At 46.4% G+C, this 71,452-nt stretch overlaps 3 protein-coding genes across 3 annotated transcripts; 2 read left to right on the top strand and 1 right to left on the bottom strand.

The window, feature by feature from the left end:
• Positions 1-37,200: 37,200 nt before the first annotated feature.
• On the top strand, positions 37,201-39,113 carry LOC125541638 (11-beta-hydroxysteroid dehydrogenase 1A-like). The gene is made up of 6 exons (XM_048704994.1): positions 37,201-37,519; positions 37,614-37,806; positions 37,883-37,968; positions 38,071-38,202; positions 38,374-38,538; positions 38,618-39,113. The coding sequence occupies exons 1-6, from the start codon at positions 37,280-37,282 to the stop codon at positions 38,906-38,908; spliced, it is 1,107 nt and encodes a 368-aa protein (XP_048560951.1). The 5' UTR covers positions 37,201-37,279; the 3' UTR covers positions 38,909-39,113.
• Positions 39,114-43,988: 4,875 nt separating this feature from the next.
• Positions 43,989-45,830, top strand: LOC125541639 (11-beta-hydroxysteroid dehydrogenase 1A-like). The gene is made up of 6 exons (XM_048704995.1): positions 43,989-44,262; positions 44,353-44,545; positions 44,679-44,764; positions 44,844-44,975; positions 45,088-45,252; positions 45,346-45,830. The coding sequence occupies exons 1-6, from the start codon at positions 44,077-44,079 to the stop codon at positions 45,637-45,639; spliced, it is 1,056 nt and encodes a 351-aa protein (XP_048560952.1). The 5' UTR covers positions 43,989-44,076; the 3' UTR covers positions 45,640-45,830.
• Positions 45,831-46,696: 866 nt separating this feature from the next.
• Positions 46,697-54,470, bottom strand: LOC125537719 (recQ-mediated genome instability protein 1). Its single transcript, XM_048701039.1, has 8 exons — positions 53,318-54,470; positions 52,387-52,557; positions 51,204-51,349; positions 50,596-50,729; positions 49,463-50,043; positions 48,957-49,067; positions 48,751-48,879; positions 46,697-47,210 (listed from the first exon to the last, which is right to left on the bottom strand). The coding sequence occupies exons 1-8, from the start codon at positions 54,341-54,343 to the stop codon at positions 47,046-47,048; spliced, it is 2,463 nt and encodes an 820-aa protein (XP_048556996.1). The 5' UTR covers positions 54,344-54,470; the 3' UTR covers positions 46,697-47,045.
• Positions 54,471-71,452: the final 16,982 nt, after the last annotated feature.

Raw genomic sequence — 71,452 nt, forward strand, 5'->3', positions numbered from 1 at the left:
GGTTCAGCCGTAGCAGGCTTCTTCTTCTTCTTTGCGGCCATCCTGGGGTCAATGCCAGGACGCCCAAGTGCCTTGCGCTTCTCAGCCTCACTATAGGCTTGCACACATCTGTCAGCCAGAGTCTTCATGCGCTCACACGAACCCTGAGCTTCTGCATGCTTCTTCACAAAGGCTTCCTTGAGCTCGTGCATCATTGTCTTGAAGTTCTTCACTTCTTGCACGCTGAGCTTGGCCATATGCTTCTTAAACTGAGCCTTTTCATATTCAACCTTCTGCTTCAGTTCAACAATGCGCTGGGCAATAGCAAGTTCTGAAGCAATGGCGCCTTGGAAGGCGACACTGAGGCCAATGGGTAGCTGCAGATCTTCAAAGCTGATCTTTGGCGTGTCAAACCACTCGTCAATGAAGTTGTGGATGATGGTGACATCAAAGAGAGGCAGATCATTGAAGATTTCTGCTTCTTCTTTGCTCTTGATGAGTTGCTCAAGAGCGTCATCTGCAAGATCTTCATCACTTGACAGATCAATGTTGTCATTGCGCAGAATGGCAGCAGCTGTTAGCTCTCGGCCAGTGTGAGGCAGAGGCATCTTGGCCTTCTGGGGCTTGGAGATGCGTGATAAGTCTTCAGACTGCACACTGTCTTCAGGAGGTGCAGTTGCCAGTGGCTTCACCCTTGAGACTTTTGGTGAAGGGGCAGGTTTTGAAGCTTTAGGCTTCTTCAGCTTCTTTGTCTTCAGAGCTGCAGGAGCTTCTTCTGATTCAGTGTCAGCTGCAGGCTCATTCACTGCAGTCCCTTGAACTAAGATGTAGGTGATGAGGCCTTCAAGGTTGGTGAAAGGACCGATGACATTGGGTTCAGCATCTCGTGTGCCATCTGCCCTTGGTGCTAAGGGACCAGGGTTGAAGTCTAACCCAAAAGTCTTCTTGTTCTGCTTCGCTGAGTTCTGAGCAAACTGGAAGTTGCGCTTGAATAGATTGTCGTCACGACACCATAGCAGTGACGACGAGTGTGCATCAGCAGGCTGTGGTCCACGGACCATGCATGGATAGAAGCCTTGAGCAATGGCTTCATCTCTGGACCTGGGTACAAGGTTCTTGAATAGGATGTCTCCCCACGGTCTCTTGATGGCATTTTTCTCAGCATACTCCTGGGTCACAAATCTGTATTTAAACCATTGTTCTGCCCAATATCTTCGAATCCATTGGATTCGGGTCTTGCGCTGACTGTAATCCTCTTCAGGATCTGTCTTGTACATTTCTGAGAGTTCATCTGGCAGATCTCTGGAGGTCTCACCATGATGCTTTCTGCCACCCTTCCTTGCTGCTTTCTCTGAAGCCATAAACTTTAACCTGAAAGGCTTCAAGACGTTCAAAGGCTTCAAAGGTTTTCGTTTGCTGGACCAACAGGAACTGGCTTCGGGAGAATTTATGTGATGCTGTAAGAATTCTGCAAATGAATGCAGACTATGAGAACCAAAGGATTCTCCCACGGACATGTACCTGTGACAGCATTAAGGTGCGAGGGAAGGGGAAGAGGTCATATGCATTCTCAGAAGATTTTGAAGATAAATCAGTTTAGAAGACATTGACCTCATCGTGCGAAGACATTCACTCACAGATAAGAAGTTGGTTCCAGATTTGTACGAATCCACAAATCAGTACAAGTGAGGAATCTAACTACTTTGTGAAGCACAAGTGAATATACTAGGCATGTTATGAGATGCAGTATGAGAGAGATCTAGCTTGTGTGAACAGAAACTTCTTGTGGTAGAAAGTGACAAATCCATAGGATCAATGGTGCTGTAAAAAGAGGAAGTTTTATTTCCCACACTAAGAACTGCTAGACGGAGTGTAAGATGAGGCCGAGCAGTTCGATCTTCCGTGCCCTAACTTGGCGACGAAGGACACCTACGGCGACAGCGGAGAGGACGATGTCCGCGGTCGGCGTGAAGACGGCGTCGGAGAGGTTGCGGCAGCGAAGCGCTTCGTCGTCGGCGTCGTCGAGGGCTAGCGGTGGCGCTAGGGTTCGTGCGAGGATGGAAGAAGAGATAATAACCGTTGTGAGTGTGTATTTATAGGTACAGGGGCGGCACTGTGCTATTACACAGGTGCCCCTGGTGATTCGTATCTGAGGAACACGTGGCCATTATGCGGAATTTTGGGGTTTGTTCCACGTCCCACGCACGCCTGGATTGTCGGGTGGTCGTTCCTACTTCTCCGGATTTCATGTGGAGGAATGAGCATTGAAAACGGACTTAATGGTTGTCTCTGTATCTTCTGCTGACAAGGACGCAGAGAAGACATTCGACAGTTTCAATAGAATGCATATGACTTGGGGAGATAGAGTTTGAGATAGAAAGCATAGAGAGGTTAGGGTCCGATCACATTCACTTAGTTCAAAAGATTCAACACGAAGACATAGCTATAAGTGAATGTCGTAGAGGACAGAACACTAGTATATATATATAATCAACATAGTGAAGATAATCATGAATATATGTTGAGATCAAAGCCAAACCAAATGTGAAGATATTGCAAGGTAACGCCATGAGTGAAACACTTCAAAATAGAACGTTTGGTGGTGGCGTTACCCACCGTATAGGAAGTATTAGACCCAGACACGGCGCACAATTATCGTGGCGCTCTGAAGTCAAATTCCACATTAATGTATTCACACTTAGAATGTATGTCTTCATTGATTGAATATATACTTTACTTCGTGTGTTGCACATCTAAGTCATCAATATGAATTAGGGTTAGGATGTGTGCCTGATCACAGGACATTTGAGGATTCCAGGATATTTAGCTCACACCGTAACTTGCAAAACCTCTTCTCATCCAAGGGCTTGGTGAAGATATCTGCCAATTGCTCTTCAGTGTTGACATGTATGATATCAATGTCTTCCTTCACAACATGATCTCTGAGAAAGTGATGACGAATTTCAATGTTCTTTGTCTTCGAGTGCTGAACTGGGTTGTTGGCAATCTTGATGGCGCTTTCGTTTTCGCAGTAAAGTGGCACTTGCTTCAGATGAATCCCATAGTCCTTGAGTGTTTGCTTCATCCACAGAAGCTGAGCGCAGCAAGATCCAGCAGCAATGTATTCAGATTCAGCAGTGGAGAGAGATACAGAGTTCTGCTTCTTTGAAGACCAACATACAAGTGATCGTCCCAGAAAGTGACATGTGCCTGATGTAGACTTGCGATCAACTTTGTCACCAGCATAATCAGCATCCGAGAATCCAACCAGATCAAACTCTGAGCCCTTTGGATACCATAATCCTAGAGTTGGGGTGTGAGCCAAATATCGAAGAATTCGCTTCACAGCTAAGTGATGCGACTCCTTTGGTGCCGCTTGAAATCGAGCACACATGCAAACACTAAGCATAATATCTGGCCTAGATGCACATAGATAAAGTAAAGAACCAATCATGGAGCGGTATACCTTTTGATCGAACTCTTTACCATTGTCGTCAGGACCCAGATGATGTTTGGCTGGCATTGGTGTTGTGAAGCCTTTGCAGTCTTGCATACCGAACTTCTTCAGGCAATCTTTGAGATACTTCTCTTGAGATATGAAGATGCCAATGCGTTGTTGTCGTATTTGAAGACCAAGGAAGAACTTCAGCTCCCCCATCATGGACATCTGATATTGCTCTTGCATCATATATCCACACTCTTCACTGTACTTCTGATTGGTGCAGCCGAAGATAATGTCATCCACATATATTTGGCACACAAACAGTTCACCATCATATGTCTTCGTGAAAAGAGTGGGATCTAGGGAACCAGGTATGAAGCCTTTGCTCTTCAGGAAGTATTTGAGTGTGTCATACCAGGCCCGAGGGGCTTGTTTGAGGCCATACAGTGCCTTGTTGAGCTTGTATACCATGTCAGGATGTTTTGGATTTTCAAAGCCAGGCGGTTGTGCAACATACACTTCTTCTTCAATATTGCCATTGAGAAAGGCACTCTTCACATCCATTTGATATAGAAGTATGTTATGATGATTTGCATAGGCCAGCAGTATGCGTATGGCTTCAAGTCTAGCCACAGGAGCAAATGTTTCATCGAAGTCAATGCCTTCAACTTGAGTATATCCTTGAGCAACGAGACGAGCTTTGTTTCTGACAACTTGACCATGCTCATCTTGCTTGTTGCGGTATATCCATTTGGTGCCTATTATATTGTGCTTCCGTGGATCAGGACGCTTAACCAGTTCCCATACATTATTCAGCTCAAACTGTTGAAGCTCTTCTTGCATAGCTTGAATCCATTCAGGTTCCACGAAGGCTTCTTCAACTTTCTTGGGTTCTGTTATTGAGACGAATGCGAAGTGCCCACAGAAATTTGCTAGCTGAGTTGCCCTTGAACGAGTGAGTGGACCAGGTGCATTGATGCTATCAATTATTCTTTCAATCTGCACTTCATTGGCAACGCGAGGATGTATAGGGTGAAGACTTTTCTCTTGCTGTTTATTGTCGTTGTTGGAAGGAATGTCTTTAGGCTGAGCATTGTCTTCATGTTGATCAGGTGCTGAAATGATAAGTTCTTCTTCAGGATGAGCTTCAGAAGGTATAATTTCTCCAGTTCCCATTAGCTTGATTGATTCACTGGATGGAACTTCATCTAGCACATTTGGCAGCTGCTCTCTTTGTGAACCGTTGGTCTCATCGAACCGCACATCCACTGTTTCAACCACTTTGTAAAGAAAGAGATTGAAGACTCTGTAGGAGTGCAAATCCTTTCCATATCCAAGCATAAAACCCTCATGTGCTTTTGGTGCAAATTTTGAGGTGTGATGTGGGTCCTTGATCCAGCACCTTGCGCCAAATACTCTGAAGAAACTGACATTTGGCTTCTTGCCAGTAAGGAGCTCATAAGATGTCTTGTTCAGTAGCTTGTGAAGATAAACACGATTGATTGTATGGCATGCAGTATCAACGGCTTCGGGCCAGAATTTTCTTGGGGTCTTGTATTCATCTAGCATCATTCTGGCCATCTCAATTAGTGTTCTGTTCTTGCGTTCGACGACGCCATTCTGCTGTGGCGTGTACGGGGCTGAGAATTCATGTGTGATGCCCAAGGTATCAAGATATGTATCAAGGCCAGTGTTCTTGAATTCAGTGCCATTGTCACTTCTGATGTGCTTTATCTTGGCACCAAAATTGTTCATAGCTCGATTGGCAAAGCGTCTGAAGACATCCTGCACTTCAGTCTTGTAAAGGATTATGTGCACCCAAGTATATCTAGAATAATCATCAACAATAACGAATCCATAGAGGCAAGCAGTAGTAGTTAGAGTTGAGTAATGAGTGGGACCGAAAAGATCCATGTGAAGCAGTTCGAAGGGTCGAGTAGTGGTCATGATTGTCTTCGAGGGATGTTTGGCCCTCGTCATCTTCCCTGCTTCACAGGCACCGCATAAGTGGTCTTTCTTGAACTTGACGCCCTCGATGCCTATGACATGCTTCTTCTTCGCAAGGGTGTGGAGGTTCCTCATGCCAGCATGTCCAAGCCTCGCATGCCAGAGCCAGCATTCTGAAGCCTTTGCTAGAAGACATACTGCAAGTTGTGGCCCTGCTGAGAAATCTACCACGTACAAATCATCTTTTCGATACCCTTCAAACACTAGAGACTTGTCAGATTCCATTAGTACAAGGCAACGATATTTTCCAAACATTACGATCATGTTCAAATCGCAAAGCATTGAGATAGACATTAAGTTGAAGCCAAGGGATTCAACAAGCATGACTTTATCCATGTGTTGATCCCTTGAGATTGCAACTCTACCTGGACCCAATACCTTACTTTTACCAGTGTCAGCAAATGTGATGTGGCTCTTGTCGGATGGACGTAAGGTTGAGTCCATAAGAAGACTTCTTTTGCCAGTCATGTGATTTGTACACCCACTGTCAATAATCCATTCTGAAGACGCTGGTGTCGTACCCTACAGTGCAGTTAGGGGGATAGGCTTCACCAAGATCATTGTGAAGCAAAAACATTTGAGGAACCAGTGGGTTATGAAAGCTTAGATCCAGGTTAGGACTAATAGGGAGAGTAGCAAGCGATTCAGGTACGAAGTACATAGTAAGACCATTTGGGCATTTGATCTTGCGCCCTACAAGATGTTTAAGGTCCCCAGCAATAGCGTCAGACGATTTTGGTTTTCTGCTGGAGACCTTTCCCTGCAAAAGAGAGTTAAGCTTTCTTAGCCACCCACATCAAGGGCGGCTTAGAAGCAATAAGTCTAAGTGCAGCATCTGAGAATTTTGGCTTTGAAGCCTTAGCAAACAGTCTTGCAGGCGGACAATAGTACTCATAAGAATAAGCAAAATAGTTCTTGGTCTTATGAACATGGCGGTTTGATGAACCGCTCTCATATTCATATGCCTGGGTATGGTTTCCCTGCAAAACATTTGCGTTAGTGCGACTCAGGTGAGTCCTCTGTCTGTATGAAGCCTTTGGTCCGTATGAAGCCTTTGGTCTGAGGTTTTTCTTCTTCATGTGAGGTGTCATGATGACATTCACAGGAAGACTCTCCGGACACCTTTTCGGAACCCAGATCTTCTTCATAGGCGGTCCATTCCTGCAGTTAGTACCAATGTACCTGGCAAACACTTCACCATTCTGATTCTTAAACAGTATATAGTTTGCATCAAAGGATTCATCAATGATAATGGGGTTAGCACAAGTGAAGCCAGATAGATTGGATGGATCTACTGAAGGTTCCTTTGCAGCAACCCACATGGTTTTGGGGTACTGCTCAGGTTTCCAGTAAGAGCCATCTGCATTCATTTTCCTTACGAACCCTACACCCTCTTTCCTAGGGTTTCGGTTCAGAATCTGCTTTTTCAGGACATCACATAGCGTCTGATGCCCTTTAAGACTTTTGTACATCCCTGTTTCAAGCAATGTCTTCAACCTAGCATTCTCATCAGCAATAGCGGTGGTATCCTCAGCAGAGGGGTTAGTTACCACATCAACAGTTGAAGATATTGCAACAGCAGTAGCAGTAGAACATTCAGCAACAGAAGTAGCATTATCATGCTCAATGCATTTAAGACATGGTGGTTCAAATCCTTCCTGAGCGGGACTGATCTGTTTGGCGCGAAGTGACTCATTTTCCGTTTAAAGATCTTCATGAACCGCTCTCAATTTCTCAAGATCTTGCTTCCTTTGAAGATAATCATAGGAAAGCTTTTCATGAGTTGCTGAGAGAGTTTCATGACGACTTTCAAGTTCCTGATACTTAACGTGAAGATTTTTTATGTCTTCAATTAAGGATTTAGATCGAGTCATTTCAGCACCTAACAGATCATCGCTTTTGTCTAACCGTTTTTGAATATGTTCCATAGCTTTCTGTTGTTCAGTTGCAATTTTAGCAAGTGTTTTGTAGCTAGGTTTTGAACCACAATCAGAGTCATCGTCGCTAGATGTTTGATAGTGAGTAGTGCGTGTGTTTACCTTGGCACCGCGTGCCATGAAGCAGTAGGTAGAAGCGGAGTAGTCCTTGTCATTTGCATCAGTGTCGGTGATGAAGTCATTGTCTTCAGTGTTGAAGATGGACTTGGCAACGCATGCTGTAGCCAGACTTGCGATGCCTGAGTCGAATTCCTCCTCAGACTCCACCTCCGCCTCCTCAGAAGCAGACTCCTCCTCTGAATCCATTTCCTTGCCAACAAACGCACGTGCCTTGCCAGATGAGCTCTTCTTGTGTGATGAAGACTTTGAGGAAGACTTGGAAGAAGACTTTGAGTATTTCTTCTTCTTCTTCTTGTCGTCAGAGTCATATTCCTTGCTCTTCTTCTTCTTTTTGTTCTCATTGTCCCACTGTGGACACTCAGAGATGAAGTGGCCAAGTTTCTTGCACTTGTGACATGTTTTCTTCTTGTAGTCATGAGCAGGAGCTTCATCATTCCTTGAACTTGATCGGGAAGACTTTCTGAAGCCTTTCTTCTTGGTGAATTTTTGGAACTTCTTGACAAGCATAGCAAGTTCCCTTCCAATGTCTTCAGGATCATCAGAACTGCTGTCAGATTCTTCTTCAGATGAGGAGACAGCTTTTGCCTTCAAGGCACGAGTTTGCCCATAGTTTGGACCGTAGATATCTCTTTTCTCCGAAAGCTGAAACTCATGTGTGTTGAGCCTCTCAAGTATGTCAGACGGATCGAGTGTCTTGAAATCAGGACGTTCTTGAATCATCAGGGCCAGGATGTCAAACAAATTATCAAGTGATCTCAGCAGCGTCTTGACGACTTTGTGTTTGGTAATATCAGTGGCGCCGAGGGCTTGAAGCTCATTTGTGATGTCAGTGAGTCGGTCAAATGTGTGCTGGACATTCTCATTGTCATTTCGCTTGAAGCGGTTGAAGAGGTTGCGAAGGACACTAATTCTCTGATCTCTCTGGGTTGAGATGCCTTCATTGACCTTGGAGAGCCAGTCCCAGACCAGCTTAGATGTCTTCAAAGAACTCACACGGCCATACTGTCCTTTGGTCAGATGACCACAGATGATATTCTTGGCAGTAGAGTCCAGTTGAACGAATTTCTTGACATCAGCAGCAGTGACACCTTCTCCAGCCTTGGGAACGCCATTCTCGATGACATACATAGGTCGATGTCAATGGCTTCAAGATGCATGCGCATCTTATTCTTCCAGTAGGGATATTCAGTTCCATCGAAGACGGGGCACGCAGCGGAGACTTTAATTATCCCTGCAGTCGTCATAGCTAAAACTCCAGGTGGTTAAATAGAATCACACAGAACAAGGGAGCACCTTGCTCTGATACCAATTGAAAGTGCGTTATATCGACTAGAGGGGGGGTGAATAGGCGATTTTTATGAAAGTCTTCAGAACATAGAAGTTTTGAAGACAAACGATAAAATTAAACCTATTACCATGCAGCGGAAGGTAGACTACACTAGGCAAACCATAGTCAAGTATTCAATGAAGTGAAAGCACAAAGACTAATAGCAGCTAGGTAGTAAGGATCAGGTAGGAAGATATTGTGAAGCCAAACAGAACACGCAGTCACTTAGTGAAGACAAATGATAGTACAACTTCACGAGTCATCGCGGATGAAGACGATGCAACTTCACCACCACCCTCTTCTGCACCGCCAAACACCTCCAACGACCCTGCTGCTCCTGGGAACAAGTAGACACTCTATGTCTTCAAACCTTTTTGGTCCTTACTGACAAAAGGGGGAGAAGCATATGGGTTGATAGTCTTCAAGCGGGTTCATATGGGCAGGTGCCTTATATTTTGCTTCGTGCTTACAACTCTCGTTTTTTTTTTGCTACATTTCATTCTTATGAGTTGTAACACTTAAACCAGATGGTCGTCTGCTACTTGTTTGCCACCCTGTTTTTGCGAAGATAAATTCCGCATGTGCGAAGATAAATTCCGCACTTATCTCAAGGAGAATACGGTGAGGACTTGGTGTCCTGAGCTGCGTGTTCAGGACTGGGTGTCCGGGACTGTGTGTCCTAAGGTTTAAATACCTAGCCGCTCCAACCAGACGTACAGTTGTCACAGCAACTGGAACTGGTCCAACACATCATTGTCTTCAACGAGTCACTGGTTTCATCTTCACTTCCCTTTACTTACTGATCACTCATTGTGAAGTCATTGCGTGTCTGTTCTATCTTTTGTCTTCACAACGTGAGTGTATGATCTGTTTGGCTTCATAGTATCTTCCTACCTGATCCTAATTACACTACAGCTATTTGTCACTGTGCTTTCACTCTGTTGATACTTGACCATGGCTTGCCTAGTGTAGTCTAACTTCCGCTGCATAGTAATAGGCATATCTCTACTGTTTGTCTTCATAACTTCCACGTTTTGAAGACTTTCATAAAAATCGCCTATTCACCCCCCCCCTCTAGTCGATATAACGCACTTTTAATTAGTATCAGAGCAAGGTGCTCCCTTGTTCTGTGTGATTCGGTTTAACCACCTAGAGTTTTAGCTATGTCGACTGCAGGGATAATCAAAGTCTCCGCTGCGTGCCCCGTCTTCGATGGAACTGAATATCCCTACTGGAAGAATAAGATGCGCATGCATCTTGAAGCTATTGACGTCGACCTATGGTATGTCGTCGAGAACGGCGTTCCCAAGGCTGGAGAAGGTGTCACTGCTGCTGATGTCAAGAAATTCGTTTAACTGGACTCTACTGCCAAGAACATCATCTGTGGTCATCTGACCAAAGGACAGTATGGCCGTGTGAGTGCTTTGAAGACATCCAAGCTGGTCTGGGACTGGCTCTCCAAGGTCAATGAAGGCATCTCAACACAGAGAGATCAAAGAATCAGTGTCCTTCGCAATCTCTTCAATTGCTTCAAGCGAAATGACAATGAGAATGTCCAGCACACATTTGATCGACTCACTGACATCACAAATGAGCTTCAAGCCCTCGGCGCCACTGAGATCACCAAGCATGAAATCGTCAAGACGCTGCTGAGATCACTTGATAGTTCGTTTGACATTCTAGCCCTGATGATTCAAGAACGTCCTGATTTCAAGACACTCGATCCGTCTGACATACTCGAGAGGCTCAACACACATGAGTTTCAGCTTTCTGAGAAAAGAGATATCTACGGTCCAAACTATGGGCGAACTTGTGCCTTGAAGGCAAAAGCTGTTTCCTCATCTGAAGAAGAATCTGACAGCAGTTCTGATGATCCTGAAGACATTGGAAGGGAACTTGCAATGCTTGTGAAGAAGTTCCAAAAGTTCACCAAGAAGAAAGGCTTCAGAAAGTCTTCACGATCAAGCTCAAGGAATGATGAAGCTTCTGCTCATGACTACAAGAAGAAAACATGCCACAAGTGCAAGAAAACTGGACACTTCATCTCTGAGTGTCCACAGTGGGACAATGAGAACAGAAGGAAGAAGAAGAGCAAGGAATATGACTCTGACGACAAGAAGAAGAAGAAATACTCAAAGTCTTCTTCCAAGTCTTCCTCAAAGTCTTCATCACACAAGAAGAGCTCATCTGGCAAGGCACGTGCGTTTGTTGGCAAGGAAATGTATTCTGAGGAGGAGTCCGCTTCTGAGGAGGCAGAGGTGGAGTCTGAGGAGGAGTCTGATTCTGGCATTGCAAGTCTGGCTACAGCATACGTCGCCAAGTCCATCTTCAACATTGAAGACAATGACTTCATCACCGACACCGATGCAAATGACAAGGACGACTCCACTCCTACCTACTGCTTCATGGCACGCGGTGCCAAGGTAAACACACGCACTACTCACTATCAAACATCCAGTGACGATGACTCTGATTGTGATTCAAAACCCAGCTACAAAACACTTGCTAAAATTGCAACTGAACAACAAAAGGCCATGGAACATATTCAAAAACTGTTAGACAGAAGCGATGATCTGTTGGGAGCTGAAATGACTCGATCTGAATCCTTAATTGAAGACATAAAAAATCTTCACGTTAAGTATCAGGAACTTGAAGATCGTCTTGATACTCTCTCAACAACTCATGAAAAGCTTTCCTATGATTATCTTCAAAGGAAGCAAGAACTTGAGAAATTGAGAGCGGCTCATGAAGATCTTCAAAAGGAAAACGAGTCACTTCGCGCCGAACAGATCAGTTCCGCTCAGGAAGGATTTGAACCACCATGTCTTAAATGCATTGAGCGTGATAATGCTACTTCTGTTGCTGAATGTTCCACTGCTACTGCTGTTGCAATATCTTCAACTGTTGATGTGGTAACTAACCCTCTGCTGAGGATACCACTGCTATTGCTGATGAGAATGCTAGGTTGAAGACATTGCTTGAAACAGGGATGTACAAAAGTCTTAAAGGACATCAGACATTATGTGATGTCCTCAAGAAGAAGATTCTGAACCGAAACCCTAGGAAAGAGGGTGTTGGGTTCGTAAGGAAAATAAATGCAGATGGCTCTTACTGGAAACCTGAGCAGTACCCCAATACCACATGGGTTGCTGCAAAGGAACCTTCAGCAGATCCATCCAATTTATCTGGCTTCACTTGTGCTAACCCCATTATCATTGATGAATCCTTTGATGCAAACTATAAACTGTTTAAGAATCAGAATGGTGAAGTGTTTGCCAGGTACATTGGTACTAACTGCAGGAATGGACCGCCTATGAAGAAGATCTGGGTTCTGAAAACGTGTCTGGAAAATCTTCCTGTGAATGTATTCATGACACCTCACATGAAGAAGACAAACCTCAGACCAAAGGCATCATACGGTCCAAAGGCTTCATACAGACAAAGGACTCACCTGAGTCACACTAACGCAAATGTTTTGCAGGGGAACCATACTCAGGCATATGAATATGAGAGCGGTTCATCAAACCGTCATGTTCATATGACCAAGAACTATTCTGCCTATTCTTATGAGTACTATTGTCCACCTGCAAGACTGTTTACTAAGGCTTCAAAGCCAAAATTCTCAGATGCTGCACTTAGACTTATTGCTTCTAAGCCACCCTTGAATATGTGGGTGGTTAAAAAGTCTTAACTCTCTTTTGCAGGGAATGGTCTCCAGCAGAAAACCAAAATCGTCTGACGCTATTGCTGGGGACCTTAAAAATCCTGTAGGGCACAAGATAAAATGCCCGAATGGCATCATTATGTACTTCGTTCCTGAATCGCATGCTACTCTCCCTATTAGTCCTAATCTGGATCTAAGTTTTCATAACCCACTGGTTCATCAAATGTTTTTGCTTCACAATTCTCTTCGTGAAGCCTATCCCCCTAACTTCACTGTAGGGTACGACACCAGCGTCTTCAAAGTCTTCAGAATGGATTATTGACAGTGGGTGTACAAATCACATGACTGGCAAAAGAAGCCTTCTTATGGACTCAACCTTACGTCCATCCGACAAGAGCCACATCACATTTGCTGACACTGGTAAAAGTAAGGTATTGGGTCTAGGTAGAGTTTCAATCTCAAAGGATCAACACATGGATAAAGTCATGCTTGTTGAATCCCTTGGCTTCAACTTAATGTCTGTCTCAATGCTTTGTGATTTGAACATGATCGTAATGTTTGGAAAATATCGTTGCCTTGTACTAATGGAATCTGACAAGTCTCTAGTGTTTGAAGGGTATCGAAAAGATGATTTGTATGTGGTAGATTTCTCAGCAGGGCCACAACTTGCAGTATGTCTTCTTGCAAAAGCTTCAGAATGCTGGCTTTGGCATCGGAGGCTTGGGCATGCTGGCATGAGGAACCTCCACACCCTTGCGAAGAAGAAACATGTCATAGGCATCGAGGGCGTCAAGTTCAAGAAAGATCACTTATGCGGTGCATGTGAAGCAGGGAAGATGACGAGGGCAAAACATCCCTCGAAGACAATCATGACCACTACTCGACCCTTCGAACTGCTTCACATGGATCTTTTTGGTCCCACTCACTACTCAACTTTTACTACTACTGCTTGCCTCTATGGCTTGGTCATTGTTGATGATTACTCTAGATATACTTGGGTGCACATAATCCTTTACAAGACTGAAGTGCAGAATGTCTTCAGACGCTTCACCAATCGAGCTATGAACAATTTTGGTGCCAAGATAAAGCACATCAGAAGTGACAATGGCACTGAATTCAAGAACACTGGCCTTGATACATATCTTGCTACTTTGGGCATCACACATGAATTCTCAGCTCCGTACACGCCACAGCAGAATGGCGTCGTCGAATGCAAGAACAGAACACTCATTGAGATGGCCAGAATGATGCTAGATGAATACAAGACTCCAAGAAAATTCTGGACTGAAGCCATTGACACTGCATGCCATACAATCAATCATGTTTATCTTCACAAGCTTCTGAACAAGACAGCTTATGAACTCCTAACTGGAAAGAAGCCAAATGTCAGTTACTTCAGAGTATTTGGCGCAAGGTGCTGGATCAAGGACCCACATCACACCTCAAAATTTGCACCAAAAGCACATGAGGGTTTTATGCTTGGATATGCAAAGGATTCACATTCCTATAGTCTTCAATCTCTTTCATTACAAAGTGGTTGAAACAGTGGATGTGTGGTTCGATGAGACAAATGGTTCACAAAGAGAGCAACTGCCAAATGTGCTAGATGAAATTCCAGCTAGTGAATCAATCAAGCTAATGGGAACTGGAGAGATTATACCTTCTGAAGCTCATCCTGAAGAAGAACTTATCATCTCAGCACCTGATCAACATGAAGACAATGCTCAGCCTGAAGACATTCCTCCCAACGACAACACAGATCGGCAAGAGCAAAGTCTTCGCCCTATACATCCTCGTGTTGCCAATGAAGTGCAGATTGATAGAATAATTGACAGCATCAATGCACCAGGTCCACTCACTCGTTCAAGGGCAACTCAGCTAGCAAATTTCTATGGGCACTTCACATTCGTCTCAATATCAGAACCCAAGAAAATTGAAGAAGCCTTCATGGAACCTGAATGGATTCAAGCTATGCAAGAAGAGCTTCAACAGTTTGAGCTAAATAATGTATGGGAACTGGTTAAGCGTCCTAATCCACGGAAGCACAATATAATAGGCACCAAATGGATATACCGCAACAAGCAAGATGAGCATGGTCAAGTTGTCAGAAACAAAGCTCGTCTCGTTGCTCAAGGATATACTCAAGTGGAAGCATTGACTTCGATGAAACATTTGCTCCTGTGGCTAGGCTTGAAGCCATACGCATACTGCTGGCCTATGCAAATCATCATAACATACTTCTATATCAAATGGATGTGAAGAGTGCCTTTCTCAATGGCAAGATTGAAGAAGAAGTGTATGTTGCACAACCGCCTGGTTTTGAAAATCCAAAACATCCTGACATGGTATACAAGCTCAACAAGGCACTATATGGCCTCAAACAAGCCCCTAGGGCCTGGTATGACACACTCAAATATTTCCTGAAGAGCAAAGGCTTCATACCTGGTTCCCTAGATCCCACTCTTTTCACGAAGACATATGATGGTGAACTGTTTGTGTGCCAAATATATGTGGATGACATTATCTTCGGCTGCACCAATCAGAAGTACAGTGAAGAGTTTGGATATATGATGCAAGAGCAATATCAGATGTCCATGATGGGGGAGCTGAAGTTCTTCCTTGGTCTTCAAATACGACAACAACGCAATGGCATCTTCATATCTCAAGAGAAGTATCTCAAAGATTGCCTGAAGAAGTTCGGTATGCAAGACTGCAAAGGCTTCACAACACCAATGCCAGCCAAACATCATCTGGGTCCTGACGACAATGGTAAAGAGTTTGATCAAAAGGTATACTGCTCCATGATTGGTTCTTTTCTTTATTTATGTGCATCTAGGCCAGATATTATGCTTAGTGTTTGCATGCGTGCTCGATTTCAAGCGGCACCAAAGGAGTCGCATCACTTAGCTGTGAAGCGAATTCTTCGATATTTGGCTCACACCCCAACTCTAGGATTATGGTATCCAAAGGGCTCAGAGTTTGATCTGGTTGGATTCTCGGATGCTGATTATGCTGGTGACAAAGTTGATCGCAAGTCTACATTAGGCACATGTCACTTTCTGGGTCGACCACTTGTATGTTGGTCTTCAAAGAAGCAGAACTGTGTATCTCTCTCCACTGCTGAATCTGAATACATTGCTGCTGGATCTTGCTGCGCTCAGCTTCTGTGGATGAAGCAAACACTCAAGGACTATGGCATTCATCTTAAGCAAGTGCCACTTTACTGTGATAACGAAAGCGCCATCAAGATTGCCAACAACCCAGTTCAGCACTCGAAGACAAAGCACATTGAAATTCGTCATCACTTTCTCAGAGATCATGTTGTGAAGGAAGACATTGATATCATACATGTCAACACTGAAGAGCAATTGGCAGATATCTTCACCAAGCCCTTGGATGAGAAGAGGTTTTGCAAGTTACGGTGTGAGCTAAATATCCTGAAATCCTCAAATGTCCTGTGACCAGGCACACATCCTAACACTTATGCATATGATGACTTAGATGTGCAACACACAAAGTAAAGTATATCTTCAATCAATGAAGACATACATTCTAAGTGTGAATACATTAATGTGGAATTTGACTTCGGAGCGCCACGATAATTGTGCACCGTGTCTGGGTCTAATACTTCCTATACGGTGGGTAACGCCACCACCGAACGTTCTATTTTGAAGTGTTTCACTCATGGCGTTACCTTGCAATGTCTTCACATTTGGTTTGGCCTCAATCTTAACATGTCTTCATGATTATCTTCACTACGTTGATTATATAGATATATATATACTAGTGTTCTGTCCTCTACAGCATTCACTTATAGCTATGTCTTCTTGGTTGAATCTTTTGAACTAAGTGAATGTGATCGGACCCTAATCTCTCTATGCTTTCTATCTCAAACTCTATCTCTCCAAGTCATATGCATTCTATTGAAACTGTCGAATGTCTTCACTGCGTCCTTGTCAGCTGAAGATATAGAGACAACCATAAAGTCCATTTTCAATGCTCATTCCTCCACATAAAATCCGAAGAAGCAGGAACAACCGCCCGACAATCCAGGCGTGCGTGGGACGTGGAACAAACCCCAAACTTCCGCAAATTGGCCACGCGTTCCTCAGATGTGAATCGCCAGGGGCACCTGTGTAATAGCACAGTGCCGCCCCTGCGCCTATTAATTCACACTTACCGCGGTCATTATCTCCTTCTTCCGCCCTCGCACGAACCCTAGCGCCACCGCTAGCTCTCGATGACGCCGGCGACGAAGCGCTTCACTGCCGCAACCTCTCCAACGCCGTCTTCACGCCGATCGCGGACATCGTCCTCTCCGCCGTCGCCGTAGGTGTTTTCCGTCGCCAAGTTAGGGCACGGAGGATTGAACTGCTCGGCATCATCTCCCACTCCGTCTAGCAGTTCCAAGTGTGGTAAATAAAACTTCTTTTTACAGCCCCTTTTGATCTCATGGTTCTGTCACTTTCTACCATAAGAAGTTTCTCTTCACACAAGTTAGATCTCTCAATCTGCATCTCATAACATGCCTAGTATATTCACTTGTGCTTCATGAAGTAGTTAGATTCCTCACTTGTACTGATCTGTGGGTTCGTACAAATCTGGAACCAACTTCTTATCTATGAGTGAATGTCTTCGCACGATGAGGTCAATGTCTTCTAAACTAATTTATCTTCAAAATCTTCTAAGAATGCATATGACCTCTTCCCCTTCCCTCGCACCTTAATGCTGTCACAGGTACATGTCCGTGGGAGAATCCTTTGGTTCTCATAGCCTGCATTCATTTGCAGAATTCCTACAGCATCACATAAACTCTCCTGAAGCCAGTTCCTGTTGGTCCAGCAAAAGAAAGCCTTTGAAGCCTTTGAAAGTTTTGAAGCCTTTCAAGTTAAAGTTTATGGCTTCAGAAACAGCAGCAAGGAAGGGGGCAGACAGAGACGTGGAGGAACATCCAAAGATCTGCCTGATGAACTGGCAGAAATGTACAAAACAGATCCTGAAGAGAATTATGGTCAGCGCAAGACCCGAATCCAATGGATTCGACGCTATTGGGCAGAACAATGGTTCAAATACCGCTTCACAACCCAAGAGTATGCTGAGAAAAGTGTCATCAAAAGACCGTGGGGAGACATCTTATACAAGAACCTTGTACCCAGGTCCAGAGATGAAGCTATTGCCCAAAGCTTCTATCCATGCATGGTCCGTGGGCCACAGCCTGATGATGCACATCCGTCGTCACTCCTCTGGTGTTGTGACGACAATCTGTTCAAGCGCAACTTTCAGTTTGCCCAACAATCAGCGAAGCAGAACAAGAAGAAATTTGGGTTAGACTTCAACCCTGGTCCCTCAGCACCAAGGGCAGATGGCACACGCGATGCAGAACCCAATATCATCGGTCCGTATGCCAACCTTGAGGGCCTCATCACCCGCATCTTAGTCCAAGGGACTGCCGTGAATGACCCTCCAGCTGACTCTGAGTCTGATGAAGCTCCCGCTGTGCCGAAGCCAAAGCAGTCGAAGAAGCCAAAAGCTTCAAAGCCGGCCCCTTCACCAAAAATCTCAAGGGCGAAGCCATTGGCAACTGCACCTCCTGAAGACAGTGTGCAGTCTGAAGACGTATCCCGCGTCTCCAAGCCCCAGAAGGCCAAGATGCCTCAGCCACACACCGGCAAAGAGCTCACAGCTGCTGCCATTCTACGCAGCGAAGCCATTGATCTGTCAAGTGATGAAGATCTTGGAGATGACGCTCTCGAGCAGCTCATCAAGAGCAAAGAAGAAGCTGAAATCTTCAACAACTTGCCTCTCTTTGATGTCGCCATCATCCACAACTTCATCGACGAATGGTTTGCCACACCAAACATCAGCTTCGAAGATCTGCAGCTGCCCGTTGGCCTCAGCGTCGCCTTCCAAGGCGCTATTGCTTCAGAACTTGCAATTGCCCAGCGCATTGTTGAACTGAAGCAGAAAATTGATCATGAAAAGGCTCAGTTCAAGAAGAATATGGCCAAGCTCAGCGTGCAAGAAGTGAAGAGCTTCAAGATCATGTTGCACGAACTTAAGGAAAACTTTCTGAAGAAGCATGCAGAAGCTCAAGGTTCACGTGAGCGGATGAAGTCTCTGGCTGAAAGATGTGTGCAAGCCTACAATGAGGCTGAGAAGCGCAAGGCACTTGGGCGTCCTGGCATCGACCCCAAGATGGCCGCGAAGCAGAAGAAGAAGCCTACTATGGCTGAACCAGAGGCACCAAGGCAAGAAGCAGTTCCTCTTGTCTTCCCAACTGCAACAACTGGCTTGAAGCCAAAGAGCCGGTCAACAGCTTCAGAGCTCAAGAAGACAAGAACTGCTGAGGATGAAGCCAGGAAGAGGAAAAGCTCTGAAGCCTCTCCTACTGCACCCAGCAAGAAAAAGAGAAAGACCAAGAAATCTCGGGCTGCTCCCACAGAGCCCTTGATAGTTGAACCTATTTCTATGGTTCACCCTAACTCAGAACGACAAATGACAGTTCATGAGCCTGCTTCCACAGAGGCTCCTGAAGCTGAAGACATACCAGCAGCCGACCCCATCGCTGCTGAAGACATTGGTCATCAGGACAATGTACAAGATGATGCAGCCCTTCCTCAGTATGAACACAGCGAACTCATCAGCATTGGTCGTCCTCTGACGCCAATTGCACAAGATGCGTCATGGGCGGATCACCCTCAAGAGGAAGAAGACAATGAGGCCCAGCCCACTCCAACCCCATAGGCGTCGTCTGCATTCCGCAGGCTTCGCAAAGGTCCAAGGCCTCAAGTCTATGCTGAAGACATTCCGGCTGCATCAGCCGCAGAAGAAACACCACAAGAGCCCACTCCTACGCTCCACCAAGAAGCAGTTCTCCAGGAGAACGTGCTTGTGACCGACCCTCTAGCTAGTCAAGCGGAGGCTGAAAATATTGAGGCTGCCACAACCAACACTGAAGCCAATGTGGAGCCCTCCCCACCAAAAGCTTCAGAAGACAGCGAAGCTACTGATCCAGACACTTCTGTTCCTGAGTCTGCTGCAGGTCCTCAATTTGATTACCATGTTGAGCACAGGCCTCGGGTCCAGAAGCCAATCCCCAGACTGCCAAGGTTCCTAGGTCCTGCATCAGCACCTGGCTCCTTCAACATCAATGGCTTCAGGGCAGATAATACTTTCTTCAATAGCTCCAAGAACCCCTATTCAAGGGAAAGGATTTCATCAGATAGGTTCTGGAGCTATCCTCAGCGCAGCTACTATTCATGCATCCTATACAACCAAGGTCGCATCTTCCCGCACAAGCGCCTTGATGTTGAAGCCATTGCTGGTCTGCCCTGTTTAGAGGAAGCGTTGGATTGCTTCAAGCAAGTGGGTCTGCTGCAGTTTGTAACTGATGAAGAGCACTGGAATGAAGAGCTTCTGCTGCAATTCTATGCCACCCTCCACATCAAAGGATACAACAGAGATCCGAAGACTTGGGCCCTGGAGTGGATGACCGGCAATGTCCATCACGAAGCCAATGCATTTGATATCATTGAGCTCACCGGCCTGCCCACTCCTGGCGAACTCTTCGAGGAAGGTTGTCCACTACACACTGAAGCTCTTGAGAGCATATTCCAGAGGCCTGAACCGAATATGAGTCAGATGCTCTCCATGATGAAGCCATTGCCCCACGATGCTCCTTATCCAACAGAGTTCTTCGTTGAAGACTTTGAGTACCTGCCCAGAACCATCTATCACATTATCCGGCAGACTCTCTGGCCTATCAAAGGGCACTCTCCAAATGCCAAGATCGAGGGTGCAATGAAGACTCTGGTATTCTGTATCCTTCATGGCAAATGCTTCAACGCACAGGATTTCTTCATACGCCAACTAGCTGCATTAGGCTCAGATCTGTTTGGTTTAAAGTTCTATGCTCCTTGGGTAATGAGACTGATCAAGCTTCACTCTGTGATCTCATATCAGCCCTCAGCCCGCAACCATCGGATCTTCTTGCCAGATGTGGATACCTCTGCTGAAGCTATATATCCTGAGCCTGCCAAGCAACCTTTGAGTCTTCAGAATGCAGAACACCAGAGCTTCACTCAGAACGTTGAAGGTGTTGAAGCCATCTCCAGGGTGTATCCTTTGGCTGGCACTACACGTGCACCACACCCTGCTTCAACTGAAGCCACTGACAGTGCAACTGCTTCAAGACCCAAGAAGCGTGCTTGTGTTCTCAATGACCGAGAGCTTCTTGTGGCCCTTCATCAAAAACAAGATAGGCATCATGACTGGCTAAAGCGTCAGATGAAAAGCCTCTTGGTGGATGTTAATCGTCTTCAAAATCTTGCCACCAAGAATGCTTTCGTTACCCATGAAACCTGTCGTCGTACATGGAAAGGGCTATCAATGATGTGTACTGAAGCTGAACTTGAAGAGGATGGCTTCACTGAGCGATTCAAGTTTGACACCACACCTCCTAGAAGGGCTGTGGTGCGAAGCACACCATCACTTGAAGACTCTGAGTTCTCTTCATCTGCTGCAACAGTAACTGCACGAGTCATCGCGGATGAAGACGATGCAACTTCACCACCACCCTCTTCTGCACCGCCAAACACCTCCAACGACCCTGCTGCTCCTGGGAACAAGTAGACACTCTATGTCTTCAAACCTTTTTGGTCCTTACTGACAAAAGGGGGAGAAGCATATGGGTTGATAGTCTTCAAGCGGGTTCATATGGGCGGGTGCCTTATATTTTGCTTCGTGCTTACAACTCTCGTTTTTTTGCTACATTTGATTCTTATGAGTTGTAACACTTAAACCAGATGGTCGTCTGCTACTTGTTTGCCACCCTGTTTTTGCGAAGATAAATTCCGCATGTGCGAAGATAAATTCCGCACTTATCTCATTCTGCAGACGTCCATTTTCCATTATGCATGTCATTATCTTCATATACTTTCACGTGCATAGTGGATTGTCATCATAAGCTGAAGTGGATCTCCACAAGTACAACCTGCCATGTGCATTTGCATTCCAAAAGCAAATTAACTTATATGCACATCTTCAAGGGGAGCCCTTGCAACTTATGAAGACAATTCCTTATCCTTTACAATTTCACAGACTATATTCCCCGTTGAAAACTTCAACTAGTTTGTCATCAATCACCAAAAACGGGGAGATTGTAAGTGCATCCAGTGCCACCCCTAGTTGGTTTTGGAGTATTGACGACAAACCTAGTTGAGGGACTAATGTGTTCGTGAGAATTGCAGGATAACATAGGTAGAAGTCCCTCATTGATTCGGTTTTACTACCAGAGATGACCCCTAAAAATGTATGAAGACATTGAAGTCATAGGTGGTATATGAAGATATTCACATTGAAGACTATGACAAAAGAAGACACGTTATGAAGCCTATGGAGCTCGAAGACTTAGATCTTTCGTAGTTCTTTTTCTTTTGTGTTGAGTCATAGGAACCACCGTACTGTTAAGTGGAGTCCAGGAGAACCAGTCAGAATGACTGAAGTGATGCCTAAACCAAAAACCTATGTCTTCGAGTGAAGACAATGAGAGCGAATCTTGTCCAGAGCCGGACAAGTCAGCTTTGCTTGTAGCCAAGTAAAGTTGCCATGAGAGTTTGAAATCTGACCATTGAGACACGTGTCAGTTCCTTAGTGACCCAGGGTCATTTCGGACAAATCAGGTCGGGTTGCCAAGTGGCTATAAATAGCCCACCCCCTACAACCATAAACGGTTGGCTGCTCAGATTTCAGTGCACGGCTTTTGTCGTTTGAGAGCAACCCACCTCGAAGCCTTTGAGAGAAAATTCCTAGCGAGGAGAAAGCCCTAACCACCCAGAGCCAGAGTAAATTGGGCATCACTTAAGTCTTCTTGTCTGTGTGATCTGAAGACTTATTACACTTGAGGACTGTGCATCCCCAGACGGTTAGGCGTCGCATTCAGAGCATCCAAGAGACATTATGGATTGCCAGTGAACGAAGTCTGTGAAGGTTTGGGAGTCTACCTTGAAGACTTACCAGAGTGATTGGGCGAGGACTATGTGACCTTAGCTCAAGGAGAATACGGTGAGGACTTGGTGTCCTGAGCTGCGTGTTCAGGACTGGGTGTCCGGGACTGTGTGTCCTAAGGTTTAAATACCTAGCCGCTCCAACCAGACGTACAGTTGTCACAGCAACTGGAACTGGTCCAACACATCATTGTCTTCAACGAGTCACTGGTTTCATCTTCACTTCCCTTTACTTACTGATCACTCATTGTGAAGTCATTGCATGTCTGTTCTATCTTTTGTCTTCACAACGTGAGTGTATGATCTGTTTGGCTTCATAGTATCTTCCTACCTGATCCTAATTACACTACAGCTATTTGTCACTGTGCTTTCACTCTATTGATACTTGACCATGGCTTGCCTAGTGTAGTCTAACTTCCGCTGCATAGTAATAGGCATATCTCTACTATTTGTCTTCATAACTTCCATGTTTTGAAGACTTCCATAAAAATCGCCTATTCACCCCCCCCCCCTCTAGTCGATATAACGCACTTTCAGTTATCCACTTCAATTTCTTCATCCAACTGCTCTGTCGAAGCAGCAGAAGGATCTTCTTCATCTAATTCATTTGGAATTACATATTCCTCACCAAAGGGAACAATCTCCTTTGATGGCATGCTTGACAGAGGAACAACATCTATGGGATTTCATAGGAGCTGGTCAAAGTCTTCACTTTCTTCGGAGAAGAAGACTCTGAGGCAGCAGATGCTTTCCTTTTCTTCACAGCTGCTCGCTCTGCAGCCTTGGTTTTCTTCGCTTCTGATGCAGAAGGAAGCTTGATGCTTGTTGTTGGTGAAGGAGGAGCACAAGAAATTGGTTTAGTTTCTTCAGGCACAACTGATGCAGTTGTCCTGGCTTGGTCATTTTCTTCAGGCGCTGTAGAAGATGCTTCAACAGGCCTGGCTTGTTCTTTAGGCGAAACACTAGAGGTTGCCCTAGCAGTTTCTTCAGCGGCTGGAATGTCTTCATCTGCCCTGGCGCTTTCATTTTCTTCAGCAGCCTGATTTTCATCAGCGGTGCTGGCATGATCTTCAGTAGGTTGAGCAGATACTTCAGCCTAAGGAATTTCTTGTTGTGTTAGGGCTGCAACATTGGAGGTGAATCCCTTCGCCATCTTGACGAATTTGGCTTTGGCTCCTAGCCAATCTGCACGATATGCGTCAAATTCATCACCGAGTGTTTTGATCTCAGCTTGCATGGCCACAAGTTCATCAGTTGTCATTGTGACTACATGCTTCTTAAAAAAATGCTCCTTCTTATACTGAGCTTTCTTCAGCTGCCTGGCCTTCTCAAACTTCCATTTTTCTTCTCCTATGAAGGCGGTTAGCATATGACTTTGGCCAGGTGTGAGATTGAAGTCAGGCATAGGAGTGTTGGGATCCTTGTGCCAGAGATCAATGAAGTCCAGGATCAACTTGGGATCCAGCAGAAGAGGCCCATTTGTGCCTTTGGCTCTAGCGACCCAATGATGTCTGTCTCTGATGATTTATTCTAATTCTTCGTCATCAGCTTCGTCTTCACTAGACGACACATGGAAGGCGACCTACTTCTTGTGAGGACTTGGCCTTGAGCCTCGTCCAGCAGTGGCTTTTGTCTTCAGCAAAGTAGGGCCTGTTGAGGACTAAAGAGGAGCTGAGGACCTTGCAGATGCTCCTAAAGCAATTGAGATGCTAGTTGTCCTTTGGCACGAGTCGAGGTGCACAGGTGTTGAGGACTTTGCAGCAGTAGCTGAAGCTTTTGCAACAGTGGGAACTGGAGCTGCTTGAGGAGCTTGCCGTGAGGGCTTTGAAGAGCTGGTCCGTGAGGGAATTGCCGAGGAGCTTGGCCGTCAGGGCATTGAAGCAGAGGCATTGGGATTGTGTGCAGGCTTCTTGGGCATAGCCTTCTTAGGCTTGCTAGCAGAGGTCCCAGCAGCAGCGGCAGCAGAGTCTTCATTGAATTTCCTCACTGCTTCCTTGGCCAATTTGGCTTGCCACTTGGCCCATTCATCAGGATAGTCCTCACCGCGCTTGAGGCTAGTGGGATCAGCAATTTGGCCAGGTGCCAATGGAGGTCATGAGCAAGGAGGGTGTAACGCAAATTTCTTCATGTATTCGGGAGTTACATATTTGTACTCCCTCCATTCCCGTGCCCATCTCCTCTCTATCCTCTGAATGTGCACCTTGCGCTCGTTCTTCGTTTCTTCAGCAGGTGTGTAGTACCCTGCATAGATGTCATCACGGATCTCAAACACTATGTTGACTTCCAATCTCTCTCCCCCCTTCTGAGGTTTCTTGCCATCAGACATTTTCTTCAGCTGAGGAATTTGAACAACAGAATTCTCTGAAGAGGTATGCAATCTGTCTTCGGGGAACGCTGCAAATGAGTTAAGTTGATGAGAACCTAGTGATTCAGCAGCAGACATGAGTACATGTGAATAGAGTGTAGGTGTGAAGAATTTGGAGAGGTCACATGCGTTCTCAGAAGTTTTTCAAAACAGAACAAGTTTGAGGAATTTGATCAGGAGTGTCTTGAGGAATTTCACATAAGCGGTCTTTGACTTAGGTTCCAGAGTTGTATAGATTGAAAATCCACACAATTGAGGAATCTTGAAGAAAAACATTGCTTAGAGAAATAGATCAAGAATAGATGCATGTGAGTTGTTTAATTAGTGGGGAAGTTGAGGAATAAACACCTTTTGAAGATTCGTGAAAATCATCAGAATCAATAAGGGTAGTAAAAATAGATTTTATTTACCCTTGACGAAGAACACGATGAACTGGGAAGTGTAGATGGGAAGTTCATCCGTTCAGATCTTCCACGCCCTAACTTGGCGGAGGAAGACAACTACGGCGGCGGCGGAGTGAAGATTTCCGCGGCCGGCGCGAGTACGACGGCAACAAGGTCGAGGCAGTGAAGCTCTTCCTCACCGGCGACGATAGAAGTAGCAGCGGCGCTAGGTCCGGAAACCCGAGCAAGAGGTGTGAGGTCGAGCGGGGTAAATGAAGTCTGAGGAGGGAGAGGGGTATTTATAGATGAAGTGAAAAACCGCTCGCCTGAAGAAATTGGACGAATGTGCCCCTGACCCTTCTTATCCTAGCAACATGTGTCACCCACGTACAGTGAGGTAGAGATCATGGGTGAATAGAATAATCATATCGTGGGATGTGAAACGGTTTGAGCGGCAAAAGCCAAAAATTGAGATATGATAATTTAATGTTTCGTTCGCAAATTCTTCGGCTGACAAGGACACAGTGAAGATTTTGAACGGGTTTCAAATAGAATGCACATGAAGAATTTGTGAACAGATTGGGTTGAGTTTAGCATAGAGGGGGAAGGGTCTGATCATATTCACTTAGCAGAAAAGTCAACTTGAAGAATTAGCAATAAGTGAATGCTGTAAAGGACTGAAAACTCAATGAAGGACACAATCGGAAAGAGTGAAGACAATGCAAAGTTGAAGAATTTGAACAACTGAGGAATTTCAAAACTGAAGAAAAACTCAAATTGAAGATTTTCAACTTTTATTGGTGGCGTAACCCATCATATAAGAATGATGATTTCAGACACCGCGTACAATTGTCGTAGGGCTCTAAGAATCAAATTCTTTGTTAATTTCTTCACACATAGAGGGTTAGTCTTCATTGATTGAAGGAAAATGTTACTTTGTGTGTTGTACATCTAAGTCATCAATTTTGCATAAGTGTTAGGATGTGCGTCCTTTTCAGAGAACATTCGAAGATTCTAAGATATTTAGCTCACACCGCAACTTGCTAAATTTCTTCTCATCCAAGGGCTTTGTGAAGATATCGGCTAGCTGTTCTTCAGTCTTCACATGCTCGATAGATATGTCGCCCTTCAACACATGATCTCGAAGAAAATGATGATGAATCTGGATGTGCTTTGTCTTCGAGTGTTGAACTGGGTTATGAGCAATCTTGATAGCGCTCTCATTGTCACAGTAGAGAGGCACATTCTTCACATTGATGTCGTAGTCCTTGAGGATCTTCTTCATCCATAGCAATTGAGCACAGCACGAACCATCAGCAATGTACTCAGCTTCAATAGTAGAGAGTGATACGCGGTTCTGCTTCTTCGAGGACCAACATACTAAGGAACGTCCGAGGAAATGACATGTGCCTGATGTTGACTTGCGGTCCACATGATCACCAGCATAGTCAAAGTTAGAATATCCAATGAGATCAAAAGCCGGGCCCTTGGGATACCATAATCCAAGTGTTGATGTGTGAGCTAGATATCGAAGAATATGCTTCACAACTTTATGGTGTGATTCCTCCGGTGTAGCTTCAAAACGGGCACACATGCAAACACTAAGCATAATATATGGCCTAGATGCACATAGATACAATAAAGAACCAATCATGGAGCAGTATACCTTTTGATCGAAGTCTATACCATTTTCATCAGTGCATAGATGGCCATTTGTGGGCATAGGGATTTTGACGCCTTTGCAATCTTGCATGACGAATTTCCTCAACACAACCTTGAGGTATTTCTCCTGAGATATGAAGATATCGTTGCGTTGTTGACGAATTTGAATACCTAAGAAGAATTTCAATTCTCCCATCATAGACATTTGATATTCCTCACTCATCATATAGGCAAATTCGTCACTATAACGTTGGTTAGTACAGCCAAAGATAATATCATCAACATATATTTGGCACACGAATAATTCATCATCATAGGCTTTGGTGAAAAGAGTTGGATTAAGTGAATCGGGTTTGAAATCTTTCTTCATGAGGAATTCCTTCATAGTATCATACCACGCTCGAGGGGCCTAATTGAGGCCATAGAGGGCCTTATTGAGTCTGAAGACTTTGTCAGGATGCTTAGGATCTTCAAAACCTGGGATTGAGCAACATATACTTCTTCCTCAAGCTTACCATTGAGGAATGCACTTTTCACATCCATTTGATATAAGATGATATTATGATGGTTAGCATAAGCAAGCAATATGCGAATAGCCTCAAGTCTAGCAACAGGTGCAAAATTTTCATTGAAATCAATTCCTTCAACCTGTGTGTAGCCTTGAGCTACTAGCCGTGCCTTATTCCTCACCACAAGGCCATTTCTTGTTTGTTGCGATAGATCCATTTGGTGCTGATGATATTGTGCTTGCATGGGTCTGGTCGCTTGACAAGTTTCCAGACATTGTTGAGCTCGAATTGATGTAATTCCTCTTGCATTGCTTGAATCCACTCAGGATCCAGAAATGCCTCATCTACTTTGGTGGGCTCTGTGATAGAGACAAAAGAAAAGTGCCCACAAAAGTTAGACAAATGTGAATCTTTTGAGCATGTGAGAGGACCTGATACTTTGATGTCGTTGATGATTCTCTCAATCTGCACTTCATTAGCAATGCAAGGATGAGCGGGTTGACGACGTTGAGGGGGCTCAGCATTTTCTTCAGAGCCATTTTCTTCAGGTGCACCAGCATGATGTTCTTCACGTTCTGGACTGGCTTCTTCAAAAGATTCTTCAGTAGGGATGACATCCTCAATATCCTTGAATTTAATGGATTCCTCAGGTGATATTTCATCTAGCATAGGAGGTAGGTGCTCTCTTTGCGAGCCGTTAGTTTCATCGAACCACACATCTACAGTTTCAACAACCTTGTGGTGATAGGTGTTGAAGACTCTGTAGGTGTGCGAGTCCTTTCCGTAACCAAGCATAAAACCTTCATGTGCTTTCGGTGCAAATTTAGAATTGTGATGAGGATCTCTAATCCAACATTTAGCACTGAAGACTTCGAAATAACTCACATTGGGTTTCTTGTCAGTGAGGAGTTCATATGAGGTCTTTCTGAAGAATTTGTGAAGATATACCTTGTTAATGACGTGGCACGCAGTATCAATTGCCTCAGGCCATAAGCGAGGAGGAATCTTGTATTTATCAAGCATAGTGCGAGCCATCTCAACAAGAGTCATGTTCTTGCGCTCCACGATGCCATTCTACTGAGGAGTATAAGGAGCAGATAACTCATGAGTAATGCCAAGTTTGTCAAGATAGTCATCAAGACCAGTATTCTTGAACTCGGTCCCATTGTCACTTCTGTTGTGCTTGATCTTCACACCAAAGTTGGTTGAAGCCCTCGAGGAAAATCGTTTGAAGACTTCCTGCACTTCAGTTTTGTAAGTAATGATATGCACCCATGTGTAATGAGAATAGTCATCAACAATGACAAAGCCATATAAAGATGCAGCATTAGTAAATGTGGCATAATGAGTAGGGCCAAAGAGATCCATGTGAAGCAATTCAAATGGACGAGTGGTAGTCATGATGGTCTTTGAGGGATGCTTGGCCTTGGTCATCTTTTCAGCTTCACAAGCTCCACATAGGTGGTCCGTAAGGAATTTGACACCCTCGATGCCAATGACATGCTTCTTCTTCGCGAGCATGTGCAGGTTCCTCATGCCAGCATGACCAAGTCGTCGATGCCATAGCCAGCCTTCTGAAGCTTTTGCAAGTAGACATGTAGCAGGTTGTGGTCCTGTAGAGAAATCAACAATATACAAATCTCCTCTCCTAAAGCCTTCGAAGACTTTGGAATTGTCAGCTTCCATGATCACAACACAATGATACTTGCCAAAGACAACAACCATATCAAGATCACAAAGCATTGAGACAGACATGAGGTTGAATCATAAGGACTCGACAAGCATGACTTTGTCCATGTTTCGATCCTTTGAGATCGCAACCTTACCTAGACCCAATAACTTGCTTTTGCCTTTGTCAGCATAGGTGATATACTTCAGATGCGATGGAGATAAAGCAGTGTCCATCAATAAGTTCGTGTCACCAGTCATGTGATTTGTACATCCACTGTCGAGGATCCACTCAGTGGCTTTGGGTTGATCATCCTGCAGATGAACTAGTGCATCTTACGAACTCATATACTTCAGCAATGAAGAATATGACATCAAATTCATCAGATCAATTTCATCAAGCAATAGAACAGATATAGCGGTATGAGGACGTGAGAAATGAAAATTCATTTCTTCATGATTAGCTTGCGTCCTTTCAAGCATATTCAGGTCTTCAGCAAATTCTTCAGACGTTTTAAGTTCGTCTGGAGACCTGGCCCTGCATAAGAGATTAGTTCTTTTTCTTCACCACCCACATCTGGAGGGGTGGCAAAGAGTTCATCATTCTGCGAGCTCCATAAGAGAAAGGCGGCATAGAAGCCAATCCAATTCATTTCACATAAGAGGGGTTAGAGTAGGCATATGAATAAGACGACAAATTCTTTGAGGACTTATGAACATAATGATTTGAAGAATAATGCACATATTCATAACCCTTAGATCTTCCCTGTGAAACAGAAGTGTTAGCACGATAATGTTCATATGAGGATCTAGATCCATATGAGGAATTTGATCCATGTGAAGAATTTATCCATATGAGGACTTGGATCCATATGAAGACTTTGGTCCATATGAAGAATTTGATCTGAGGTTCCTATTCTTCACAGGTGGTGTCATGATGACATTTACCTAAAGACTTCAAGGCACCTTTTGGAAACCCAGATTTTCTTCATAGGGGGATCATTCCTGCAGTTAGTGCCAACATATCTAGCAAATACTTCACCATTCTGATTTTTGAACAGTTTATAGTTGGAGTCAAATGACTCATCAGAAGAATATGAAGATTCACATGTAAAGCCAGATAAAGCAAATGGATCCACTTGAGGTCCCTTTGCAACAACCCATGTGGTTTTGGGATATTACTCAGGTTTCTAGTAGGTCCCATCAGCATTGAGTTTCCTCTCAAAGGAAATACCCTCTTTCCTAGGGTTCCTGTTGAGGATCTGCTTTTTAACCAATCATAAAGAGCCTGATGCCCTTTGAGGCTTTTGTACATGTCTGTCACATACAATTCCTTGAGCCTTGCATGGTCAGTGACACTAGTAGCATCCTCAGATGAGGAATTTGTGATAGCAGAGACAGTTGAAGAATTTGCAGCAATAGAAGCATTTGAACTTTCAGGTGAAGAATTAGCAGATTCACGTTCAATGCATTTCAAACATGGTGGAATGAATTCAACCTGAGCGGAACTGATATGTTGAGCAAGCAATGAATCGCGTTCCTTCTGAAGATCTTCATAACTCACCCTTAGCTGCTCAAGATCTTACTTTCTTTGAAGAAATTCATAGAAAGCTTCTCATGATCAGATAAGAGAGTGTTATGATGACTTTGAAGGTTTTCAAACTTAGTCTAAAGTCTCTGAAGATTATCAGTCAGAGTTTGAGTTCGATCCATTTCTTCACCCAACAGGTCATCGCTTTTGTCTAGCATATTTTGAACCTTTTCAAAAGCCTTTTGTTGTTTCACATCAATCTTAGCAAGTTTAGAGTAGCTAGGCTTAAGATTTTCATCAGATTCATCCTCACTTGATTCAGAAGAAGGATATTTAAGTACCTTTGCACCTTTTTCCATGAAGCAATAGGTGGGAGCGTAGTCATCATCGCCGTCGTCGGCAGTGTTGGGGAGGTCATTTTCCTCATAGTTGAAGATGGACTTGCTGACTAACGTAGTAGCGAGGGCTAGGCTCGCCACAATAGAGTCGGACTCCTCAGATGCTTCCTCTTCCTCATTTTTCTCAGATTCAGCTTCAGAGTCTATTTCCTACCAATAAATGCCCGAGCCTTTTTGGAGCTGCTCTTCTTGTGAGATGAAGACTTTGAGGATTTTGATGATGAGGACTTTGAAGATTTCTTCTTCTTCTTCGAGTCATCAGAACTGTAATCCTTGTATTTCTTCTTCTTTGATTCCTTCTCCCATTGAGGACAATCAGTGATGTAGTGATCGGGTTTCTTGCATTTGTGACAAGTTCTCTTCTTGTAGTCACGGGATGAGGAATCTGATCTCATGTCATCACTTCTTGAGGATTTACCAAAGCGACCATGTCTTGAGAATTTCTGGAATTTCCTCACGAGCATTGCTAGCTCCTGGCTCAGTTCTTCAGGATCACACAGACTGCTACCAGAATCCTCACCTTCAGATTCAGAGACAACCTTGGCCTTTAGTGCACGTGATCTGCCATAGCTTGGTCCATAGAGATCTCTCTTCTCAGCAAGTTGGAACTCATGAGTGTTTAGCCTCTCGAGGATATCAGCAGGATCAAGTGACTTGTAGTCCCCACGTTCTTGTATCATCAGTGCCAGAGTGTCAAATGAGGAATCAAGCGATCTCAGCAATTTCTTCACCACCTCATGGTCGGTGATGTCAGTGGCACCAAGTTCTTGAAGCTCATTTGAAATGTCATTGAGGCGATCGAAGGTCTGCTGAACATTTTCATTGTCGAGTCTTTTGAAGCAGTTGAAGAGATTGCGAAGAACGTCAACCCGAGAGTCACACTGTGTTGAGACTCCCTTGTTGACCTTGGACAGCCTATCTCAGATAAGCTTAGCAGTTTCCAAAGCACTCACTCTGCCATACTGCCCTTTGCTCAGATGGCCACATATGATGTTCTTCGTTTGAGAATTGAGTTGCTTGAATCTCTTCACATCAGTAGCGTTGATTGTAGGAGTGACAAAGGGAACGCCATTTTCCACAACGTATCAGAGATCATTGTCAATTGCCTCAAGATGCATTCACATCTTGTTCTTTCAGTTGGGGTAGTCCGTCCCATCGAAGGTAGGACACCCAGCAGAGACCTTGATCATACCTGCAGTCGACATAACTAAAACTCCAGGCGATTAAATCAAAATCACACAGAACAAAGGAGTACCTTGGTCTGATACCAATTGAAAGTGCGTTATATCGACTAGAGGGAGTGAATAGGTGATTTTTACAAATTCGTCACTTAGGAATTTCAGGGTGAGAAAATTCCTAAGCAACGAACTACTTAGCAGCGGAATAAGTACTCAGATGCAAGCATAACAGAGTAGTAGCACAGTCATCATGATGAAATAAAAACAAGCACGGAGTACAAGTAGCGTAAACACGGGATAAGCAGGCTAAAGACAAGCTGACTTAAGAAATAGGATTGAGAAAATTGAGAAAGTTTTCAATCAAAGTCTTCAAACAGTAACGATCAAGTACTTTAACATAGAAATGAGGAAATGAAAGGATTGAGGAAATAGAACCAGTAGCTTGGTGAAGACAATGATTGGGTAGACCAGTTCCAACTGCTGCGACAGTCATACGTCTGGTTGGAGCGGCTAGGTATTTAAATCTGAGGACACACAGTCCTCACTGTATTCTCCTTGAGCTAAGGTCACACAGACCTCATCCAATCACTCATGGTAAGTCTTCAGGTGACTTCCAAACCTTCACAAACTCGGTCACTCGGTGATCCATAATTTCTTTTTGGATGCTCTAGACCATGACGCCTAACCGTATGGAGGATGCATAGTCCTCAAAGGTAACAAGCGTCGGTTCCACACAGGAACAATCTCTTCAGTGATGTTCAATCACTTTGGGTTTGTATGTGTTTGGTTTGGGTTTTGGGGTTTTTCCTCACTTGATGATTTTCGCTCAAAGTCCTCAAAGGATGGGATGCTCTCAATGACAAGTGTCAGTTTCTCGCGGAGCAACCAACCAACTAGTGGTTGTAGGGGGCGGCTATTTATAGCCTAGGGAGCAGCCCGACATGATAAGACATAAATGCCTTTCAATGATATGGCCATTAGGTGGGTAGATATTTTGGGACAGCTGGCGCGTAGCGCAGCAACGGTCGGAAATTTGGCTATCAAATTCCTCAGGGCTATCATGTTCCTCACTTGTAGGCAATCTGCACTAGCGAATTCCTAACTCCTCAGTCAGAACAAATTCCTCAGAGACCAGAAGATCTTCGCCTCTGTCACTGAAGAAATTGACTGAACTATATGAGAGTTTCAATGGCTTCACTCAAAAGGATTGGTAGGTGTAGGATTTTGAGATGAGCATCACTTGAAAACTTTTCCTTAGTTTTACCTCGACCCCCTTTAACAGTACGGTATTTCCTATGACTCAAGAAGGAGAAAAATGAAACTATGAAAACAAAGGTCTTCAAGCTTCATATTCCTCGCATGAATATCAAGTCTTCAGGATTACACCAATTTCTTCACTTTCAAAGTCTTCAGAGAGCTAAAGTCTTCAGTTGAAGATATTCATTTTTAGGGGTCGACTCTCTCTATAAATATCAAACTCCTTATACATTTATAGACCTGTGTACAATCACAAATGCATTAGTCTCTTAACCTATAAGTCTCCAATACATCAAAATCACTAAGGGACACTAGATGCACTTACGCCCTCTCCGGGGCACGTCGACCGAGCCGACAAACCTGCCACCCAAGCAAAGACCGAGCCGCTGCCCCACACCATGGAGCTGTGTTGCACGTCGTTTTCCGAGGCCGCCGCCTCAGTGCACATCAGCCGTCCGGGGCCACTGACCCGGCATCCACCAAACTCGACGCAAAAGAAAAAAAAGACGCACTAAGCACGAGCTAGCTCTCTCAAGCAACATCCCCAAGAAGAAAACGACGAAGACACCGCCATCACTCGCTCCCCAAACCATCCGAACCTTAGTCTTTCACCCAGAAAGCCCATACCACCCGTAGAGGAAGAGGAGTTATACAACGACGCCTCAAAAAAAATAACAATGCCCGAAAGTGCAATCGTAGACGGCACCAACATTACATTAAAGCAGGTCATTTTGGCTGAGGCAAAATAAAGATGAGGCGTTTTGTCAGTCCAACGGAGGATAAGGACGAAACCGTACGTACACTTTGGTAAGGAAATACTCCTGCAAGAAACAGGAAAAAATCTGTGGATACCGGTTGCAAACTCCATCTCGTGCATACCCTCTCCCAGATGCTCCCACGTGTCCCACCTCCTCATCTGACGATAGTTGCTCCTCCGCTCTGTTGGTGGCTTCTCTCGGCTCCGAAACGAAAGCTCGGCTCCAAACTACATGTGATCCCAGCTCCTTCACGAGACGAGTCCAGCGGAGGTGGAGGTCCACGCAGCCGAATCGGCTCAGGGCATCCCTTTCCTTTCTATGCCAGTCGTCGGCTCCAAGGTCCGCCGCCGGAGTCCCCTGCCCCGCCGCCTCGTGCGCCACGATGGAGGACAGGACGCGCCGCTCGCCCCCTCCTTCTCCGCCTCAGGCGACGGCCTCTCCCTCCACCATGGGCACCTGTTGCATCTCGCCCAAAACTGGTAATCCCCCTCCCTAAGCACCCCAATTGACAACAAAAAAAGGTCTTATTTAAGTATATGTGTTGTTCCAAGGTTGGTACGGTTGTTAGATAGTGAATTGTGGTTTCCAAACAGCCGATTCCATTAGTGGTTCTGTACATAACATGGGCTGATATCGTTTGGTGCGATGTCCTGATTCATTATGGCACTCAACACTGAAATTTGTCCTTCAATTGCTTATCCGGTGGTGACTCCTGCTGCACTTGCATTGTTACTGAAATTAGCAATTCAAAGTGTATAAGACAGCCATAGATAGAGTAATTTTTTTCTTGAGCAGAGCCTTAATTAGATAGCGGTTGATTCAGGAAATCATGCATAGTGATTCACCAATGCAGACCACCAAATTACAACACTGAATCTGGATCACGCTGCCATAGTGTCGTTCATTGTCCAATGAAAGTTTTTTCTTATCTAAAAGACAACCTTAAAATTTACTCGGATTTTGAACGAAACAAATAGACAACAATCCGAATGATTCAGTTATCTTATATGAGATGTGCTCCATATTTATTTGTTGGGCAGTGAACACAAGTTATGGTTCTGTAACTCGACTACATGATAGAATAAACAGAAGAAGCATAAGGCGAACAGTTCAATGCCTCGTGTCTGGTTATTGTATTTGTTTATTTGAACCTTTCATGCTTATAGTATACATAATTCCAATGATTTTTCTCTGTCTCAAGTACATGACCAAACTCACATTCTGTGCATGTCCTTTACTATCTTGGAGCAGCTTCATGTATAAAAGTTTGTGGCAGACTTCAAGGAGAAATTGTCAAATCCACAACCGTGAGGGACGAGTGAACAAAGAGAAAACGGGACGCCACATACTCGTGCAGCAGCCACGCTCCGCTGGACAAAGACCCTCAAGTACACCACTGCAACAAAACAGTTGCCGAGGAAACCTTTGGAGAAGACTCCATGCTTCCTGATGTAGTAGACTTGGCCTAGGAATATCAAATTTTGTAAATTTGGAGTTGGACAACTGTTGTATCGGTGTAGAGTTGATTGCTCTCCTTGACAATGTACAATAACTTGTGTACAGTGTACCTTTTCATTTGAAATACATATGGATGATTTGAAATCTTCAACTTGATAGATGTGTTCCCAAAATGTGACTGTTTCTCTAATTTCACTGATTTGCTATACACTGTAGCAAAGATGTTATTTTTGTTTGCCTTGTCATTAACTGGACTAAACTTCAGTTAAAGTCAGACAACACAATATGTCTACAAATTCAGTCATTTAATTCTTCTTTTCTTGATGCTTCTAAAACACAAGAACATAATTCGTGAAATTCCACTTGAGCAAGGATCTTTTCATCCTAACTCTGTAAATATTTTTGTCTTGAAGAAACCTCATTGAGATGGCCAACCACAAAACTCAATTTCGACTGTGAATGTGACATCCTTTTAGGACTGCCAATTTTGATAATAATTATATTTTAAATCAGCAGTCCAGAAGTTCTGAAACCTTTACAGTTGTTCTAACTATAGCTTGTAATTGATGATTAATGTAGGGAAATTTATATAGCTCACCAAAACCTCTACAACAGGCACGCTACTCAATTTGATCAAGATGTAACACTACATTCGGTCACACTATCAATGTAATTTTACAGAAATCCATTTGGATGACTGCTGCACCCCTTTTCCTATCATGGCGGCATGTAGTCAGGTTTATGTGATCCAAGCCAGCGGCAGATCCACCATGGTCGTCCTTGTAAGAGACAATGTCAGATTCAGGCATGGCCCCTCTCGTCCTTCTCGGCAATCCTACCTGCGGCAGAACGGTGCGCGGCGGCCATGGATGTCCTTCCAACCCCATGTGGCCATGGGAATTGGGAATGGATGGACGTCGTTTGGGCGTGCGACGGACATGGCTGTAGTTTCGCTCAGTGCAGCGAACGCTCGACCAGAAACGTGGCGACCAATCACATCACGGACGGGGAGAGTGTCCCGGTCGCTCGGCCATGATAAAACTTGATCGGATCACGGCTGGACGGGGAAGGAGTAGCTAGCAATTACAGACGTTTATCTGATCGGAAGCGATCGCAGATGCATAATTCACGGGAGCCGGGGTTGTACCACGATGAGCCGGGATCGTATGTTTGGAGCCGAGCGTTCGTTTCCAATCCAAGCCGAGAGAAGCCACGAACGGAGCGGAGGAGCAGCTATCGTCAGATGAGAAGGTGGGACACGTGGGAGCATCTGGGAGAGGGTATGCACGAGATGGAGTTTGCAGCCGGTATCCACAGAATTTTTTTCCAAGAAACATACCATGATCCTATCATTTAACGTACATGCACCAATCTTGATGCAATCTTGTAGCGCTCTGCGTGCTCTGGCCACCTGCAGGTTGTGTCTAGAAGCTCACAGGTAGCTCTGCTCCTGCAGGACACCGCGCCACGCGTCCAGCCATATGCGACGTGTCATGCCAGCCTGAGACTCCCGCTTTCATGCAGTGAAGCTCCTCGAGTGTGTCTCTCCTGGTCTCATGCGAGCGCACTACAGACATCAAGCAAGCCCAGCCCCAAGGAAGGAAGGAAAGGAAGGAGGAGGTCGACGCCGCCATGGAGATGCTGAGCATGCTGAAGGTGGGGTACACGGTGCTGCGCAGCGAGACGCCGGCGACGGACCTCGTCAACACCTTCATGGACTGGGCGGCCCGCCGGTCGCTCCTCCTCCTGGCGCTCTTCATGCCCCCCTACCACGTCTACAAGCTCGCCGCGTCGGCCGCCGCCACCGTCGCGCCGGAGGACGTCGCGGGGAAGGTCGTGCTCGTCACGGGCGCCTCCTCCGGCATCGGCGAGGTACGGATAATGGAGATTCTCGATCAGGGTTGCCCTTATTTGAGTAGTATATTCCTGGGTTCCGATTAACTTGACTTGCTGCGTGTGCGTTCAGCAAATAGCTTACCAGTACGCGAAGAAGGGAGCGAGGCTGGCCCTGGTGGCGAGGAGGCAGGGAAGCCTGCACGAGGTCGCCGCCAAGGCGACCGATCTCGGCTCGCCGGACGTGCTCGTCGTGCCGGGGGACGTGGCGAGGCCGGAGGACTGTAAGGCGTTCGTCCAGGCCACGGTCGAGCGCTTTGGCCGGCGTAAGTACCCACCTGCTAGTTACTGCCTACCTTGATGAGTGAGTCACTGTAACTTGGGCAAGTGGTTTGATTGCAGTGGATCATCTTGTGAACAATGCCGGTCTGGCCAACGTGTGCTGGTTCGAGGAGGTGCCCGATGTCGCCGGTTTCAAGCAAGTCTTGGTACTGTTCGGTCCCTGGTTCTCTACCCACCTCCGTTCTTGTGCTTCTCTGCTTATACCATCTCCTTTCATGATGCTGATATGTGTTGGTGCTGTGCTGCAGGACGTGAACTTCTGGGGCACGGTGCATCCAACCCACGCCGCTCTTCCCCACCTGAAGAGGAGCCGCGGGAAGATCTTCGTCAACTCCTCGGCCGCGGCGGTGCTGGCAATGCCAAGGATGAGCTTCTACAATGTATATTTCCCTCGCCAGTGCGCTTGTTTTTTCCTTTCTACTCCCTCCGTATCATAATATTTGTTGTTTTAGCAGTTCAATTACTAAAACGACATATACTATGGTACAGAGGAGTACTAGTGTGCAGACATGAGCATTTTGACGACCGATACATGTTCCTTATCCTTGCAGGCTAGCAAGGCTGCCGTGCTGAGCTTCGCCGAGACCCTGCGGATGGAGCTCGGCGACGAGGTGGGCGTCACGGTGGCGACGCCCGGATGGATCGAGTCCGAGATGACCAAGGGGAAGCACCTCTCCAAAGAAGGGAGAGTGGAGGTCGATCAAGACACCAGGGATGTGAGTTGTTGCACCACTTCAGACAGAAGTTCTCGGTATTTGTGAACGGTGCATGCTCATGCTTGATTTGCAAACGCAGGCTCAGGTGGGCCTGTTTCCGGTGGTGCGTGCCGAGCGGTGCGCCGAGGCCATCGTGGACGCCGTCTGCCGCGGCCGGCGCAGCGTCACCGTGCCGCTGTGGTACCGTGCGCTGTTCCTCTGGCGGTCATTGGCGCCGGAGGTGGGCGACGTCCTGCAACGCGTGTTCTATCGCCGGAGCTCCGGCGACGGCGGCAGCCAGATGAGGGCGAGGAGGGTCCTGGAGGTCACGGGCGCCAAGCGCGTGCTGCAGCCGCCGTCGCTGCACACCGCGGACATCAAACGGGAGTAGAGTAGAGCAGGTGGTACGTGAGTGTTCCTGTGTCGTACTGGGACCAAAATAAATAGAATGGCGAGTTGTGGTTTGAGTGAAGAGTGATGAATGGTTCCTCTTGTGTAAATTCATAGCATAAGATGAAACAGTTGTAGAAATTGTACGTACAGCGTGGGAAAAAGCAAAGATATGAGGTATTGGACCATCTCTCGCTGGGCGTACACGAGCGGTGAACGCGGATTTGCATATTTGGGATCGTGATATTCTGAGAGGACCGAAAAAAGAATTAAAAAATTAAAAAAAGAATTAGAAAAGTTGCGAAAGGGTCCTATAAATGCGGAATCCCAAACACGCCAAAAAGAGATTCTTGTCATTACTAAAAACCTATTAGAGCAAGAGAAGATCTACTGGTTACAAAGGGGTCGTACAAACTGGCTCTTATATGGTGATCGTAACACTTCTTTTTTCCATAATGCGGCGACGACTAGAAAAAAAAGAAATCAGATTAAAAAATTGCTGGATGACAATGATGTTTGGCTGCAAGATACGAAGATGAAAAATCATATTACGGGGTACTTCGCTAATCTCTTTACTTTACAAGTTGCTCAACTGAATCCGAAGGTTTTATCCCTCGTCAGAAGAAAAGTGACAGATGAAATATTGCTCTCCTTGCTCCTTATACGGCTGAGGAGGTTCGAAAGGCGCTTTTTGATATAGAAGACTTAAAAGCGCCGGGTTCGGATAGACTACATGCCATTTTTTATAAAAGATTTTAGTCTATGTTGGGGGATGATCTGACTGAAGAGGTGCTCCAGGCGATGAATACTGGCACTATACCTAATGGGTGGAATGATACAACAATTGTAATGATCCCAAAGATTGGTTCCCCAGAAAAGGTAACTCAGTTTAGACCAATCAGTTTATGCAACGTGGTGTATAAGGTTATTTCAAAAATGATTGCGGCTCGTCTGAAGTTAATCCTTCCAGATGTTATCAGTACAACTCAGAGTGCATTTGTACCAGGAAGAATGATCACAGATAATATTTTTAATGGCCTACGAATATTTTCACACAATAAAGAAAAAAAGGAGTGGTAAAGAGGGTATATGTGCCATCAAACTGGATATGCATAAAGCGTATGACCGAGTAGAGTGGTCCTTTTTGAAGGAAATAATGCTAAAATTGGGTTTCAAAGAGAAGTGGGTAGATTTAGTTATGCAATGTGTATCTTCTGTGGAGTACAGGGTTCGTTTTAATAATGAAGAGACTGAGAGCTTTAAACCTACTAGAGGTCTGAGGCAGGGAGACCCCCTCTCCCCATACTTATTCTTGTTATGTACAGAGGGGCTGACCGCTCTACTAGCTAATGCAGAGGAGAATGGTAATATTTCTGGAGTTAAGGTCTACAGAAATGCCCCATCAATTTCAAACCTTTTATTTGCCGACGATTCGTTGATCCTTATGAAAGCAAATGCTATGAATGCGGAGGCATTGAAATCAGTATTGGATTCTTATTGCGCTACCTCAGGGCAATTGGTGAGTGTTGAAAAATTTAGTATTTTCTTTAGTCCCGATACAAAAGTAGAAGATAGAGCGTGGATCTGCACAACATTGAATATTATGACCGAAGCCCTCAATGATAAATATTTGGGTTTACCTGCAAATGTGGGCATGGACAAAAGTGATTGTTCCTTTTCCTAATTGATCGCATTACTACAAAAATTAGTGGATGGAAGGAGAAGCTGTTATCCGCGGGAGGAAAGGAAATTCTATTTAAAGCTGTTGTACAAGCTATCCCAGCTTATGTTATGTCCGTTTTTAAAATTCCTAAAAAAATTGTAAAGGAATCATTGACGCGATGTCGCAATTTTGGTAGGATGATGAGGACAATCAGAAAAGGATGCATTGAATGGCGTGGGGGAAAATGTGTGTCCCAAAAACACAAGGTGGAATGGGGTTCCGAAATTTACATTGTTTCAATTTGGCGTTACTAGCCAAGCAAGCGTGGCGTTTGCTTGATAATCCGGAATCGTTATATGCCACAATCATGAAAGCTAAATATTTCTCGGATGGCGATTTAATGAATGCAAGTCTAAAGAAGGGTTCTTTTTTCACCTGGCAAAGCATTATGGCAGGGGTTAATTCTCTAAGGAACGGCTATATCTGGCGAGTTGGAAACGGACAAAAAATTGATATTTGAGAAGATGCATGGATCCCGAATTGTGCAAATAGAAAAATAATTACTCCTAGAAGGGGGCAACTTTTGTCAAAGGTTTCTGATCTTATTGATCCAATTACGAGTTATTGGGATGAAGACTTGGTGAGACAAACGTTGTGGCCAATTGACGCTCAAAGGGTACTTGCAATCCCCCTTTCGATACATGAAATGACGGATTTCATTGCTTGAAGTTTCACAAAAAATGGTTTGTTCACTGTTCGATCGGCTTATTAGGAGGAATGAAACAAACAGCATGGAAGAAAATTACAATATATGTATGGTATGGGTAGATCCAATGCTAATCCTGTTTGGAGCAAGATCTGGAAGCTATCTTGTCTGGCAAAGGTAAAAATCTTCATCTGGCGTACATTGCATGGAACACTCCCATGTCGTGTTACGCTTGTCAATAGACATGTGAAGGTCCCTCCCATCTGCCCAACATGTTCAAAAGGGCTAGAAGACACGAAACACGTCTTGTTTCTGTGTCAGAAGGCGAAAAAGGTCTGGGATAATTTGGGTTTGTATGAGGTGATCAATAGAGCCTGTGTTGTTGACCGGGCAGGAGAGGCAGTTCTTGAATTTTTATTACTTATGCCAGAGGAAGAAATATCTGTTTTGGGACTCCAGGATGCACGTGAATTGATCATTATAACAGCTTGGTATTTATGGTGGGATAGACGTAAACTGGTTCATGAAGGAAAGTCTCAAGATGCATATCAATCTGCGATGGGGGCCCGTGCTATAGCGGCAAATTATGTTAAAGCAAACTCCCCTAAGGCGATCAGTAAGAAAGGGGGATGGCTTAGACCTCCTATGGGTTTTGTGAAGCTAAACATTGATGCTTCCTTTGACCATGATCTGCTTAGAGGCACGGCGGGGGAAGTCCTAAGAGATGACAAAGGAAGGTTCATTGTTGGTGGAAGTTGGCGACTTGACTGGTGTGCGGATGTTCTAACGGCAGAAGCATTGGCACTGAGGTTTGGCCTTACCCTAGCACAGAAGGCGGGGTGCAACCGCCTTATTGTTAACTCTGATAATACGGAAGTGATTGACACGATGAAGAATGGAGGACAATCGGCGGGAGCGGCGACGGCAGTTTTTGATGATTGCTATTTTATGGCTTGCGATTTTACTATTACTAGATTTGAACATTGTAATAGGGAAGCAAATAAAGTTGCTCATGAAATTGCTAGGTTAGCGAAATATTCAGCGACTAAGGATTGGTTTGAGGAGCCCATGGTTAATATTGTATCTCCTTTTATTGATGATGTAACTGTTATTTCTAATCAATAAAGCTTAATGTTTTCAAAAAAAAAGAGTTGCGTTTGAACTATGGTACTCCCTCCGTTCCAAATTACTCGTCTTAGAAATGGATGTATCTACAACTAAAATACATCTAGATACATCCATACATGTGACAAGTAATTCGGAACGGAGGGAGTATGATTCTAAAGTCACGCTACGCGTCCGCCGGCGGATAGCTAGAAAACATCCGCCGCTTTGCTGGCCGTTGGATGGACGCGGGGATGTCTGGCCGTTGGATGGACGTGGGGATGTCCATCCAATTAACCCGCCAACGTGGTGATGTCCATCCTATTAACCCACTCACAAGCGCCACCTCCTTTTTGCAACAAGGGCGGTGTTGCGGTACAAGTCCTGCAACAGGATGCTTGTTGCAAAACGTCCACACCGCTATTTACCTTTCTGATACACAGTTTGTGTTGCGAATTTTTTTTTCAACTGAGGTCTTATTTTAGATTTTTATTTATAATCAAGGTTTGTTGAAAAAATTGTCTTCATCCTTTTGTAACATATATTATGTTATAGGAGAAACTTCTGCAACATTGAAGTTGTTGCAGAAAAATTAGAGGGTCACAAGGAGTCACGCGCACATGTCACGTGGGGCATGTGTTGTACGAGTGAACATGTGTTGTGTTGCAGAATTTGTTTTTGACCGTGTTACGCGTCAATCGATGAATTTTTTTAAAGAATCCATCAGATTGTGAATCGTCAGATCTATTGTATTTTGTGACTTAATGTTATCCTCATTTGTGAAACGGAGCAAATTTCATTTTGCAACAAAACTCCATTGTATCTCGTGGCTTAATGTTGTCCTCATTTCTAAAATAGAGGATGTGTTGTAAGTTTCGTTTTGTAACACAAGTCTTGTTGCAAAAATATTTGAAACAAGATTAGTGTTGCAAAAGTATTTTTTGTAGCAGAGGTCTTATGCTATTTTTATTTTTTTACAACAAAGGTCTTGTTACGTATATTATTTGCAATACGTGTCTTGTTGCATATTTTTTTTACGTCTTCATTTTTTTGCAACACCGATATTGTTACAAAAGGTACTTTTGCAACACGAATGTTGTTGTAGAAAAATTACAGTAAAAATGTAGTCACGGACCACGCATGGGACACGCGTCACACGCTCCAGACGGTGGACGCGCGGTGTCGGATCAACCGGCTGTTCACAAGCTTTTTCCCCGGTTCTATTTCTACCAACAAAACTCTGTACTTTTAAATCTCTCGATGACGACGACAACAACAACAAAAAACTCTGTTCTTTTAAATGGGAGGTTTAGAAAGAAGATTTGTTTTCAGTGCTGGAAACGTATGGGTGTGCATTGGAAACTCGAAACTGAAACAGAGCATACAACGGGCTTCTTTTTCCAATCGACGATGCTCACGTTACTTGCGCTGTGTATGCGGTCACCGAGATGACCAGACCGACGTCTGACGGCAAGATGAAGCACGAAACGTGGTTGCCACGTAGCCCCAGCGCCGGCACGTAGCAGCTGAGATGGCGGTCAGCATGCCCTCTCGCCTCTCCACGCGTCTCCTGCACCGCACCGCACCGCAAAGGAGGATCCTGCCTGCCAGCTGCCGGCATATATGCAACGCTGGTGCCCAGGTCCGCCGTCGTAGGGATACACACTGCAAATAATACCTGTCGGCAAGGACGCCGATGACGATGCTGATGGGCAGGCTGGCCGGCGTAGCGCTGCAGCTCGCTCTCGCCGCACTGCTCGTGCTCTTCCTCCCGCCCTACTACGTCTACAGGCTCACCGCCTCTTTCCTCGGCTCCGTCTTCCCCGACAGCGTCTCCGGCAAGGTCGTCCTCATCACAGGCGCCTCCTCCGGCATAGGCGAGGTATATATATATATATATTGTAGATCTCTCCAAGATGATTCATCTCTTACATATGGTAGATTTTAGCTAGCTTCTTGCTTGTGTGTGTAGCACCTGGCGTATGAGTACGCGAAGAGAGGAGCCAACCTGGCGCTGGTGGCCAGAAGGGAGGCGAGCCTCCGGGAGGTCGCCGACCACGCGTCCGCGCTCGGCTCGCCCAGCGTCCTTGTCTTGCCGGCCGACGTCTCCAAGCCCGATGACTGCCGAAAGTTCATGGACGACACGGTTGCCTACTTTGGAAGATGTAAGTCTGAGCTGAATGGCATCCGTATATGGCACCACAATCTGCAGCCAAATATCGATACATGAAATTTCTTGAAACAGAAGTGTGCATTCAGATAACTGGAACTGTCTTTTGACGCGCTTGATATTTGCAGTGGACCACTTGGTGAACAACGCGTCGATTTGGCAGGTCTGCAAGTTCCAAGAGGTGGAGGACGTGAACTACTTCAGAACACTTATGGTACACAGCCACATGCCGTTTTCAGTTCTTCACACAAACTTAGGGCACGAACTAACTTGACCTTTTTCTGCGCATGTAGGACATCAACTTCTGGGGACATGTGTACCCAACTCGCTATGCCATTCCTCACCTGAAGAAAACCCATGGCCGGATCGTCGGTGTCACCTCCAACTCCTCCTACATATTCATCGGAAGGAACACCTTCTACAATGTCTCTACTCAGACGAGTCCCTTACACGCTTGCTTGCTAGCATATATAAACAGTTGAAATGCACGGGTACAATGTGGTTGCTAATGCAAAATGACTGTTGTTTGCATGGCAGGCGAGCAAAGCAGCGGCGCTAAATTTTTACGACACGCTTCGGATGGAGCTCGGTGGGGAAGTCCGCATTACAGAGATCGTCCCAGGGGTGGTCGAGTCAGAGATCACAAAGGGGAAGATGCTCACCAAGGAAGGCGAGATGAAAGTTGACCAAGACGAAAGAGATGTAACACGAGTTGCCACACGATATTATCGTTCGACCGCGGTAGCATCATATCATTTCATGTTGTTGATGTAGCCATAATTGTGATCATCGCAGGCGATCCTTGGGCCGACAGCGGCGGAGCCTGTCGCCGCTTTCGCAAAGACGGCGGTGAAGGACGTGTGCCGGGGGCAGAGGTACGTGTTTGAGCCGAGGTGGTACATGGCGGTGTACCTGTTTAGGGTCTGCTTCCCGGAGATCTTGGCCTGGAGCTCCCGGCTCCTGACCGTGAAGACGCTGGGGCGCCCTGCAACGACCGACACTGTGGGAAGACAGATCCTCGACATGCCCGGGGTGCGCTGGCTCACCCAAACGGCCTCGCTGCGGTCGCCGGAGATTCAGGCCAGATGAAAGTAGCTGGATCGGCCCGTTGTGATGTAAGAAGCCCACTACGATGTCTGGTAGTAGTAAGATGAAGCTTTGTCCAACTAAAACATGCTTGTGTACTAGTATGTCCCATGGTCCGTAATAATTGTGTACTAGTATGTCCCATGGTCCGTAATAATTGAGAGTGGAAAAGAACATCACAGTACTTTTTTTTTCGTCTGAAATCCAGTGGACACCGTAGAAGACATCACTACTTGGTGCAATGTGCATGGAACTTCCACTTCTGAGTTACCGAATTGGGAATTTGAGGCAAAAAACATAAATTTGACCTCGGACGAAACTATTTCACAAACTAAACTATGTTTGAAAGTATTTCACCCAGCTGACCTCTAATATGCAGCACCCAACAGCAAGGCGCCACACTCTTACTGTGCAGCGCCTAACACACAGACGCCACACTATGCAGCGCCTAGCTGTAACACACAGACGCCACACTATGCAACGCCTAGCTGTAAGGAGCTGCACTACACTGTGCAGTGCCTAACTGTAAGGAGTTGCACAATAGAGTGCAGCGCCTTACTGCTAGGAGCTGCACAAAAGGGTCAACGATGTGAAATATTTTCAAAAACAGTTGCTGCACAAAAGGGTCAACGATGTGAAATATTTTCAAAAACAGTTTGGTTTGTGAAATACTTTCACTTTAAGGTCAAATTTATTAATTCTGCCGTGGCTTGTCATATGTGTGTGGGGGTGGGAGAGGTGATCTAACCAGCTCATGGAAGGACGTTCGAACACAAACAATTTACAGGAACCTAGACCTAATCACTATTTCAGTACGACATACATTCATTTGAACATCGACTAATTTCGGACAAAGGGAGTACAAAACATTCTACTCCCTCCGTTCCAAATTACTCGCCGCAGAAATGAATGTATCTAGAACTAAAATACATCTAGATACATTCATACCTATAACAAGTAACAGAAATGGATATATTTAGAACTAAAATATATTTAGATACATCCATACTTACTACAAGTAATTCGGAACAGAAGAAGTACATTCTTTCGGACAGAGGGATTCTTGACGGCCAGGTGAATTCTTGAATTGTCTTTTCAATAATTTGACATATTTTATTATCCTTGTGACAACAAACTGTTTTTGTTTTTTACTTAGTTCCAATCCCCCAACGTATAGAAGATGGAAAATAATGCAAGAGCTAGAAGATGAAAAATAATGCAAGAGCTACTGCATGAATCAGAGATAATGAACACATTTTATAGCAGAAGCAAAGATGTAAAACGAGGAACTGAGTGCTGCTTAAGCCTAGAGCTGAAAACTTCACAAGTGCACTTAGCCTACTAGCCTAGCATATCAAGATCAGGACGATGTAGCTTTTGCATTAACCGAGCAAAAAGGCTGACCATAATCACGGAGTGGTATCCATAAAGTCCAAATTTCGGATGTGCCGTTGAGCCGTACACGTTTTCAGCCTCTGAAGCAGGAGCCATGCATCAGCAGTCGAACAACCTTCGTTCATCTCACGCACGATAGGTCGAGAAGATTGTCCGTTGTACTCAATATGCATTGTACCCTACAATTGATGGGGGAAAACATACACACCTTCGAGATTTAAGATGTTGTAAATAAAAAACGAGGAACTAAAATCATATGAAATGAATTCGGATTTTTCAAAGTAATCCAAATGGTCCATGCGCTGAAAGGTCTGAACACTATTTGAAGGTAGTAGCACACTATTCTTCCCTAATTATGAATACAAGGTAGTAGCACACTATTTGAAGTGTTTGCCACCAATATATATAGAGGAATAGCTTCAAAGAAAACCTGCAATTACTACCAGTACAATATGAAGAGGCAACTGACCAAATGACAGTAGTAGTATTGGCTTATGCGGTAACTGCAGCACTAGCAAAATGTTCTTGCTAAGCTTCATGCACTAGCCAACGCAACCAAAAGTCCGAACTGATGAAAAGGACTAGGCAATCCACATATACTCCCTCCGTCCGGTGAAGAGTGTACATTTGAATTTAAAATTTGTCCATAAAAGAGTGTACTTCTATCTTCCCAATGCACTTTAAAGTAGAAAAAAATGTTTCTCTCATCACACGGTAATCAAGACCAATAACATTCTACACATGGTCTTCTTAATTTTTACATGCACTTAGTTCATTGGGGGATGGGTAATTAAAGAGGAGAAAATTGATGGCTTGCACATTTCCAATGCATTTTTTACTCCACTCCATAATTTGTCCTAAAATTTCTATATGTACATTTTTCACCGGACGGAGGGAGTACACTTCAACAGTTCTAAAACATCAACCGAAGTCCAGCTACAAACATGAATGGTAAGTGCGCAGATATTATATAGCACAACTAGCAGGCTGAATTGCTATGTACTAATCTGAACATGCTTAACCTAACTTGATTTAAAAGTTATGGGGCTTATTTAGCTTAAGGGCTTATCGACTGGAATTGTCAAAATAACTAAGGCTTATCTAAAGCAAGCTCAAACAGTTGGAAGGCTATAAGCCTCACAAAATTCAGCTTGTAGACCAAAGTGTTGCCAAAAAGGATCTCTGGTGGCATTTCACTCCCCTCCGGGGCCGACTTGGACGCACGAAGGGGCTTAGGTGCACTAAGACTTAAGGTTCATCGCTTAAAAGCTAACAATTTTTATTTTTATTTTTTACAGCATTCACACAGTATACATTTAGCATGCCATGAAATATCAGGTGAAAATTTGATCGACACATTATTAATTAAGTGACAAAAGACATTCGACTTGGAAATGTAAATGTTGTCAAACTAGGAGCATACTTATAAGACATTCGACCTAAAATCTCTTGTGCGTGTAAGACATTGCCATCCCCTTGACATTGTAAAATGGTCTGCAAAAGTCTCAAATAGATTTTTATTTACATTTTACTTTATTTCTATCTGCCAGAGCATACTAATCAGGAGGGCCCTGTTTGTCCTAGCTATAAGTCAGACAACAGATGCACAGGCGATTGAAACTAATATTATTAGTCACGCCAGTAAGAAAGGACCATAAGGCAAAGGTATTAATAAAGATACATATTCAATTTTATGAGAGGGAAAGAGGGAGGGGGGACCTCAAATTTCTCCAAATAATGCTGAAATCCACTCAGAATTTGTTTCATAGCGATGTACGATTCTGAGGTTGGATCAGAAACGGCAGTTGAAACCTCCTCACATGAGTGGCCAATTATGTTACGTACAATCTGTGTAATGTGTTATGATAAGGTTGTGATCTTGAGTAAACATGCTAGGAAACTATTAATAAAACAGATATACTCACAGCACAGTCAACAAAGGCCTCTGAAATTTGACTTCCATCATCTATGCACACAAGAAGCTCGTACTCTCTGCGATTCCTAAATTGAAATCGTTTGACAGAGGTAATCAAACCCTGTAGCAGTTATGTCACCAATCAACGTTTGCATTTTGCACAAATGACTGAAAGTAAATATACATGTAAGAAAATCTTCCAGCACTCTTGAACTCATGGAAAAACATTTTGATCAAACAAGCAATGTGAAATGGACACAGTTCTATGTAAAAGTTTGTAGACAAAAGGTTTGAAAGGATAGCTAAATCTGCAAGTAGAAAATCCAATCTGGAAATGACAGAAAATAAATATACATGTAGGAAAATCTACCGCCAGTCTTGAACTCGTTGAAAAGCATTTTGATCAAACATGAAATATGAAATGGACACAGTTCTATGTAAAAAAATGTAGACAAAAAGGCTGGAGGTCAAGGACAGCTAAATCTGCAAATAAAAGGTACTAAGTAGTAAATGAACCTTAATTTTTCCTTGAATGTAGGGTCTTGTATCCTTTTCTATGGTCCAATGTGCCATCAAGTTGAAAATGTATATGAAAGGTTTTTCATTTTCACCACTTAGAATGACTGGATGTTCCATCTGACCAGTATTATCATCAACAGTTGAAGGCCGTGCAGCCTCCGCACCATTGGCACCAGTTGCATGAATGTCATGTGCCCTTTGTTGGGAATCATACCCACCACAAGGAGTAGATGTAGAAGGCTCTCCTCTGCTCCTAGTAAAAGCAGTAGCTTGGTCCTGCATGGTGATTTCTTGGACACGTTGTATTTGCTCGTCAACATTGTTCGCCACAATAGGATGGTCAACATATTCGTCTACCAAAGTTCGTGCAATTCTACTAGTGCTTTGTTGGGGTTCATGTCTATAGGTAGCAGGTGCAGAAGCCTCTGCGTTGTTCCCAGTAAGAGAAGTAGATCGGTCCTGCATAGTGTTTTCTTGGAAATGTTGACGTTGTGCTCGGACACCATTTACTACAACAGGATGGTTAACACGCTCTTCTTCCATTGTTTGTGTAGTTCTACCAACTTGAGAGCCATTACCTGTGAATTGAATAACAATGAAGCATGAATACATCATATAATAAATACTTGGAAGGTTAAGATCTTAAACAATGTAAACTGAAACACAGGGCAACTTGCTTGACAAATCGACTTTCTTTGACACAGTATTGAGCCACAAGAATGACAGAATTGCAGGAAAACATTTTCGATACAACAGGAGGACCTCTAAGAAAGTGTGGTAAGGCAACTGTGGTCATGCACAGAATATTTGCAACAAGCAGCTAAGCAATTATAAGTAGGCCATAGTGTCTGAATATAATGGAGTTCTACAGCAGATAGGGAGCATATTCAGTCACCTGTATCACCACTTGAGTAAAAGAATATACAGTCTCTTTCAGCAGCATAGACTCACAGGTAGGAGTAATTAATTGCAGGTAAATCGATCACAAAATCAAGGTGATAACACAAAAAAATGTGTCTACTTACACATTGCTGGCAAAGAAGATAATCATCCATAGTAATTCAGTTGCCTCTCTAACATCTACGACTCCATCTAATAAAAATGAGTCTACTTAAACATAGAAGTATTACCTAATCCTGTTGGATGAGAGGGGTTTACTGTTCTTGCAATTGAGATGCCTTGCTCACCACCATTTGCAGCGCTTACATTACGTGGCCAGGCAGCTAGGGTGGCTCTGGAGGACAAAGGTAATCCACCTTGTTTCCTGCAGCATGAACACATGAACATACATGTGGAATCTAGAACAATAAATATACCAAGATATGAACAAACAACTAGCAGCTTGTAAAGAAATGTGACGAACAGAACACATTGAATAGCAAAACTGCAAGAACAGGGCATGTGGCTGATTGGATAAGCATTTATTATTCAGTTTACAAAATTGGGAGTTATAATAGAAAGATATGTAAACAAAATGAAAGAAAATGAAGCTTGCTAAGTACTTAATATACAAAAATGATATTCTGGCTGTGAGCTGCGACTCTTGCTGACCAAGAAGAGATGCAGCCAAAGATCCTCAGCTGAAGTGTTTGCATTTTAAATTATCTAATTCACCGGACACTTCCATAAATAACTGTCGAGTTCTTGCTTAAAATACAAGGTGAAGCAATATACCTCGCAATGAAATGGCATCTGCGTAGATCTAATGTGTTCACTGATGGACAAGGACAGTACATACCTTTTTCCACGAGGTGGTTTATTTACTTCAGAAACAAGTCTGACACGTGCTGCTTCCAATTCATCAACTACCCCACCAAGAATCTCAATAACCTCAGGGACTAACATAAGAAGCCCTCTCTTTATGTGCACATTCCTTATAACAATCTGAGATATGTAAAGAAAGTTACAAGCTGTTGGTACAAATATTAAGATAGGGAAAAATATGTCTTATAATCTCATGCTGCACACTCATTGGCATTTACCTGATATATTGTTTGTAATCATATATCACTTATATAAATGATATACCCGTACATAAAGAGTGCGTCTGCCATTTCGGTGTACAGGGTGTCTCAAGAAAAAAACGCTATATAAGAGGATGCTAGTTAAAAAATGCAGACAATGGTATGACCAATGAGTTTCAGAGAATGCCAGGTTTCTCAACTGAGTTCTGAGTTTTCTTCACTGCAATCAATCTTTGCCAGCACCAACCAACACTCCACACATGGAGTAAGCACCATACTTCTATGTTTCCCAACATTTACAAATGGTATCACAGAAGTAGAGAAAAAACTTACTGAATGCATGCGGAGTGCCTGGTCCTATCTTTCACATCTACTCCCTCCGTTCCTAAATATAAGTCCTTTTCCGTTCCTAAATATGTGTAGTCCGTATTGAAATCTCTAAAAGGACTTATATTTAGGAACAGAGGGAGTATTTGATTAAAAATGTAGATATTCATGTTACAATCCAGATGTAAGTTCAAATGTTTAATAGCCCATGAGAAGGTAATTGCGTAGTACTCCACATATTAGTTATTGCTCGGTGGAACATTAAGGGTGATGAATGTATTCAACTGCTACAAAAGTAAATATGTGAATTGATTTTATATGAAAATTGCACAAAACAGTCAAAATGGTACCGGAGCATAGGCACCATCATATTAGTTACTTCGATTTCTATCTTCAATATTATCTCTTTCCTATTTAAATAATATTCTAACTTTATCCTATTACTGCCTGATACTATTGCCATGAACACAAGTATGTGAAGAGTATATTCCCATGCCAAATGCATCCTAACACAAGTAAGCACGTTCTGTGGAAATTCATCATTTTAGTATAAGCTAAGAAAAGAACATAAAATCGTAAGGCAAGACAACCTTCTCAGAAAAATGAGCAGATCAAATTTTGAAAGATGACCTTAAAACCAGCAGGAGCAAGAACTTCCAGGTCTTTGATAGGCCTATATTCCATTCCATATATGCGTTGGATGCCATCTGTCATTGATAACTTTAAACATCGTTTGGGGCCAGCATGTGCATCACGATATCTTTCCCTTAAAGGGGCAGACATATTGGCGATTTCATCAACCTAAGAAACACAGAGCTGGTTAGATGGTTACATTCATGAAACGGTCCTGAATCTGCACATGACAAATCTACACCTTTATAATTTGGACCAACCATATAAGCAATGCAATCTTTCTCTTCTACCGACTAGCATGGGCCCTTAAGTTAAGGTCAATCTGGTACTGACTCAACTTTGATTATATAAATGTGAATAATATCACATTACAAAGAAAGAAGGAAAGAGATCATCAGTCCTACTACAGTACTACCTTGAAGATGCATGCGATTGGGTTAAGTTAAAAGGACCCCGTGATGCTTAGGATTGTTTTCCTGACACACTGGTGACCGAGAACTAAACAGATAACTTAGATGAACCAAAATGCATAACCTGCACTTTACTAGTACAGCAATCTCAACAATATTAACCATTCTATGCGGCCAGCAATCACCTTCATGTGTCAAAGAACGATACTCCAAAGTTCTGACTAAGGAATTGTGCCTTTGTGACGCGGTCACTAAGTTGAAGTAAAGCAAGTAAACTAAAGGTTTAGGTTCCAGCATAAACGTCTTATTTCAGATGGATCTCAAATTAGAAGCTCAGATATGGAGGCAAATTGCAGACATTGCCATCACCAACCTGAAGTATCCACCAGAGCAAAACCATGCTATACATTGCATAACTATGCTGCACCAGGGAGGGCACCAAAGCAGTACTGATATCCACAACTCGAAAAGAAAATCATAACCAATCATCCAATAGTGAATTATAAGGGGACTACAACCTGTAGCACAAATGGTCCATCGAGGATGGCGGACTCCATAGACCCGACGCCCTCGGGAAGCACACCAGCGCCGCATTCGTTCATGTCGGCAAAGAGGAGCTGCTCAAAACACTGTCTAGCCTGCACTTCAGTGCCGCCATGGCCGTTGAACCCAGGCAACCCGGCAGCACACTGTTGAAGCCACTCTGGCCGTACACGAAGCCCGAGTCGCCGCAGGAACGCATCCACCGGACGCAGCTGCGCACTCAGTGCGGACGATGGGGTCGAGGACGTGAGCGGGGTCGCAGTTGGGGTCCAGGCAGAGGGAGGGGTTGGAGCTGGGGTTCGAGGCCGAGGAGCAGGCGCGGCAGCAGGTGGTGGGGTTGGCGTTGGGGTTCGGGCAGGAGGAGCTGATGCGGCAGCCGGCGGTGGAGTTGGGGTTAGGGTTCGGGACATAGGAGTGGGTGCGGCAACGGGCGGTGGAGTTGGGGTTGGGGTACGGGCAGTAGTGGGTGCGGCAGCCGGCGATGGGATTGGAGTTCGGGTTCGGGCCGGAGCAGGTGCGGCGGCCGGCGGTGGGACTGGGGTTCGTGTTCCGGACGGAGGAGTGGATGCGGGAGGCGGGGTTGGTGTTGGGGTTCGGAACGAAGGAACGGCGGGAGCAGGAGCGGGAGGTGGACATGAAGTTTGGGGCGGAGGATATTGAGGTGGAGCGGGAGGTGGTGGGGAGAGGTCATCGGCGACGTCGGTGAACAGGGAGTCCCCGTCAGAGTCCCGCATCTCGTCGGGGGCGTCGCCGAACGCGGGATCCTCGTCGGGGTCCTGGATCTCATCGACCTCCTCCTCGTCATCGGAGATCTCGACGGGAGGGGAGGGGGGAGGCGAGGACGGTAATGTGTAGGGGGCTAGGAAGGGGCTGGGGTTTTGAGACGAGGGGCGGCCGACGCTTCCGCCGCCGCCGGTGGAAACGGAGGTGGAGGCGGAGGCAGGAGTGGCCGCGGCATCTTCCTCGTCGGAGTCGGTGATGATTAGGCTGCGGCGCCCCATTCTCGAAGAAATTTTGGGGGCGGTTTGGTCGGAGGAAGGGAGCGGGGGAGAGGGTTTTGGGGGCGGTTTCCCTGGAGAAATTTTGGAGGCGGGTTGCGGGCTTCCAGCGCGGGAGGATCTGCAAAAGCTTTGTTTGGACGTCGACGCTGTCGGGGCGGTTGTTTCGTCCAGGTCGCTTGGACTGGAGGTCTAAGGAGGGAACGAACTGATGCGTGGCGCAGAGAATGTGCTAGATGGGGTGAGAACCCGCGGTGCGTCACTTCGGCGTCGGCGTCCATCTCCCCGCCGTACGTCACTCCGGCCGCGGCGACTACCCTGGATCCGGTCCTTTCGCCGGCGCGCCACTTCACCCCCGTCCCCTCCGCTCCCCGCCTCCCCTCGTTAGCGGTGCGCGCCATGGCGGAGAGCCCGCGTTCAATGCCCTCGTCCTTCCATGGGGAGCGACCGGTTGTCTTCGGGCTGGGCATCTCGTCGGCTTCCGAGAGTTCTGCGGCGGCAGAGGTGCAGGCGGTGCCGGTTGTGGTGGGCGCGGTGGCGAGTTCGACCAGGCGGATCTCGCAGTGGCAAGAGGCCCCTGCTTCCAAGAAGTCTCTGTGGCGGCGGCGGCCCGCGCCTATCTTGCGCCGCTCGTCGCCGTCCCGTAAGGAAGTTTTGCCGGAGATGTGTGACAAGTGCTTTCGGTGCCTCACGAAAGGTCACTTCTTGAAGGACTACACCAATGAGGTCGTTTGTCTTCGGTGTGGGCTGTCGGGGCACGTCGCGGCGCAGTGCAAGAGGTCGCGCAGTCCTTCTCCGGTCGAGGAGCTCAGGAGGGAGGCTGCGGCCAAGGTCGCTGTCGGTATCAAAACCGGCGGATCTCGGGTAGGGGGTCCCGAACTGTGCGTCTAAGGCGGATGGTAACAGGAAGCAGGGGACACGATGTTTTACCCAGGTTCGGACTCTCTTAATGGAGGTAATACCCTACGTCCTGCTTGATTGTTCTTGATAATATGAGTATTACAAGAGTTGATCTACCACGAGATCGTAGAGGCTAAACCCTAGAAGCTAGCCTATGGTATGATTGTATGTTGTCCTACGGACTAAACCCTCCGGTTTATATAGACACCGAAGGGGGCTAGGGTTACACAATGGAGGAGATCTACATATCCGTATTGCCTAGCTTGCCTTCCACGCCAAGAAGAGTCCCATCCGGATACGGGACGAAGTCTTTAATCTTGTATCTTCATAGTCCAACAGTCCGGCCAAAGGATATAGTCCGGCTGTCCGGAGACCCCCTAATCCAGGACTCCCTCAGTAGCTCCTAAATCATGCTTCAATGACGACGAGTCCGGCGCGCAGTATTGTCTTCGACATTGCAAGGCGGGTTCTTCTCCAAATACTTCATGGAAGATTTTTGAACACAAAGATAGTGTCCGGTTCTGCAAAACAAGTTCCACACCCCACCGTAAAGAGAATAATATTTCCATAAATCTAATTTGCTGACACGTTTTGGCAGCACAACATCACGTCATGGCCCGGTCCTTATCTGAACCGTTTTTCTCAACCAGCACTGCGCATATTGCGAGATGGTTTTTCTGTCACGTCTTGTCAAAGCAGAGATCGTGTCCCCCTTATTACGGGATTCTCATCAATACGGACGTGGATAACCCATCCGCGCCATCAATTACGGCGCCTGGGGAATAAGCGGTTTTACCAGGCAAGTGGGGAGACGCATCGCCTCTTCCGCCCTTATAAAGGGACAAGGATTTACTCTTTTCACCCACGCCTTCTTCCTCCTTGCTTACCCATTCCCGCACACTCAAGCTCTAGCGCACAAGCTCACATTCTTCTTCTCAAACCACTTCAAGCATGTCCGGAGCAGGAGGCAAGTGGATGATCTCCTTCGTCACGGAGAAGAACATCAAAAAGTTACGGGAAGCCAGATATTTGGCCGCGAATATCGCGCACCGGCTGCGAGATGCGGGGCAGATCATCCCAACGCCCGAACCCCATGAGAGGGTAGTTTTTCTTACCCATTTTGTCCGCGGACTGGGATTTCCCCTCCACCCGTTTGTCCGCGGGCTCATGTTCTACTACTGGCTAGATTTTCATAATCTGGCCCCCAATTTCATCCTCAACGTCTCGACGTTTATCGTCGTGTGCGAGGCCTTCCTTCGTATCAAGCCCCATTTCGGCCTGTGGCTGAGGACCTTCAATGTCAAACCGAAGGTGGTGGTCGGACAGCAAGTGAAGTGCGGAGGCGCCATGGTGGGCAAGATGCCTAATGTCACCTGGTGTCGGTGTCAAAACCGGCGGATCTCAAGTAGGGGGTCCCGAACTGTGCGTCTAAGGCGGATGGTAACAGGAGGTAGGGAACACGATGTTTTACCCAGGTTCGGGCCCTCTTGATGGAGGTAAGACCCTACGTCCTGCTTGATTTATTCTTGATGATATGAGTATTACAAGAGTTGATCTACCACGAGATCCGAGAGGCTAAACCCTAGAAGCTAGCCTATGGTGTGATTGTCTATTGTCCTACGGACTAAAACCCTCCGGTTTATATAGACACCAGAGGGGGCTAGGGTTACACAAGGTCGGTTACAAAGGAGGAGATATACACATCCGTATTGCCTGGCTTGCCTTCCACGCCAAGTAGAGTCCCATCCGGACACGAGACGAAGTCTTCAATCTTGTATCTTCATAGTCCAACAGTCCGGCCAAAGGATATAATCCGGCTGTCCGGATACCCCCTAATCTAGGACTCCCTCAGTAGCCCCCGAACCAGGCTTCAATGACGATGAGTCCGGCGCGCATTATTGTCTTCGGCATTGCAAGGCGGGTTCTTCTCCATCTTTCGAACGTTTGGAAAGCAGTGTCCGGTCCCATAAATGTTTTGGACCTCTTGGCTTCTGTGCCCAATAAGGGCTTTCTCCCATGCGTCGAATGAATACGAGGCGCCAGGGCGTTTTTACATTCGCCCCCCTAGCCAGATAAATAAATTGTCTATTAAAAGGATGGGGATCCTTAGATCCGATCCATACCATTCTCCTCCAGCGAGAGTCCATCAGAGCGCATTCCGGAAAGATCCATTCCAGCATGGCCGACCTCCGCAGCTTCTCCTCCCGCCCCGAAGCCCTAAGCCCGGTGATTGGGAGAGGTGTTCAGTCCCGCACAGTCGTTTAGTCGAACTGCAGACTAAGGGATTTCTCCCTCCGGCGTACATGGTGCCCGTTCGAGCCGGGCTTGCCACCTATAATGGCGGGGAGCAAGCGGAGGGCTTTCCCTGTCCCTCTATGGGGGAACGGGTTTGCCTTGTTCCCTATCTATTAAGGGGACTCGGATTTTCAATTCATCCGTTCCTCCGCGGGCTCCTGGAGTTCTACGGCCTCCAATTACACAATTTCACCCCCGCCTCCATCCTACATATCGCCGGCTATGTGGCTCTCTGCGAGTTGTTCCTGGGCTGCGAGGCTCACTTCGAGCTGTGGAAAAGGTTGTTTTGCCTCGTCCCTCACACACAGAGGGGGTCACTTTATCAAGTGGGCGGAGCTGAAATATGGCGCATCGCCGATACCGAATACCTGTCCGGTACTCCGAAGAAGTCACCGGAAGACTGGCCTTCAGAATGGTTTTATATGGAGGACGTTCCCCTTCTGGACCCTATTCGGCGGGGTCTTCCTGAGTTCAACAATGCTCCTCTGAAGAAACGCCGAAGTTGGCGCCCACGGAGCCCCCAGGTGGAAGACAATGGAGAAGTCCTCTATCTAATAAACCGAATTAAAGCACTGGCTCGATCAGGATTGACAGTAATCGAAGTTATGTCGATTTGCATAATGCGGGGAGTGCAACCACTTCAATATCATGGGCACCCCTTGTGGTGTTATAACGGGGCGGATGACGCCACCCGCTGCGGGCGTAAGGGTCCGGACAATGCTGCCGCTTTGGCAAAAATTTTGTCCGAATTTTTCAAGGGTGAGGAAGAGGAGTTCATCCGCATCAAGCCACGGGATGGATTCTCCATGTACAATCCTCCAAACTGGGTAAGTTATATCTCCCTGCTCCCATTTTTCCCGCATTCTTTGTCGTAAGTATTCACCTTGCCACTTTGCGGCAGGAACTACGAAGAGCCATAAAGGAGGTCAGTAGCCCTTCTCCACAACCAGAGGACCCTGACCGGGCCCTCGACTCCAGACTTGAAGAAGATTCGGTTATATTCGTGGAGCTGATAGACCGGCAGTTCTATCAGTTAAGCTGCGACGATGCCATGGTGGCCATTACGGCCGACTATCCCGGACTGCTCCCTGCATCGCACGTAAGAAAACCCAAAAATCCCAACTCCAAAACTAGGATCCCCTTTTAGACACTTCACCCACCATATACACATGGCATTTTTACAGGGAAGGCATTCGGGACGCCCTGCCGAACCCGCAGCAACGCGCCAACAGGAGGCACCGAGGCCGGGTAGGCCAAAAAGAAAGGCGGTCAGGACGGAGACGCCGGCGCAAAGGTATAACAAACCCCGCTCCGTGGTTGTCGTCTTTCTCGAAATATAATGACGCCCGTGTTTCTTTAACAGAAAAAACGCTCGCCGGAATATGTCCGGCGATGTTACTAATCACGCTTCCACCAGCCGGGCGCCAGGACCGGACATAGAGGCGGAAGCCAATATGGGGCGGGCGCCGAATAATCCCCCTACAGAGGATGCAGATAGATTATCCGCTACAAACTCAAAGGTGGAAAGCGCCATGAATCATAGGCGCCGCCGGGCCGTACTCCGTGATGCTTGTTTCTCACCAGAGGCATTTGATGCTTCAATTCTGGAGAGGCGTACCTCCGAGCTGCTCAAGATGGTCTAGCCAGAGCCACAGATCAGTATGTAAAGGATGTACGGGTAAGTAAATCTGACGATTTATATGTATCAGTAGCCCCTGAGACTTGAAACAGTTAGCAGAACTGATTTAAGGATCATCTTTATTGCGCAGGTTCTTACAGAGAAGAATACTAGGCTGTCACAGGAGCTAGAGGAATGCAAAACCCAACTGCGGGCTGCTGTGGCCGCATTGCAGGAACCGAAAAGTCACCTGCTGGTAACATTTACTTTAAAGAATGATGGTTACCATATAATGTGCGGCATGGCTGCAGATCTAACAACAGATGTTGCAGATGAATCCGGAGAAAATCGAGAGGACCAGCATGTTATGCGACAGCTAGAGGCTGGCAAATGCATGCTGACTGAGGTTAGGCGGGAGAAAAACAATCTCCAAGACGCCAATATTAAGCTGAGCGTGGAACTAAAAGACGTTCGGGGCCAGCTTGCAGACTCCGAGAAGGAGAATAAGCGGCTTCGGCGCGGCATTTTCAGTAAGTGCTTGAACGAATCCTTTTAAAGGAGTTCGGCGAAGAAGCCGACTAACAGCGTTATGTCTGTAGGTATGCTGACGGGTCGTCCCGCGGAGGAAATGCCCGGGTCCGCGGGATCTTCTATCCGAGCTGTCACATCTGCACAAACAAGTTTGGTAGGTGATGCAGGGTGTTGCCCAGGCCTTGTGGCCATCCGTCTCCCTGCCAGAGGGCATTGCAGAGCTTGTGGAGAAGCTCAAGGGAGCACGGCGGCGCTTCCGATTATGGAAGATATCAGCCTGCCGATAGGGTGCCAGAGAAGCCTGGGCCATGGTGAAGATGCGGTATACCAAGGCCGACCCAAATCACATGGCCGAGGTCGGACCTATGGGGCCCGACGGAAAAGAGATCCCCGTTAGCTTAGTTTATGGGCAAGTAGAATTAGCCGCAAAGTATTCCCAACAGGATTGTAAGCTAGACCGCCTGTTGGATGGTATAGAAGAGGAATTTAGTCAGTCTGCATGACTATGTAATGAAAGTGACATGTATAATGCCTTCTAGCCGGATTGTAGATCATTTGTCTTGGCAGACCTTTTCGCTTCAACCTCGGGACCCGATAGTCCGGAGTGTATCCGAATACCCGCGCAGTTATATAAGAACCGGGGCATGCGTGGAGACCAGGCGTAGGGGTCATAAGTGCTTGAACAGACAAGTGCCCAACTAGTTATGTTATATTACATGGGTAGTAAGAAACATCTCCCAGGGAGAATAGTTCCGTTAAGGGTTCCTTTCCCTGGGTAAGCATGCCCTAAAGTGCATGTCCGGACTACGATAGGAAACGCAGGAAAAACATCTGGGGGCAGATATGGACAATAAATAAAAATCATCTTTTGTTCACCGACCGAATATTCCCTTAAGAACGCTAGCTTTTGGCTTCACCCAGTCTGAGGTACACATCCGGCTGACCCGGCAGTAACAATCGCAGAGGTGCTCCCCTTATGCCCTAGCCGAATTAACGGGAACGTAGGGCATAAATACAAGAGCCAGGCAACCCAGCTTGGCCAAAACTTAAGTCATACCGATGCATATAATGGCAAAAAAGGTACATGCGGAAGCATGACACATGTTCGGGGCCTGAGGCCCAGATAAATAATTAAGCTTCTGAGAAAGAAGCCCTAGGTATTATGAGCGCGGCTAGCGCATCTATAATGTGCAAGCAAGGCACAAGTTGGCCCTCAAAGGCCTACAGAAATAATAACAGAAAGGAAGAAAGAAAAACAAGACAGATAATGTACATGCAAAAAATGGACAAAGGGAGGGGACGGACATAGGGTCCGGCGCTAGGCATAGAATCTTCGGAGCCTGGCCGCGTTCCATGGGTTCGGCTCGAGTCGACTAGTCGATGCATCCCGCAGTCGGTACGCTCCACCGGTCAGAACTTGGTCAATAATGAAGGGACCTTCCCATTTGGGCTCGAGCTTGTTCTTTTTCTTATCCGGCAGGCGTAGAACTAGTTCGTCAATGTTATAAGTTTTGGCCCGTACTTCTTTGCTTTGGTATCTGCGAGCCTGTTGCTGATAAAATGCAGAACGGGCTTTGGCTACGTCGCGCTCCTCCTCCAGGGTGTCCAAACTGTCCTGCCAATCAAGCTCAGCTTCTCTTTCTTCGTACATGCGCACTCGAGGTGAGTCATGAATTATGTCACAGGGCAAGACTGCCTCTGCGCCGTACACCATAAAGAAGGGTGTGTATCCGGTACTACGATTCGGCATGGTCCGCAGCCCCCAGAGTACAGAGTCGAGCTCCTCTACCCAGTGCGTGTTAGACTCCGTTAAGGAACGCACTAATCTGGGTTTAATGCCGCTCATTATAAGACCGTTTGCTCGCTCGACTTGGCCGTTGGTTTGTGGATGATAGACTGAAGCATAATCGAGCTTGATGCCCATTTTGCTGCACCAGAGTTTTACCTCATCGGCTGTGAAGTTTCTGCCATTGTCAGTGATGATGCTATGGGGGACGCCATAACGGTGTACGACCCCAGATATGAAGTCTATCACTGGTCCGGATTCGGCTGTTTTAACGGGCTTGGCCTCTATCCATTTGGTGAATTTATCCACCATGACCAGTAAGTATTTTTTCTTATGGGTTCCCCCTTTAAGGGGTCCAACCATGTCAAGCCCCCAGACCGCGAAGGGCCACATAATGGGGATTGTTTGAAGGGCGGTGGGTGGCATGTGGCTTTGATTTGCAAAGAGCTGGCAACCGGCGCAACATTGGACCAAGTCCTGTGCATCTGCCCGGGCCGTTGGCCAATATAATCCTGTACGGAAGGCCTTGCTTACAAGAGCCCGGGCTGCGGCGTGGTGACCGCCGAGTCCGGCGTGGATTTCTGCTAAAAGGATTCGCCCTTCCTCTTCGGAGATGCATCTTTGAAGGACTCCGGTAGTGCTTTTTTTTATACAATTCTCCCTCGTGGACCCTGTAGGCCTTAGATCGCCGCACTATGCAGCGTGCCTCATTTTGGTCCTCCGGAAGTTCCTGCCTAGTTAGGTAGGCCAGGAATGGTTCTGTCCACGGGGCTATAATGGCCATTATTACGTGGGCTGGAGGTGTGATTTCGGTGGCGGGGCCTCCGATTGTGTTAGAGTATTCGGTATCGGGCATTTTGGCCGGGTCCGGACTATGGTTACCGGTGTCTCCTTCCCATACTAAGGATGGCTTGAACAGCCTTTCCAGAAAGATGTTGGGAGGGACCGCATCGCGTTTTGCACCGATGCGGGCGAGGATATCCGCCGCCTGATTGTTTTCCCGAGCCACATGGTGAAATTCGAGCCCCTCGAACCGAGCTGGCATTTTTAGGATGGCGTTTCGATAGGCCGCCATTTTCGGATCCTTGGCGTCAAAGTCTCCATTTATTTGGGATATTGCAAGGTTTGAATCCCCACGCACCTCCAGGCGTTGAATGCCCATGGAGACTGCCATCCGAAGACCATGCAACAGGGCTTCGTATTCGGCTGCGTTGTTAGAGTCTGTGTACAATATTTGCAGTACGTATTGAACGGTATCTCCGGTTGGGGACGTCAGGACGACGCCAGCCCCTAGACCAGCCAGCATTTTAGAACCGTCGAAGTGCATGATCCAATTGGAGTATGCGCCGTACTCTTTAGGGAGTTCGACCTCCGTCCATTCGGCGACAAAGTCGGCCAATACTTGCGACTTAATGGCTCGTTGAGGTTTGTATGTTATGTCGAACGGGAGGATCTCAATAGCCCATTTGGCAATCCGGCCCGTAGCATCGCGGTTGTTTATAATATCATTAAGTGGCACTTCCAAGGCTACTGTAATCGAACACTCTTGAAAGTAGTGTCGCAGCTTCCGGGAAGCCATGAATACCACGTAGGCTATCTTTTGATAATGTGGGTACCGTGATTTGCATGGAGTGAGGACAGTGGATACATAGTATACCAGCTTTTGAAGAGGGAATTTATGTCCGTCAGCTTCTTGTTCGACGACGAGCACTGCGCTTACAACTTGATGGGTTGCCGCAATGTACAACAGCATTGATTCGCCGATGTTTGGCGCGGCCAGGATTGGGTTGGTTGCCAAAATGGCCTCTATTTCTTCCAATCCGGCTGTGGCAGCGTCCGTCCACTCAAAGTGTTCGGTGCGCCGGAGGAGGCGATAAAGGGGTAAAGCCTTTTCTCCTAAGCGGGAGATAAAGCGGCTTAGAGCCGCCACACATCCTGTTAGCTTTTGGATTTGTTTGAGGTCTGTTGGGGTAGCCAACTGTGACAAAGCTCGGATTTTGGCCGGGTTAGCTTCAATACCTCTACTGGAGACAATGAAACCCAAGAGTTTTAAGGCTGGTACGCCGAAAACGCATTTTTTCGGATTGAGCTTAATGTCGTATGTTCGGAGGTTGTCGAATGTGAGCCTCAAGTCGTCTATCAAAGAGTCGACGTGTTTGGTTTTGACGACCACATCGTCTGCGTATGCCTCTACTATTTTGCCGATTTGTTTCTCCAGACATGTCTGAATCATGCGTTGATATGTTGCGCCGGCGTTTTTGAGGCCAAAAGGCATTGTGTTGAAACAGAAGGGACCGTATGGTGTGATGAATACCGTTGCGGCTTGGTTGGACTCCGCCATTTTGATTTGGTGGTAACCGAGTATGCGTCGAGGAAACACAATGACTCGTGTCTTGCGGTATCATCGATAATTTGGTCGATGCGGGGGAGGGGGAAGGGATCCTTTGGGAAGCTTTATTGAGGTCCTTGAAATCGACACAAAGGTGCCAGGATTTATCCTTCTTTGGTACCATCACTAGGTTTGCTAGCCAGTCCGGGTGTTTTATCTCTCTGATGAATCCGGCCTCCAATAACTTGGATAGTTCCTCTCCCATGGCCTGTCTCTTAGGTTCGGAGAAACGCCGAAGAGCTTGCTTGACCGGCTTGAATCCCTTTATGATATTGAGGCTATGCTCGGCCAGCCTGCGTGGGATTCCTGGCATGTCTGAGGGTTGCCAGGCGAATATGTCCCAATTCTCCCGCAGGAACTCTCGTAGTGCGGCATCCACGGCGGGTTTTAACTATGCCCCGATGGAGGCTGTTTTTGTAGGGTCCCTTGGGTGGACTTGGAATTTGACTATTTCATCCGCTGGTTTAAAAGAGGTGGACTTGGATCTCTTATCGAGTATCACGTCATCCCTGTCCACTGTGGAGCGTAGCGTGGTTAGCTCCTCGGCCGAGAGGGCTTCGGATAATGCCTCGAGGGCCAGTGCGGCTGTTTTGTTTTCGGCTCGGAGTGATGTGTCCGGATCACTAGCGAGGGTGATGATTTCGTTGGGCCCGGGCATTTTGAGCTTCATGTACCCGTAATGGGGTACGGCTTGGAAGATCGTGAACGCCTCACGTCCTAAAAGGGCGCGGTATCCACTGCTGAACGGGGCCACTTGAAATGTAATTTCTTCGGACCTGTAATTCTCTGGCGTACCGAATACCACATCTAGTGTGATTTTCCCAGCGCATCGTGCCTCCCGACTGGGTATGATTCCCCTAAAGGTTGTGCTACTTTGCTTAATGCGGTTCTAGTCTATTTCCATTTTTTGAAGAGTTTCCTCATAGATGAGGTTTAATCCGCTGCCGCCGTCCATGAGTACTTTGGTGAGTCGAAAGCCGTCCACAATTGGACTGAGGACCAGTGCAGTTGGTGCTCGGGCTGTTCGGAATTTAGGTTCGTCACTGGCATTGAAGGTAATAGCCGTGTCACTCCATGGATTTATTGCTGCTACGTGGCAGATTTCGGCCATGCCGCGGAGTGTTCGCTTGCGCCTATTATGTGACGCAAAGGTCTCAAAGACTGTTAACACCGTTTTATTATCCACGGGATGGTGCTCTGTGGCATTTGGGATAAGAAGATCCTCACCACTTTTGGCCACCTGCCGGAGTATCCAACATGATCTAAGGCTGTGTGTTGGTATTTTATCCGTTGTACTGTGAATTTTGCAGGATCCGTTAAGCCATCCCTCCAGTACGGTTCCATGCCCTGTAGAGGGTTTTTGTTTCTTTGCAACTAGCTCGGGCGTCTTATGATAGTGCACCCTTTTACTTCGGACTGGGTGTATATTCAGAGCCGGATTATCCCAAAATTTCGTTTCGGTTTTCCAGGCGCTTTCCATCGCACAGTACTTTCGTACTATTGACGCCAAGTCCGTGAAGCGTGATATGTCACGGCGACTTAAGGCGTTAAGGATTCCCTTGTCCATGCAATTATTGCAGAAAAGTGAGACTGCATCTTCCTCGCAACAGTCCTTAACCTTGTTCATCACAAGGAGGAATCTGGCCCAATAATGATGTATTGTTTCATGGGGCTCTTGCCTAATGTGTGAAAGATCGTTTATGTCTTGGTGGGTGGGTGGATTTGAGTCCGAATCCCTACCCGATCTGAGACCCAGGGGCCGAGGAGTTTCCAATCTTGGAAGTTCGGGTTCCGGAGTGTTACCTGATAAATTTGGCCCGCTGCCTGATTCTAGGTTCAGGGCTTGGGTAATGTCCTCCTGTAAGTGGGTATCCGGCTCGGAGAGCTCAGGAATCCGGACATAGTTAGTCCTCAAAATAGAGGAAGAGTTGCCGCATTGTTCCTCCACCACCGCAACATGATGGGTGACCAGTGGAGAGTTAATCTCCCTTTGATCGGGTTTAAGCCCAATCCGATCATAGTTCATAGTGACTCCCAAGGCGGTGATGCGATCCAAGAGTTCATTTAGGGAAGAGAGCTCCATTGGATCCATCTGCTCGGCGACTTCCGAGCCGACGTGGAGGCTGTTTTTGATGACCCGAGAAGTCATCGTCGGTGCAGCGGCCGAACAGGCAGTCATGACGAAACTGCCTAGCCGGAGAGTTTGGCTGACAGCCAGAGCTCCCCCGGCGGTGATGTTTCTTTTAACAATGAGACGAGGCATCCTTCCTTACGGCGACGCCACAGAGGAACTCTCAATGAAAGCACCAATGTTGGTGTCAAAACCGGCGGATCTCGGGTAGGGGTTCCCAAACTGTGCGTCTAAGGCGGATGGTAACAGGAGGCAGGGAACACGATGTTTTACCCAGGTTCGGGCCCTCTTGATGGAGGTAAGACCCTACGTCCTGCTTGATTTATTCTTGATGATATGAGTATTACAAGAGTTGATCTACCACGGGATCGGAGAGGCTAAACCCTAGAAGCTAGCCTATGGTATGATTGTCTATTGTCCTACGGACTAAAACCCTCCGGTTTATATAGACACCAAAGGGGGCTAGGGTTACACAAGGTCGGTTACAAAGGAGGAGATATACACATCTGTATTGCCTAGCTTGCCTTCCACGCCAAGTAGAGTCCCATCCGGACACGAGACGAAGTCTTCAATCTTGTATCTTCATAGTCCAAAAGTCCGGCCAAAGGATATAATCCGGCTGCCCGAATACCCCCTAATCCAGGACTCCCTCACCTGGCTTGAAGGCTCCTATGTGGAGACCATAAAGGGGTGGCAATCGGGGTGGTTCTACATCACCGAGCCGTGCGACACCAACTGGGTGGCGGTCCCCGAATTCCGATCCGGGATCCCCACACGGCTCACCTCCTGGAAAGAGAAGGGCCTGTCCTGGGGTTCCTCGGTAGAGCTGATCGGACTCCAGACCTGCATCAAGAACATGATGAGCAAGAAAATTAAGCTCGTCAACGTGGTTCAGGTCATGCTCTTCCGCCGGATTCTTCCGTGTCAACAACGGGCATTCAACTTGTGGGAGTTCGACCCAGCCAAGCACCAGACGCTGCGAGAGCTCTATGGCACAACGCACGAGGACGTCCGGAAGGTGCTGTTTAAGGGCGCCGAGGTACCTCCTTCCCTCACCGAGGATCGCGGACTCAGCGCAAAGCGCCGCGCCAATCTGGTAAGTTTTTATATTTCACAGGGTATCTATTTGCCCTAGTTTAATCATGTGCGGGATCTAAGCCTTCCATGCCTTTAATAGGACTGGGTGAAGACAGCGGAGCAAATCGATTGCCCCGCCCCACTGCTGGAAGATCCTGCCGATGCTCTCCTGACGGAGATGCTGGTTCCGGCACCTTACGAGGTGCCGGTGAAGAAGGCCAAGAAGAAGGCCGCGGGGACCCAAAAGGGTCTCTGGCGCAAGGTTGTATCGGACTCATCGTCCGATAACTCCGACGCGCCCTCCTCCCACGAAAACGAGGAGGAAGAGGAAAGTTCTCTCCCCTAGCCGGGGGAGACAAGAAAAGGAAGGCCGATCCAACCAGAGAGGCCGAAGGGTCCAAGAAGGGCAGGACCCTCCCTCCGGACTGCTCCACGACGGTCGCCTACAGCGGCGACGAGTGGCTACCCAGGGTCAAGCCCCTGGCAAAGTTGTAAGTATCCGGACACCATAGTAATTCATGGTATGTTTTACTGCACTACTTCTCCTCATGCCGAACATGATTATGCAGTCTGTCCCGAGCTCATCTCGACGTATCTTTGTCGAGCGGTTCGTTGGACTCGTCAGATATGAACAACGATTCTCTTCCGACCGCCTCCACCCCTCGCCTTACGGACAACGCCGAGGTGTTGTCTCAAAAGGCACCAAGCCAAGGGGAGGTGGTCCTGGAGGTGTCTCGAGGCGACCTCCCGGACCCTGGGTACCAAGGGAGCGAGGCTCCTACGGGCTCCGAGTTCGACCCCCAGCTGAACACTGCGCCGGAACCTTCGATGGTTCCGGACTCCAGTAGGCGGTCCCCTGTTAAGGGGGCCAACCACCCGTGCCGGTGTCCTCTTTCCATCCAGAGGCATCGGACAACTTGCTGGAAGTGCTTCGCAGCGCTTCCATCGACGAAGAGCACCGCACTATCATGAGTGCGGTGATCGAGAAGGTTTAGTTCGCCAAAAACGGGCTGACCGAAGCTTGCGCCAGCCTCCTAGCAGGCTTTGAGGTAAGCAATCAAAATATATATAAGAAAATATTACCACATAGATAGTAGCCCCTGATGCTCTGTTCGGTGTTCGAGAAGAAAGGCCGAATAGAGGATCAAATGATGAGTCAGGAGTCTACTAAGATTATGTCTATATGTAAGTGCAGGCTTCCCTGTTGGCTGCTGCCGCACGTACTGCGGAGGTCTCTGCACTGAAGCAGGACCTGGAGCGGTCCGAGAACGAGCTTGGCCTTATCAAGAGGCAGCTCGAGGAGAGCAAAGGTAAGCAATACCTTGTCTACGCTCTTGAAAAGAAGTTCGTTTGTAAAATAATAGGATCACCATGAATTTGCCAGGGGCCGCGACCGAGGTGGCGACCCTGAAGAAGGCGCTGTCCGAGGCCGAAGACAAAGTGGCCAAGGAACGCATCGAGCGGGAGAAGCAAGAAGACCGAGTGGGCGAGGTGTAGCAAGAGCTCGAGGCTCTCGCCAAAAAACACGTGTCCTTGGAGCTCGACTCTAAGACGCAAGAGTCCAAGCTCGCACAGGCGCTTGAAAGTGCCCGGAGCGCCAAGGCTGAAGCCCACAAGGCCCTCCAGGAAATTGATGCGGTGAATAAGATAGCAGTTGGTAAGGCATTTATTATGCAAAGCAAGCATGTGAAGGAAACTTTCCTTTTTCTTACCCGAGTTCGGAGCTCTCCAGGAGCGTTCGCAGATATTCCCCGCAGTGTACTGGATGCCGCGGAGTTTTACCGAGCTGAGGAGGGGAGCTCGACAGAGAAGTTGTTCTGGTCTCAATATACTGGGACCGAACACCCGATGCCCTTGAGCGACCAGCTGAAGCAATTGGTCGAGCTTCACAAGGCGGCCGAACAGGCCATGAGGGGCCTTATAGTCCGGATGTGGCCTGACGAGCCCCAGTCCGGCAACTACTTCGGTCTGGTGAGGCGGCTTGTGGAGGCCTGCCCACGACTTGAAGTCATAAAGCGGTCAGCCTGCATCAAGGGTGCGCGCAGGGCTTTTGCCTGGGCGAAGGTGCACTGGGCGAAGCTGGACGCTATGAAGCTGGTGAAGGAGGGGCCGCCGGAGGGCAAGGAGCATCGCCACCATGAGATGTACTATGAGAGTGTCCTGAAGGGTTCCCGCCTTGTGGCGGATGAATGTGCCAGGGATGTAATTTTTGAATGAACATGCTCGTGTGATCCTGTAATGTGAAACAAGTTCATCTGCGCTATGCAACGCTTTTTTAATTTAAAATATTACCTTCTGTGCGGCCGTTTATAATATCTGAGAGTTGGCCAGTCATCGGCTTCTGCCCCCATGTAGCTATTACTGGGGTGTTCGGGATAAACCTGAGCACTCTTTACCCAATTTTGGGTCCTTCAAGGGAGGTGTTCAGCGCAACGAACCAGGCAATCGGACTATAAGGCTTTATCACTCTCACTTAGCCATAGAAGTCTACAATTTTAAACTTTGGCGAAGCCCCTAGTGTTCGGAAGGCCGAATTTGGGGCGCTATACTTGCCTAAGCCGGACAAGGCCGGCTCCTCGCCCGAAGCGAAAAAAGTCTTTAAGGACTTGAGACCTCTCGAACAGCGACCAGTCTCTCGCCTTATCATGACAGTCAATTTTTGGCTTTCTCTACTAAGGCGCTCGTCCGGAAGAACCGGGACGCAATCGTAGTAGTTCTCCCACCGCTACCTTAGCCTATATAGCGGAACATAAGGTACCAAAGCATGGGAGCCGGGCAAACCCAACATTTGACCAAAGACATGATTCGGAGCTGATGCATATAATGATATAAGTTCGGGGTGCCGCACTGTCAAAAGTGTTTGGACTTCTTGCGCCGTATTATGGGGTAAACAAAAGCCCCTGGCATACTGACCGTACCCGAACGTACGGGTGCGGATTGTCGTGAATGGACATAAAGGGAAAAAAGGAATGAATAATGCAATAATAGACTAATGCTATGCATTGTTATTTAAATAATACGTCGAGGCGTACTAGTACAGGTAGTGCAATAAGCAGAAAGTAGGACTATTCAAAATGTCCTATCCAAGGGCAAGCTGCGTATGGATAGTAGAAAGCTGGTATTATTATTAGAGACCACCTAGGGGTTCCCGTGTTTATCTTAGCTTCTTGTCGCGTTGGATGTCGCTTCCCGTAATCTGTCCGGCAATCGTACTGCCGGAAAGGGCTTCCAGGGGGTTAGGTCCTGAAAGAGGAAAGAAATGATAAAGATATACAGCCCCTAGGGCGGTTAAGCCGCATTACGGGACGTGCCCTGATCGTGCCCCCGCCTATGTCCATGGTATTTTCACTGTGTAATTATGTACGCGTGGCACGGATTTCGTTGCTTGATTGGGACTGTGACGGGGGCCGAATTGCTAGGCGAGCTCTGAACGTGCCAGGCGATCCTGTTGCAGTTTACTCCGGACACGCTTGAAGGTGTTCGGGGGCTGTATCGCCGAATTAGTGGTTTGCCTTAAAAGGCTGCTTTGTGCTTCTGCTGCGAGGGCCGCAGTGTGCTCTTCCGTGCGGAGCGAGCGTTCTGTGTTTCCATTCACTGTTATGACCCCCCCGAGGTCCTGGCATCTTGAGCTAGAGGTATGCGTAACGCGGTACTGCATTGAATTTTGCAAATGCAGTTCGTTCGAGCAGTGCATGCTAGCCACTGCGAAACGAGACGATGTCGAAGATTAACTCCTCGCTTCGGAAGTTGTCCGATGATCTGAAGACCACTTCCAGTGTGATTGATCCTGTGCAATGGGCCTCTACACCTGGGATGACGCCTTTAAAGGTGGTTTTGCTGGGTTTGATCCTTGAGGGATCGATACCCATTTTTCGCACTGTATCCTAATAGAGCAGGTTCAGGCTGCTGTTGATACGTCTGCAACGTATCTATGATTTTTTATTGCTCCATGCTATATTATCTACTGTTTTGGACTATATTGGGCTTTATTTTCCACTTTTTTATTATTTTTGGGACTAACCTATTAACCGGAGGCCCAGCCCAGAATTGCTGTTTTTTGCCTGTTTTAGGGTTTCGAAGAAAAGGAATATCAAACAGAGTCCAAACGAAATGAAACCTTCGGGAACGTGATTTTCTCATCAGATAAGACCCAGGAGACTTGGACCCTCCGTCAAGAAAGCCACGAGGTGTTCACGAGGGTGGAGGGCCCCCCAGGGCGCGTCCCTGCCTCGTGGGCCCCTCGAAGCTCCATCGACGTACTTCTTCCTCCTATATATATCCACGTACCCCCAAACGATCAGAACAGGAGCCAAAAACCTAATTCCACCGCCGCAACTTTCTGCATCCACGAGATCCCATCTTGGGGCCTATTCCGGAGCTCCACC

The sequence above is a fragment of the Triticum urartu genome, chromosome 2 (genome assembly GCF_003073215.2).
Source record: "Triticum urartu cultivar G1812 chromosome 2, Tu2.1, whole genome shotgun sequence".
NCBI lineage: Eukaryota > Viridiplantae > Streptophyta > Magnoliopsida > Poales > Poaceae > Triticum > Triticum urartu.

Excerpts from the sequence above, each read along its gene's own strand:
- LOC125541638 (XM_048704994.1), top strand. The coding sequence starts at position 37,280 with ATGGAGATGCTGAGCATGCTGAAGGTGGGGTACACGGTGCTGCGCAGC. Across the intron at positions 37,520-37,613 it reads CCTCCTCCGGCATCGGCGAG|CAAATAGCTTACCAGTACGC; the intron begins GTACGGATAATG and ends GTGTGCGTTCAG. Across the intron at positions 37,969-38,070 it reads CCGGTTTCAAGCAAGTCTTG|GACGTGAACTTCTGGGGCAC; the intron begins GTACTGTTCGGT and ends GCTGTGCTGCAG.
- LOC125541639 (XM_048704995.1), top strand. The coding sequence starts at position 44,077 with ATGACGATGCTGATGGGCAGGCTGGCCGGCGTAGCGCTGCAGCTCGCT. Across the intron at positions 44,263-44,352 it reads CCTCCTCCGGCATAGGCGAG|CACCTGGCGTATGAGTACGC; the intron begins GTATATATATAT and ends TTGTGTGTGTAG. Across the intron at positions 44,976-45,087 it reads GAAGGAACACCTTCTACAAT|GCGAGCAAAGCAGCGGCGCT; the intron begins GTCTCTACTCAG and ends TTTGCATGGCAG.
- LOC125537719 (XM_048701039.1), bottom strand. The coding sequence starts at position 54,343 with ATGGGGCGCCGCAGCCTAATCATCACCGACTCCGACGAGGAAGATGCC. Across the intron at positions 50,730-51,203 it reads AAACCACCTCGTGGAAAAAG|GAAACAAGGTGGATTACCTT; the intron begins GTATGTACTGTC and ends TTCATGCTGCAG. Across the intron at positions 47,211-48,750 it reads ATTATTTGGAGAAATTTGAG|GGTACAATGCATATTGAGTA; the intron begins GTCCCCCCTCCC and ends CATCAATTGTAG.